The sequence below is a fragment of the Humulus lupulus genome, chromosome 9 (genome assembly GCF_963169125.1).
Source record: "Humulus lupulus chromosome 9, drHumLupu1.1, whole genome shotgun sequence".
NCBI classification, from domain to species: Eukaryota; Viridiplantae; Streptophyta; class Magnoliopsida; order Rosales; family Cannabaceae; genus Humulus; species Humulus lupulus.
The window spans coordinates 10,178,634-10,250,722 of NC_084801.1; the positions used below are offsets into that span (position 1 = coordinate 10,178,634).

Here is a 72,089-nt window from a genome sequence, read left to right on the forward strand (position 1 = left end):
TAAATATACTAAGTTATCGTCAATTGTTGCATTGTATAAACTTAAAACTACTAATGGATGGTCCGACAAAAGTTTTAATACATTGTTAAAACTTTTGAATGATATGCTTCCTTTAGATAATTGATCCCCAAGTCTATGTACGAGGTTCAAAAATTTCTTCGATTATTATTTAGGATATGAAAAGATTCATGCATGTGTCAATGATTGTTGTTTGTTTAGAAAAGATAAAGAAAACTTGCAAGAATGTCCAACATGTGGAACTTCACGTTGGATGTCAGATAAACTGACTAAAAAGGTTCGACATGGTGTCCCATCAAAAGTTTTAAGGTACTTTCCTATAATCCCTAGGTTGAAACAAATGTTCATGTATAAAAGAATTTCAAAGGAATTAAGATGGCATCACAACAATAAAAGTTGCGATGGAAAAATGCGTCACCCATGGATTCAGCAGCATGGGAGCTAGTCAATGATAAATGGCCATCATTTTCAAATGAAGAGAGAAATATTAGACTTGGCCTTTCCACAGATGGATTTAACCCATTTAGTAATTTGAGTTCTAAGTATAGTGTTTGGCTTGTATTGTTGGTCATGTACAACTTACCCCCATGGTTATGCATGAAACATGAGAACATTTTATTATCAATGTTAATTCCAGGACCTAAACAACCCTCGAGGCTTCTTGCACAACGTCAGAGCCTGGCCAATTGGTAACTTCCCTGGAGTAAGCTTGGGGATTGCTAGGGGAGAACCCTTAGTAGTAGAAGCAGATCCCTTGGGGATCTGAAGCTTCGACGAAATACACTTCCCATTGTCTGAATCTTCATTAGAGGACTCCTCACACGCCTTCCTCTTCCCTAAGGCATCCTTAGGCAGAGGCACCTATTGAAGAGGTTGGACTTGGAGGGCGTCAGAAGGCGTAGAGGATTGCCCATTGTTATACCCAGATTTCGAGCCATGGTAAATATGACCTCGAAAGTTGGATTCGCAACAAATGGTCTCGTAAGGATTGAAGTATGCTCCAGGAATGTATATCGAGCCTGCAAAGTACGATATATGACCTCGAATATATGATCTTGAAAGGTAGCTCCGAGAACACACTCATCTTCGGGGACGACTTCAAATCAGGGGTCTCGAGCTAGATGTATGTATGATCTCGAAAGAGACGTGATCTCGGGAGATGCCATTAGCTCGAACAATGACGTGAGACCTGGGATGCTAAAGCCTTAGAGATATGCGATAATCACCTTGAATATCTACAAGTATTATAAATATGAGATGTAATCCTCATTTATTAATGTAAATCCCCAAGAATCGTGGGATATTATTTGGTCAGTTATGCGTTTCCTGGTCTTCAGGGACGTTTCCTTTTATATCTGATTATAGGCATTTAAAGCCATTTATTTTATTCACAAAAGAGTAACTACCCAAAATATGTGGGATAGTATTCTGCATCCTTCTCTATAAATAGAGAAGCCATGCACCATTGTAAAGGACCGAAATTCTTATCCTTGAGAGAAAACTCTGAAGAATTCATGCTAAGGAATTTTCAGAGATAATCTTAAGATTAATAACAGAGACTCGTGGACTAGGCAGATTTAACTGCTGAACCACGTAAAAATCGCGTGTTTGATTTGTTTTATTTCGTTTAGCCATTGTCATTCATTGTTTACGTGCTCTTCTTTTACTGTTTGATGAGAAACAGCGTCAACAGTTTGATGCTTTCATTGAGAGCCTTAAGCATTCATCCCTGAGAGATTCATGGCTACAAACAATCAGAACACCCCTGATGAAAGCTACCCAAGGCGTCCTAGAAAACAACCAATGGAAAACCCGGATGCTGAGGAGAGAAGTGGGTCCTCCGATTCCCGGGGACCACCACCTCCACCGAGGGATGAGGGTATGTACTAAACTCCTGAGCGTTACGTTCCTATTGTAGAACTGGAAAACCGGCAATTGAAACAGCTGTTGGCAGAAGCCAACAAACGGAATGAGGAGTTGACTAGGATGGCCGCAGAGGCGCAGGTGGCTCAGCCCCCGCCTCCAAGGGACGTGCATGTTCCTCCCCGAAGGCCCCGTGAACGTCCGCGAAAAGATGCTGCCACAAGGAGGCCGACTCAACCTCCAACACCAGCAGAGCCATCTGCTCCTCCTAGGCCCCAGAGGAGTACTCGAGCTCGGGTCCCGCCTAATCCACCTGTGGAAGTGCCTGTAGGAACTGAGAATAACCGAGCTCCTACCGAGGCTCGGACTCAGGTTCCTGGTAGTGCACCGAACGCGACTGACCCATCTCGGGCAAATTCTGGACCCTCTAGGCCGAGGCAGGGACGGCAGCCACCGTTACCTATACGGTTCCCTCCGTCTCCCATAAGATATCCTTCACCTCCCCGCAGAAACGCTCAACCTGTCCAAGATTAGGATCAAGGGCGTACGGGGGATAGACAAGGACACAGGGAGACTTTCCAGGAGCGGAGAGGCGCACAATCTGAAAGAAGTCAGACGTCCCGGTCTCGCACTGCGGAGACGAGGCGACATGGGAAGAACCCATCACGAAATGACCGATCAATGAGTTTCACCAGTGACGAGTCCGGAGAGACCAAGTCCGTCAGTAAACGCGACCGAGGTCGTAAAAATACTGGAAGCCGCAAGATTCGTCCTGACCTGCGGAATCATCTGAATCAGAGCAGGGGGAAGGGAGATCAGACAAATCCGGACCTAAGGAATCACCTGAATGGGCGTAGAGATCCTTCACGGAGACGCGAGCCTGGAATCATGATCAATGACTGTCAATTCCAGACACCACCTAAGGACCCAGTCCAAGAAAGGATCGATCAGCTCGAAAAAGCCTTTAGGCTTTTAAAGAATGAACGAGGGAATGGTCGATATGAGGACTCTGACGAGGAGCTCGAGCCGTTTGCTCCACATATCTCTAACACTCAATTTCCTCAAGGGTTCCAGATTCCTCACGTCCCAGCGTTTGAAGGAAAAACCGACCCATGCAGTCACCTGAGTACATTCAACACTATTATGAGAGCTAGTAACGTGGGTTACGAGCTCAGGTGCATGTTGTTTCCAACATCATTGGCCGGACCTGCCAAGATTTTGTTCGAAAAGTACAAGAGACACTCGATAACTTCATGGGATCAGTTGTCTAGAGACTTCAAGAAGCAGTTCCGAGCTATGATGGGAGTCAGACCAGAGGCATCCACTTTGACTAACGTCCGACAACAACCGGGCGAAACACTGAAAAGCTATCTGACAAGATTTAATCTAGAGGTCGCCCGAGCTCGAGATGTGGATGACAGTGGGCACCTGATGGCTATCCGAGCTGGTGTTTTACCCGGAAGTGCCCTTTGGGATGACATGCAAGGGAAACCGGTGAGGTCAATAACCGAATTTAACAGACGGGCGTAGAGATTTGTCAATGTAGAGGAGGCGAGGTCAACGCTGAAGGCGACCTCGCAGACCGAAATTACAACGATAAACGTTAACTCCGCCTCAACCTCGGCTGACCCAGCAGCTCCACAGCCTACATCGGAGAATCCCTCCAAGAGGAAAAAGAGCGAGGGAAATAACCCCGAGGCTGAAGGAGGAAAGAAAAAGAATGGAGAAAGGTATTTCTCCGTATATAAAGTACACACCGAACTCAACGAGTCTCGGGAAAACATATACCTGGCTAATGAAAACCAGGTCCCCTTCAGGCGTCCGGACCCAATGAGAAATCAAAAGTCCAAAAGGGATTCCAGTAAGTATTGCCGGTTCCATAGAGACACCGGACACACCACTGATGAATGTCGACAGCTGAAGGACGAGATCGAAGGGTTGATCTCGAGAGGTTATTTTCGGCAGTACGTCAAAAACCAAAGTACTGGACAGACTACTGCGAACCAGAGAGTAGCCGCGCCTTCAACGACACAAAATAATAACTCCCGATCTCGGGAAGAAGGCAGGCCCCCGCCGATAGATGGAGAGGACGTAATAACCATCTCGGGAGGGCCTCATCTCGCGGGAGGGTGCAGAAATGCTCAAAAGCGATACGTTAACGAGTTGAAGACAGGGGACGGGTCTCCTTATGAACCCGAACCTAGGGCACCAAAAAGCCAAAGGGTTGAAACGCAACCGATAACCTTCACTGAGGAGGATGCATCTCATGTTCAGTTCCCTCATCATGATCCATTGGTTATTACTCTTCAGCTTGCCAACAAAAGAGTCTGCCGAGTTCTCATAGATAATGGGAGCTCGGTCAACATTCTTTATAAGGCGACCCTCGAGAAAATGGGACTCTCCCTTCGCGACCTGAAGGCATGTGCAACTACTTTGTATGGCTTTTCAGGAGAAGGGACTGCTTGTATGGGATCCATTGAACTCCCTGTGACCTTGGGAGACTATCCAGTCTCGGTGACCAAGATAATGGAGTTCGTAGTGGTAGATTTACCATCTGCCTACAATGTACTGCTCGGGAGACCCGCCCTGGTCGGGCTGGGGGCAGTGTCATCTGTGAGGCACCTGGCCCTTAAGTTCCCAACCCCAAGCGGGGTCGGGACATTAAAAGGAGATCAATTGGCAGGAAGGGAGTGCTATAGCATTTCTTTGAGGGGAAAGAAACAAACGAGTGCTCAGGCACTCGTTATTATACAAAATAAAGATGGAACGATTTTAGAAATTGACGAGGAAATCGATCCAAGGATTGAGGAGAAAGTTGACCTCGAACCATTGGAAGAGCTCGAAGAAGTTCAACTCAACGAAGCTGATCCCTCGAAGAAGGTGAAGGTCGGAAAACACCTCCAAGACGAAGCAAAATAGCAATTAATTTGCTTTCTGAAGAAAAACCAGGATGTCTTCGCATGGTCACACTCAGACATGGTAGGGATAAGCCCAAATGTTGCGAGCCACGCATTAAACATAGACAAAAGCTTTCCCCCGAAGCAACAAAAGCGAAGGCAGCTGGACGAGGACAGAAAGAAAGCATTAAAGGAGGAGGTTGACAGATTAAAAGCAAACCATTTCATTAGGGATGCTTTTTACCCTAACTGGGTAGCCAATCCAGTGTTGGTCCCAAAGCCCAATGGGACGTGGAGAACCTGTATTGACTACTCGGATCTCAACAAGGCTTGCCCAAAAGATTGTTTTCCGCTGCCAAGAATTGATCAGCTAATGGATGCCACGGCGGGGCATGGCTTGATGTCATTCATGGATGCATATTCTGGATACAACCAGATTCCCATGCATGCCCCCGACCAAGAACATACGAGCTTCATTACAGATAAAGGGCTATACTGTTATAATGTTATGCCGTTTGGGCTCAATAACGCTGGAGCTACATATCAGCGGCTCGTTAACATGATGTTTTCAGAACAAATAGGGAACAACATGGAAGTTTATGTTGATGACATGCTTGTAAAGTCTCAACTTAACAAGAACCATGTTGATGACCTCGAAGAGTGCTTTGGCGTGCTCAGAGAATACAACATGAAGCTAAATCCTCAGAAGTGCACTTTTGGGGAATCTTCGGGAAAATTTTTGGGTTTCATTGTCAACTCTCGTGGAATCGAGGCTAATCCCGACAAAATAAAGGCCCTGATTGATATGCCTTCACCTTGGAAGCATAAAGATGTCCAAAGCTTGACTGGCAGGATGGCCGCCCTGGGCAGATTCATCTCGAAGTCAACGGATCGTGGCCTTCCATTCTTTAACTTATTAAAAGGAAGTAAGAAATTTGAATGGACAGAAGAGTGCGAGCTGACCTTTCAGGAGCTCAAAAGACACCTCGCTGAACCACCCATCCTGTCAAAACCCGAAACGGGAGAGGTATTGTACCTATACCTCTCAACCACCGAACACGCGATAAGCGCGGTGCTCATTCGAGAGGAAGAGAGGGTGCAAAAACCCGTCTATTACATCAGTAAGAGATTACTGGGGGCAGAGTCAAGATATCCATTGATGGAGAGACTCGCCCTCAGTTTAATCCACTCATCTCGCAAGCTCCGCCCCTACTTTCAGGCACATCCCATCCATGTACTGACAGATCAGCCACTTAGGCAAGTCCTATCTAAACCAGAGGCGTCAGGTCTACTCCTTAAATGGGATGTTGAGCTCGGACAGTTCGAGATCACTTACCATCCAAGAACGACCATTAAGGCACAAGCCTTGGCAGACTTCATAGTGGAGTGCACTGGTATAGCCGACGACGAGGTAATAACCACGGCCCACGAGCTGTGGAAACTTTACGTCGACGGATCGTCGAATGAAAATGGAGCGGGGGCAGGAGTTATTCTGATCACTCCTGCAGGGAGCAAATTTCACTCTGCTTTAAGATTTGGCTTTAAAGCATCTAATAATGAAGCTGAGTACGAGGCTCTACTCGCAGGACTACGAATAGCAAAAGAGCTCAAGGCCAAAGCTATACATTGCTACAGCGATTCCCAGCTCGTGGTTAATCAAATCTTGGGAGAGTACCAGGCTCGTGGCACAAGAATGGCAGCTTATCTGGAGAAGGCAAAATCCGCATTGGAGTATTTCGAGTTTTACGCAATCGAACAGGTTCCCCGGGAACAAAACTCAAATGCAGATGCCTTAGCTCGACTCGCCACTTCCGCCGAAAATGAAGAACTGAATGTTGTACCCGTAGAACACCTATCAGCACCCACCATTACTGAGCCAGACAAGGAAAATGTATGTATGATTGAAACAGAACCGACCTGGATGAGTCCAATAGTTGATTATCTCGAAAATGGAATTCTTCCAAAAGATCGGAACCAGGCTCGAAAATTGATGTATCAACTTCCTCGTTACACCATTTTGGACGGAAAGCTATACAGAAGAGGATATTCCATTGATAAGCGTACAAAATGTACGTTTATTTATAACATTTTCAGATTGATTTGGTTGTTTTTCTCAAGAGAAAGTTTCTATTTAATCTGTTTGGTGAACTTGTGCAGTGTGTCGTAATAATTCTGATTTGTTCGAGAATTTGGTTAAATGTTTGTTTTAGTAGCCGAAAATTGGCTAATCTTTGGAAATATGGAACAGGCGATATATCGCCTGTCTTGGGCGATATATCGCCACTTGTGGAATTCCAAAATTCGGATTAAACAGAACGACATCAGAAACTCGCGTTTTCATCGAGAAAATTCACCAGGCGATATATCGCAGTGTATTAGGCGATATATCGGCACGAGGGCATTTTTGGAAATTTTCATGGAAATTCGTAGGTTTTTGGAGATTTTTGTAAAAAGAATAAAAGGAAGATCGGAAGGGACAGAGAGGGGGAAGCATTCTGACGGCAAAGGGAAAGAGACAGAGAAGAATCCACGTTTATTTCGTTTGTGTTTTTTTTTATGTTTTTTTTTAATTTTAGATTGGATGATGAAGTTTAATATTATGAACTAAATTCGTATTTAGAGTATTTTAATGTAGTCACTGGATATTCTATTCGTCTTTAATGTAATTTCTATGAACCTTTGAATTTATGGTTATCTATTGTTCTTATGTTTAATGCTTGTAATTGATTGGCCATCTGTTGCATGATTATTGGTTTTAATTCAATATCTGAAAAGTGAGAATTGGAATAGCTTTAGACAATAGACATAGATTTCAATTTAGAACGAAAGTATCAAATTGGTTTGTGTAGCAATTAGGTTTTTGTTCTTAATGCGGTTTATGTGTAGAATTTATCACAGACATGTAGAAAATTCGCAGGTAAACTGAATATTTTATATCTTGAGAGAGAATAGAATTGTCATTAGTAAACTTGCTATAACCATAGATCACAGAAACATATTAGTTGTATTATTGATTGAATAGAATTGAAGGTTGATGAAATTAGAATACTCTAATCTTTCGCTTATATTAAATTTCGTTAATTAAATTGTGCTTTCTTAGTTTATTGTTCATTGTTAATTGTCATTAAAATTTCATTAGTCAAATAGAAATAAAAGTTTGCTATTGGTAATTATTAGATCAATTCCCTGACGGAACGATAATATATTTCCACTACTATTACTTGTTTATTCAATTGCGTATACTTGCGCAGTAGTAAAAATTCGCAACATCCATGCCACTGCTTAGGTGTGTAACCCCTCCCGAAGCAAAGAAGATCATTGAAGAAATTCATGAAGGGTTCTGCGGAGACCACGCCGGGGGGCATAGCCTGTCCAAGAAGATCATACGTCAAGGATATTTCTGGCCAACCATTAGAACAGACTCTTTTGAGTATGTGAAGAAATGCGACAAATGCCAGAGATTCGCCACGATACCCCGAGCTCCACCATCCGAACTGACCATGTTGACATCCCCATGGCCTTTCGCAGTATGGGGCATCGACCTCATAGGCTCTCTCCCAACTGGAAAAGGCGGAGTGAAATATGCGGTAGTCGCCGTTGATTACTTCACAAAATGGACGGAGGCTGAACCATTGGCAACTATAACTTCGAAAAAGATCCTTGATTTCGTGGTAAAGAAAATCGTATGCCGATACGGAGTACCGAGAAAGATTGTATCCGATAACGGAACCCAGTTCGATTGCGACTTATTCACCAACTTTTGCGAAAAGAACGGCATAATAAAGAGTTTTTCATCAGTGGCTCACCCTCAAGCGAATGGTCAGGTCGAAGCCGTTAACAAAACTCTCAAGAGCTCTCTAAAGAAAAAGTTGGAAGAGGCAAAGGGACGATGGCCCGAAGAATTGCCTCAAGTCCTTTGGGGATATAGGACTACAGCTCGGACATCAACAGGACATACCCCGTTCTCTCTAGCGTACGGCTGCGAGGCAATGTTGCCCATCGAGGTCGAAATCCCGACGATCCGAACTCAAATTTACGATCAGGATTCAAATCATACTCAGCTCGAAGAAACCCTAGATTTGATCGAAGAAAAAAGAGAAGAGGCTCAGCTGAGAAATGCTGCTTACCAGCATCGAACCACAAGATATTTCAATAAGAGGGTTCGAGATCGAAAGTTCGGAGTGGGAGACCTGATTTTGAGACGCGTATTCTTAGCCACCCGAGATCCAGCAGCTGGAGTGCTCGGGCCGAACTGGGAAGGACCATACCAGATAGAGTCAGTCATCCGACCTGGCGTATACAAACTTGCGAGATTAGATGGGAGCTTGATACCGCGAGCATGGAATGGCGAACACCTTAGACCTTACTATCAATAGTGTAGGAAGTGTTGCCTGTAACCATGAATTTGTTTGTTTGTTTTTGAATTTCATCAAATAAAAGGTCTATTTTGTTCCATATGTAATTTCTTTTTATTTTTGCAATCTCTCTTAATTTAATAACCTATGGTCACACTCATAGGATATTAAGGGGGCATCATTGGTATATATACCGTTAGATTAAAAAATAAAAAAAATATATTTATATGAAGTATTTGGAGATAACCAAGTACGCGAGCTTAGATAGTCCGGACATAACCAACTTATCAAAAAGATAAAAGTATTTGGAGATAACCAAGTACGCGAGCCTAGATAACTGAGTTATCAAAAACATGAAGTATTTGGATATAACCAAATACGCGAGCTTAGATAGTTCGGACAAAACCGAACTACCAAAATCCTAAAACGTTTGGAGTTAACCAGATGTGCAAACTTAACAGGTCTGGAACAAACCAGCCAAAAAATTGATCGATGATAAGTAGGAGCCTAAACCTATCACGAGACAAGTCAAGATCGAGGCTGGAATATCTAAGAGAAAAATAGTTTCAAACTCTTAACCTCGGAACAAAAACTGAGGATGAGGAAAAGTGACTAAACAAAAAAAGATATAATCAGATCATTCACATTACATACCATATAAGTACTTTTGAGTTCATGGTTAAAGTAATATCCGACCTTGATGAGTAACGAGGTCGGAAGCGGATAATTCGAATAAACTACGCATGAATGCATCAAATTTCGAGCCCAAATCCAAATTATGTTTGTATGAATAAATAAACATAACCGGTTCATCAATATAAAAATATGCAAAATATTTCGAGCCAAGAAATGTAAAGCATATAAAAGAATGGTAAAAGAAATTGTATCAGCCCCATGGGCATATATTAAAATAGTTACAGAAATAAGGGGACGCAGCCCCGATAACTGATCTCCCCGAGGTCAGATTCAAGGAAAAGGAGTCTCCTTGGCCTTCTCAGCATCAGTGGCACCGGACCCCTCCAGACCAATAGCATGACTATCCTCCTGAGCTTCCTTCGAAGCAGTGCCCGGAGCAGCCTTTTCCTTCTCGAGCTGTTCAGCCTTCTCCTTCTCAAGTCGTTCAGCCTCTTCCTTCTCGAGCCGGGCATTCCATTGTTCAAGAAGCGGCGCCTCGTGGGGACCTAAGAAGCTGGTGTCCAGCTCTTCGTTATAAGCCCACATCCGGTACATGGCTGAGTCGACCGCCTTTTCCTTCTTTTCTTTGTACTCGGCAAGAAGGCGAGTTTTGGCATCCTCTATGATGTCGAAGGTGGCGGCCTTGTCCTCTTCGAGCTTCTTATTGGTCTCCCGAATATGGGTGTTATCTTTCTTTTGCTCCTCGAGTTCAGCTCTCAGCTTTCCGAGCTCCTTGGCCATGTCCTCACGCTCCTTAACCACTGCCTCGAGCTTAGCATTCGCCGCCTTCAGATCGTCGTTCGCTCTAAGGTGGAGGTCCTTCGCCTCTTGAGCATGAGTCCTGCTCGAATGGATCTCGTTGTTCAGCTCGTAATTGAGCTGGGCAGTGAAGGCAATAGCTTGAAAAAAGGAAGAAACCATCGTTAGCCTCAGGTCAGTATGAATGTAAGCAAAAGGAATATAGAAGGATACTTACCGCGGTAGTGTGCTCGATACTCTTCTCATAAAGGACAGTGTGGTCTCGGGTGCCAGTTAGGCACTGCCACTGAGGAGCTTCGAAACTGCCATAGCTCTGGCCGATCCGGGACATAACATCCGAGATCAGCGTAGATCCGTGAGGTTCAGCAGCATTATCCACCACATACGAGTCCATATGGGTGGAGAATGTTAGCTTCTGAACTCAAGAAGCAGAAGGCCTTCTGGAAAGCTGAGCTGAAGACGTTTCGCCCACCACAGGAGGTTGGGACTCAATGGCAGGGGCACCAATCAGCGAGGTCGGTGCGACCGCGGAGATGACGGCCTGCGAGGATGGCATTGTCGTGGAGGCGCTAGCCTGGATAGTCGACGCATCAATAGAGCTCGAAACCGGCGGGGCAAGGGGAGGTGTCTTTTTGGACCTCTTGGAGCCTTTGCCCGGCTGACCGGTCTTCAGTGACCCCGCCCTAGGGCGTTTGCTCCTCTTGGCGCCTGCATTGTCGATAAGGGCGTCGAGGTCGGAGTCCATCTCGCCTGCACAAGTCACAACACAGTGAGTCAGTAAAAGAGAAATGTACATCAAGTAATTTCGGTATCAGACATATAGAGTGATGATAGAAGAAACCTAACTGGAACTCTCCCCCGAGCTCGAGCTTGGGGACCATGAAATTCCCCCGTCTTCAGAGGAGGTGGGGGGAGTGCCTTCCCTATAAGTAGGGGATAACCTCGAGAGGTCCCTATAATCATTGGTCCCGTACTGCACAACTATCCCATTCCACACCTCGTTCGTGGTGTACATGGTATCATATTTCCCGAGCCCACTATCGAACCTATGGACACAGTCGTCTACCCAACTCCATATGTAGAAGTGGTATCTATCCTGGGGGCACGAGACTAACCTATTGGGCCTGTGTTCTAGTAGTGTGGGGGACCACATCCTCGAGGTAGGGAGGACTTTACCTTCATCTGAGTCCGAGCTCGAGGCTTCGTCATTGGCCTCATTCCCGGACCGCGGACTCCTCAGACGGACTGGGAGTGATGGCCTCCTTTCTCTCCTCGGAGGAAGGGCGCCTGTGGGCAGTGGCACCTCCTCCCAGCGTTCATATTTTTTGCTGGACCAATCAGAGGTTGACTGGCCCTCTCCCAACAACCCACAAGCTCGGAGCTTGTCCTCGTGTAATAGATACGAGAGAGACCTCCTGCCATAAGGAAGTTGGAGCAAGGCCTCTCTGTGCCTCATCATTGCTTCATTGGGGGTGGGACGCTTAAAATTAGCTGAAAAGCAAAACACATTTCATCTAAATATGGATTTAAGAACTAAAGTCTCGAGCTCAGGAATAAAAGTAACGAGAATACTTACGAATCCGCCTGAACGAGTAATGTCGAGACAGGGACAGACCGTCTGTCCAGAAGAAGGCCTTCTTGAAATCAGGCGGGTGATTGGGGAGATCCTCAAAAACCTTCGTCTCTTTGGGATAGCTCGAGAGATAGTAAAAACCATCCCCTCCCCGAGCTCGGGAGGGGTTACTTTTCAAACAAAAGAGATATAAAATCTCTTGAGGTGAAGGTCCTTCCCACCTCAGCTCGTGGTACAAGGACCTCAGGGCAGACAGCACCCTGTACAAATTAGTGTTGAGTTGGAACGGTGCCAACCCAACAAAATCAGTAAAGTCTTTGAAAAAAGACTTCAAGGGCAGCAGTGCTCCCGCCCTCATATGTTCTTGGCTCCATGCCGCATATTTTACTGTGGCATCGCGGCCGCCAGGGGCGAAACAGCTCCGTTCTTGACCAGTCGGAGCCCGACACTTCAAGGTGCTTGACAAATGGAGGCCATGGAAGGTAAGGATTTCAGATATTTGGCTAGTTGTGGTAACCGTGCTCCAGTAGAGTTCGGCCTCGAACATCTCCTTCCTCGGCTGCGAGGATGAAGTTTCCCCCATTAATGAAAACTGGAGTTCCCCTGGATGATACGCAACAGTGACCTTTAGCGCAGGGTCGAGGGGAATGGGCCTAGGTCCTAAATTGGGCTCCGGATAGAGGGCCTCCCGAAGAACTCTTCTCTTCTTTTCAATGACCTCGTCTATCTGGCGGCGATAGTGAGCTCGAATGTCTTCTTGCTCGCGTGCAAGCTCGTATTCTCTTATCCGATGTTGGTTCCGGGCGAAGAGCGATTCCGGGCTCGGAGATTTCGGCTCGTAAGGGACTGCCAACAATGACCCCCACCGTCTTTCCAGAATCTGTGACATCTAGTGAGAAAGAAAAAATGGTGAGGGCCATGCATGCAAGAGTCACGAGCTCGATGGAATGAGCTCGGAAATTTAGGAATGAGACTAAATACTAAGACCCTTATTGAAGAGTCAGGGGCGTGTATTCCACGAAAAAGAAAAGGAGTCTGGATAATTTTTTGAAAATCCCGAAATTCAAGGGAAAGGAGAGTGGCGGTTAGCCAGGAAAAGCGTTTTTGGGTTTCGTGCATTTGTCAAAGCCCATGTTTCTATCTGAAAGCTTAATGTACAAGAAACGCTGCCTAAGAATTTCAAAACCCAGAAAATGGGAACCACATTCACACGTCAAAACTGGGTACAAACCAGAGACGAACATCCAGAGTGAAAATCCAGAAAGCATAAAAACCTATCGGTTCAAAACCTCCTATCGTATCATGCTAAGAACATAAACTAGCACACACAGCAAGAACATTTTAAACGAAAAACAAAAACGGCATACTTACACAGTAATGGCGATTGCAGAGAGATCGTCGATTGGAGAAGAGGTTGCATGAAAGAACTCACTGATTCGAACAGACCAGGATTCCTTTGTTTCTTTGGACGAGAAAACATGCACGGAACAGGAACTTTGCAAAGAGGTCTCTGGGCTTGTTTTTTTTTTCTTTTCTTGCTTATGGCGAATGAGGATGAAAGTGAAGAAGATGAAGAGTGGGGCCTTGTATATATAGGTGGGGAAAAGGAATTAATCAGGAGCGTCGAATGAAATCCTCACTAGATCGAACGGATGGGGATCAATGACAAGAAGGCGCCGAAAAGTTGTCAGACGGACGATCGTGGGCGTGTTTCCAAGGTACTCAAGTACCTAAAATGAGCAATACCCAGCTGACGCGTGTCCATTTTCAAAGGTGTGACGGTACAGTTCTCAAGGAAAGTAGTTCAAAAGTTTCCTTCTCTTAGGATTCGAACAAATACTTTTGAGGGGGCAAGATGTTATACCCAGATTTCGAGCCATGGTAAATATGACCTCGAAAGTTGGATTCGCAACAAATGGTCTCATAAGGATTGAAGTATGCTCCAGGATTGTATATTGAGCCTGCAAAGTACGATATATGACCTCGAATATATGATCTCAAAAGGTAGCTCCGAGAACACACTCATCTTCAGGGACGACTTCGAATCAGGGGTCTCGAGCTAGATGTATGTATGATCTCGAAAGAGACGTGATCTCGGGAGATGCCATTAGCTCGAACAATGACGTGAGACCTGGGATGCTAAAGCCTTAGAGATACGCGATAATCACCTTGAATATCTACAAGTATTATAAATATGAGATGTAATCCTCATTTATTAATGTAAATCCCCAAGAATCGTGGGATATTATTTGGTCAGTTATGCGTTTCCTGGTCTTCAGGGACGTTTCCTTTTATATCTGATTATAGGCATTTAAAGCCATTTATTTTATTCACAAAAGAGTAACCACCCAAAATATGTGGGTTAGTATTCTGCATCCTTCTCTATAAATAGAGAAGCCATGCACCATTGTAAAGGACCGAAATTCTGATCCTTGAGAGAAAACTCTGAAGAATTCATGCTAAGGAATTTTCAGAGATAATCTTAAGATTAATAACAGAGACTCGTGGACTAGGCAGATTTAACTGCTGAACCACGTAAAAATCGCGTGTTTGATTTGTTTTATTTCGTTTAGCCATTGTCATTCATTGTTTACGTGCTCTTCTTTTACTATTTTACGAGAAACGGCGTCAACACCCATGTATACGAGAAGATCTGTGCGCCAAAGCAGACTTGTCAGGAGACGATTCTGCAGCAGGAGCTGAACCAGACCCTTCTTTCTTTTTATTCTCTGGGACCCCTTGGCGCTTGGCACATGCAGCAAAGGTCTCAAACACGCCCTCTCATACTAGGTCTTCGACACCGACAAAGTTGAAGAAGCAGGGGGAGACTTCTTCAAAAAAGCTCCCAGCTGTTTCGCGCAGGTAGCTGTTATTTTGCCTAGGGACATCTCGCCCTTCTGCGACCTGACCCGCATGGCCCCAAGATCGGTTTGATCCATAAAGCAGAGTCGGGTCATGATTTGCATGCACTAGGGGTTCATCACATTTCTTATGCTAATGGCATTTTCCTTGGACTCGTGCAAAAACCCCTTCTCTGTCAGCAGGCTCTGTTGCTTAGGACTCATGCTAACCTTAGGCCATGAAAAATCTGATACGAGGAAGTAAAACAGTAATACGCAGAATAAAATTAATAGGCAATCATCCATATATGATTAACTCACACTAAAAGAAAAAAGGAACAAAATAAAAACAAAACTCACCTTTTATGAACACCCTGGCCAAAGGAAAAATTTCTTGAGGCAGAAATTCAAGATACCACGCTCCACCAATGACGAAGAAGTATTTATCCCAATTTCGGTGGGAGCTGTCAAAATCAATAAAGATCTTTCGATCCTTTTTGGGAGAGAGACAGAAGGTCTTCCAAGGTTTTCCCTCTATCGCCTTGTTCGTAGACTTAGTGAAGCATGCGTATATGTCATCTGACTGAATGTCGACATTCCTGAGAGTTCCTATCATCTGAGCGCCAACTATGGATTGGATAGCGTTCGGAAGAAATTGAGAAATGTGAGCTCCAGAGTTTGAAATTACTTGCACCAACAGAGCAGGAAGAGGGAAACAAAGCCATTCGATGTGTCTCAGACTCATATAATAATTTCAGTGGGCTTGAATATATCCTTGAATCGCCATTCCTGAAGTTCAGCGTCCGAAAGCATCCGAACTGTGACGTTATCAGGAATATCAAACGATTTGCGTATGCGTTCATACACATTTTTGTATCCATCGTGATCTATAGGTTCAGGAGATGAACGTGGAGACATGATCGAGAAGATTGAGATGATCGCTGTAAGAGTAGAAGGATGGTTATCTTTAGGGTTTCTTCCCTCCGAGTTCTTTCCTGGGAAATATAGAGTAAAGTTTGAAATGAGAATTATTTTGAATTAGAACTAGTTAAATGAAAAGTAAAATTCCTGAATCGAGTGCTTTACTCGGTAATTGTGTTTGCATTAAATTTCAAATGTAGGTTGTCAGGAGATTGGACGATCGTGTACCTACGAACCGCCTCGATCTACGAAGAATGACAGCTTTGGGCGAAATTTTTGGCATTGAAGAGTCGGCCCAAGGTTCGAGTGAATAAGCATGCCTCATCCGTTCGAAGCTTGGGCCAGGGGGCATTTGTTGAGCCCAAAATATTTGGCCCAAAGTTCTTTCCTCATTTACCGAATATTCAAAATGGATCGTTTTGATCTGCAGAAGCTCCGAAGGCAGAAGCTACTAGTCAGAGGCGGTCTGCGCCTCTGACATCCGAATACCTAATTTAAAATCAACGTATTTTGGAGGGAAATTTAGTTATTTTTCCTCCACCAGTCAAGGGTTCGGTTGAACCAACTAACCACTTTACATTTTTGTTCTATAAATATGAGATTCTTATTCAAACAAAGGCATCAAAAAATTTACTGACTTAGCCATCAGTTTGTCTTTCTTGTAGGTATCCCCGACGAGTCAAAGGCGATCTTCATCACCGGAGCAAGATCGGAAAACCACCTATTGTTGGCTCATACCTCCAATTATAGAAAGGCATATTGGTCGCATCAACAACAACATACTTTTTTCATTGAGAATGTGATGACACTCTGAGCAACTAAGAACAAAAGAAACTAAGAAAATATGAGCTATTTGAATTTTGGTGCCTTTTTATTTTATTCCAGCTAATGTCTTTCTTCGGTGGTCTATGATTGTTGCAGATCTTGCTATATGTTGAGGTATTGGTTCGTTGGCGAGTAGCCTACCACAATCCATATGAGCTTAGACATAACCTGACATAGAAGACCGTTGTTCAAAACCAGACAAAAAGGAAAAACCAACAAATAATTAAAATCCAAATTCTGTCATTTTCACGCACTCTATGCTTGAGGCACTTTCAAATATGAAGGGATTTCATTATTGATTTATCTAATATCTCCAATTAGGAATGAGCATCTGTACCCTTAAAGTTTTAAATTTTATTGTAACCAATACAAGAAAATGGTCAACTTTTCTATCTAGTTCTCCCTATATAATTCCAGCACCACATTCAATAATGTAATACACAGATACCAATTATTGTTAGTCTCTGATCAAAATACTCCCTTCAGTTCAAGTATGCATACCTTGAGAAAGTTTCATTAGCATAATGCATATGCATTATGAGTTTTCATACTTATTAAATTCAAGTTAGTGACAAGACCTTTGAGCTTTGTGTTAATCTAGAAGAGCCCACTTTGGCTGCGCCTGCAGAGGAGACAGAGAAGGGTCTCTGCTTCCTCTCCAACCTTGACTAGAATACAACCGTGATTGTTCGCACTATCTACTGCTTCAAATCAGATTCGAAGGGCTATGAGGAAGCTGAGGAAGTTATCAAGAAGGCCTTGTCAAATGTTTTAGTTCTAGCTGGAAGGTTAACTATTAGTTCAGCAGGGAAAATGATAAGTGAATTGTATTGGGGAAGGTGTTGTTTTTTTTAGGCTGAAGCTAACTGTTCTATTGAAGAGATTGGTGACATAACAAAGCCTGATCCTAAAAGCTGGTTTATGAGATTCCTGATGCCAAAAACATACTCGAGATTCCTCCTCTAGTTGCTCAGGGTTTGCATAACTTGAATGTTTTCATTAGTTTTTACTTGTAGATTTGAGTATTTGAAGTTTCATTAACTAGAATTCAAATAAGATAACGTATGTGATTTGATTTGAGCTTTTCCATGATTCATTTTTTTATGAAAATGAATGACAAGGATTGATTAACAGTGTTCCAGCTATGAAGTTCAAGTATTATAACAAAAAAGTTTCTTCTTTTTTGTGGAATGAGTTTAGTTATATCAGAGTTCACTTCTTAAGTTTATCTTTCTTTTTTACAATGGTCTTATTTTTAAACTACACGTGACTAAGTTCAAACGAGGAGGCTTTGTACTTGGGCTATATGCATGAACCATAGTATGTTTGATGGGATTGGAGCTATGGAATTTGTGAACTCATGGGGTGAGACTGCAAGAGGCTTACCCTTAAATGTCTCTCTCCAATTCTAGATAGAAGCATACTTTAAGCAAGTAACCCTCCAAAAATAGAGTATTCTCATGATGAATTCAGCGAGTTTCAAGATATCTCAGTTAGAAACCAGCAAGCTCTGTGAGGAAGAAATGCTTTATAGGTCCTGTTTCAATCCTGAAAACTTGAACAACTTCAGAAAAAAGCCAGAGAAGATGACGTTCAAGACAAGTGCACAACATCTGAATCACTCTCAGCCTTTGTATGGAGAGCGAGAACTGAGTCACTAAAGATACAACCTGATCAGAACACAAAGCTCCTGTTTGCTGTTATTGGCTGGTCTAAATTTGAGTCACCAATCCCAAAAGGAGATTCGATGTTAAATAAACGAATGCTTTCTGCTTCAAATCCACTATCTTTCGCGGTTGACCAAGTTCAAAAGGCAGTTAATATGGTTAATGATAGTACTTAAAAGAGCTCTGCTATTGATTACTTTGAAATGACAAGAGCCAGGCCTTCTCTTGCTGTAACTCTTTTGATCACAACTTGGTCTTACACCAATGATTTCGGTTGGGGAGAGCCTTCCATACCAGGAAGTGACCAAGTTCAAGAAGTGATTTCGTTCCTCTCACATGGGAAAAAGAGGAAAAACATAAATGTTTTATTGGGTTTGGCAGAATCATCCATGAAAGTCTTTGCAGAACTAATGCAGATTTGAACTATATCTATCTATATGTTACCTATGAACCTCTTTTGAGGCATTATCTGATACACCAGCCCAACTAGTAAGCCCAATTGCTCTGGACCCGAACTGTGAATGGGCCACAACCCAACCAAGAGGTTACCAGCATTGAAGAAGGAAACAAGGAGGTTGAACACAGCAAGGGAAGAGCACGCGTGAAGCCAAGGTGGATGAGGGACTACGTGATGTTCTTGGAGCGTTGAGAGGAGAGAGAGAGAGAGAGAGAAGTAACCGATTCAGTTAGGGGAGAGATAATTGTAATAACAGTATAAATAGTTAATTGTAAACAATGGGATTTTTTAAGTTGATTAATGAAATAGCTTTGTGCTGGTGGAGACTAGCTCTGTCTCGAAGAGAGCCGTTCATTACTGGTGCTTTCATTGATTTGCCTTACCATGAAGAACGACGAAATTGCAGCTCTTCTGCAAGCATTGGACCTCAAATGGGAGCAACAGTCGGAAGCCCAAATGGAGAATTTCAAACTTCTTCTGGAGCAACACATCGCGAAAACAGAGGAGAAGTTCGCTCAGGTATCTCAATCTTCTTCTCCAAGCTCTGGTCGGGAGGGGAGTACTGGCCGGGAATCGGGGCTTGTGGGGGGACGCCGTTCGGACACTGAAATAGATACAAGGGATATGAACTCGATTCTCAAAACTCTGCGAGTCAAGATACCTCGGTTTGATGGTTCGGGTGTGGATGATTGGGTCTATAAGATCAACAAGTTTTTTGATCTCCATCGTGTGGAACCTGCGATGCGGCTATCTGTGGTCGTCTTTCACTTGGATGGGGCACCATCATCCTAGTTTCAGTGGATGGAAAAGGGAGGATCATTTGTCGACTGGGAGACCTTTCTTCGAGCATTACAGTTGCGTTTTGGAACATCTATTTACGATGACCCCTTGGGTCGAATTTCCAAACTAACTCAGACTGGTAGAGTGTCGGATTACCGTGCGGAGTTTAAATCACTTATGCCAAGGATTACAGGAGTCCAAGAATCTATGTTTCTGAATTTTTTTATTTGGGGACTAAAGTTGTAGATTAGGCGGGAGCTCTTGATGGCCAAACCACTTGATATTGCTGATGCTATGGCTAAGGCCCAATTGTTTGAGGATCGACATGATGATTTGATGGGTCAGGGACGTGTTGATTTCGGCCGCTCGGGGTGGACACAACGCACGGGAGCAACATTCCACGAACCAGTAGCTGCCTCACCATCAACGGTAAAACACAACCCAGTTTCCACAAGAGGCATTTCCTCGAAATCCAGTAGCCCAGGTAATCAACAATTGCCCATCAAACGACTGTCTCCTGCTAAGATTAAGGATCGTAGAGATAGAGGACTTTGCTTCACTTGTGACGAGAAATTCAATTTCGGGCATAAATGTAAAAATCGAATGCTCATTTTGTGTGGACAAGAAGACGATGACTGCGAGACAGATATGGAGGCCGAATTGCAGGAGATAGAAGAGATAACTGAGGAAGAAGTGAGCCTCAACTCCCTTTCGAATTCAATGAACCCGAGGATCTTCCGTATTATGGCAAAACACGGTTCCGAAGTATTGGAGGTCCTTATTGACACAGGCAGCAACAACAACTTCATTCAGGAGGCCTTGGTAGCTAAGTTGAACCTGCCTTGTGAGGATACTAAACGGTTTCGGGTGTATATGGGTAATGGAAACTTTTTACTGTGTTCCAAAGTTTGTAAGGGAGCTGAGTTGATTCTCCAAGGGCATCGTTTTGAGGTTGATTTGTTTGTGTTGCCCATTTGCAGGTTGGATGTAGTTTTGGGGATGCAATGGTTACAAACGCTAGGACCCTGTATACACGATCACAATGCGCTAACAATGGAATTCTCTTGGCAGGGAAAGATAGTGAAGTTTGCTGGCTCAACCGATACCTCCCCACAGCGACTCTCTTACACGCAGTTTCACGCCTTGCTACGGGACAGCGAGGTTCAAGATGTGTATAAGGTGGCCCCATTGTCAGAGAAACCGACTTGTGGGGGTGAGGAATTAGGGGAATTGGAGACTCACTTTCCAGCACAAGGAAAGGGATTACTCAGTGAGTTTTCAGAGGTCTTTGCCGAGCTAACACAACTGCCTCCTTATCGAGGAATCGATCATCGAATTTTCTTACAACCCGGTTCAAAACCAGTCAACGTGAGGCCCTACCGTTACCCATATTTTCAAAAGGACATAATAGAAAAGCTCATCAAGGAAATGAGTGATTTGGGGTTTATTAGGCCAAGCACCAGTCCTTACTCGTCCCCGGTATTGTTGGTTAAGAAAAAAGACGGATCATGGCAATTTTGCATAGACTACCGAGCACTTAATGAGATTACAGTCAAAGACAGATTTCCCATACCAACAATAGATGAATTGCTCGATGAATTGGGAGCTGCAGAATTTTTCTCAAAACTAGATCTTAGAGCCGGGTACCACCAGATTCGAATGAATCGCAACGACATCCACAAGACCGCCTTTCGTACCCACGAAGGCCACTATGAGTTCATTGTCATGCCCTTCGGTCTCACAAATGCCCCCTCAACATTTCAGGCAGCGATGAATCAATTGTTCAGACCTCACCTTCGGCACTTTGTTATTGTTTTTTTGACGACATACTGGTTTACAGTAACACAGTTCAGGAGAAAATTGACCACCTTCGATCGGTGCTGCAGTTGTTAAAAGATCACAACTATTTCGTCAAAGGCAATAAGTGTCAATTCTTTCAGACAACTATTGAATATCTGGGACATTTGGTATCATCACGAGGTGTGAGAGCCGATCCGGCCAAGATCACAGCCATGGTAGAATGGCCGGTACCGAAAATAGTTAAGCAACTGAGGGGATTTCTTGGGCTCATAGGGTACTACCGCAGATTTGTCGCACAATACGCCACCATTGCCGCCCCCCTCACGGAGATGTTAAAGAAAGACAACTTCAAATGGACAACCGAAGCTGCTATGGCCTTTGATACTCTTAAGTCGAAGATGACAGAGACACCCGTTTTACGGCTTCCAGACTTTTCCAAGGAGTTTATCATTGAGACTAATGCATCAAATGTCAGAATTGGCGGAGTATTGATGTAAGAGGGACATCCAGTCGCGTTTTTCAGTAAGAAGTTGGGACCACGGTTCGCAGGGGCTTCAGCGTATAGTTGGGAAATGAGGGCCATTGTTGAGGCTGTGACTAAATGGAGACAATACCTATTGGGTCAGCATTTCACCATCCGCACGGATCATAAAAGCTTGAGGGAGCTGCTTACACAAGTGATTCAAACCCCCGAGCAGCAGCAATTCCTCTGTAAATTGTTGGGTTTCCAGTTCTCTATTGAGTATAAGGCAGGTAGCGCGAACTCAGCGGTAGTCGCCTTGTCTCGAAGGCACGAAGGGGTACAGTCAACCGTTTACATGGCAGTAAGTTCGGGCTGTTTCGACTTTCTGGATACACTGAAACAGGAAAATATAATTTGCCCAGATTTGAGGAGGTTACATGACCAGTGGGACAAGGGCGAATTGGAGAGGGGATTGTACACCATACGTGACGGAATACTGTATTTCAGACACAAATTCTTCATAAGCGCACACTCTAGTTTGAAACCTCAATTACTACAAGAATTTTATGCATCTTTGAGTGGAGGGCACGCGGGTGTCGAAAGAACATACCGACGGCTGGGAGCAAATTTTTACTGGGTGGGTATGCGTAAGGAGGTACGCCAATTTGTTCAGGCTTGTTTTGTTTGCCAGACGATGAAGTATTCCCCAGCTGCCCCATATGGACTACTACAGCCACTAGAGCTGCCCGAGAGAGTCTGGGAGGATTTGGCAATGGACTTCATTGTTGGGCTACCAAATTCCAACGGGATCACAAACATTCTGGTTGTCATTGATCGTTTGATGAAATACGCTCATTTCGACGCTTTGCCTAACCACTATACAGCCACGAAAGTTGCAGAACTCTTCACAAATATGGTGATTCGTTTACATGGATTACCTCGCACAATTCTTTCAGACCGGGATCCAATTTTTACAAGTGCCTTTTGGCAGAAGTTATTTGAGTTGATGGGCACTAAACTCAAAATGAGCTCCGCATATCACCCGCAAACAGATGGACAAACGGAGGTCACTAACCGTTACTTAGAACAGTATCTCAGAGCTTTCACAGCGGAGAATCCCAAGAAGTGGAGTCGGTTTCTGTCTTGGGCAGAATATCACTACAATACTAGTTTCCATTCATCAATTGGCATGACACCTTTCCAAGCAGTTTACGGTCGCCTGCCTCCAACGATTCCGGCTTATACACGGGGAGAGACGTCCATCTAAGCGGTAGAGGAAGACCTCCTTTCACGTGATAACATCCTCCAGCAACTGCGCATTAATTTGCAGCAAGCCCAAAATCGCATGAAGCAGAAAGCTGATAGGAAAAGAACCGATATTGAGTTTAACATAGGGGATTTGGTGCTTGTCAAGTTGCAACCATATCGACAGACTACAGTTGCTCACCACTTGAATTCGAAGTTGTGCCGTAGGTACTTTGGACCATTTGAAGTAATCGGCAAAGTAGGTCCAGTAGCATACGCTCAAACTACCACCTGGTAGTCGCATTCACCCAACATTCCACGTTTCACTGCTCAAACCATACATTGGAGACACACCTCGGCGATACTTTCCTTTACCAAAATTGAGCGTGGCAAACCACCCCCTTATGACTCCCTCGGCAATCTTGGCTACTAGAACTATAAGGATGAATGACAAGGAGGTCCGGCAGGTCTTGGTGCAGTGGACTTTGAGCTCACTTGAAGACGCCACTTGGGAAGACTTTTCCAAATTCGTGAAGCTATACAATCTGACCAACCTTGAGGACAAGGTTGTTTTCAGAGAAGGGGACAGTGATACACCAGCCCAACTGTAAGCCTAATTGCTCTGGACCCAAACTATGAATGGGCCACAACCCAAGGAACAATAGAGGAGCAGCCCAACCAAGAGGTTACCAACATTGAAGAAGGAAACAAGGAGGTTGAACGCAGCAAGGGAAGAGCACGCGTGAAGCCAAGGCTGATGAGGGACTACGTGATGCTCTTGAAGCGTTGAGAGGAGAGAGAGAGAGAAGTAACCGATTCGGTTAGGGGAGATATAATTGTAATAAGAGTATAAATAGTTAATTGTAAACAATGGGATTTTTTAAGTTGATTAATGAAATAGCTTTGTGCTGGTGGAGACTAGCTCTGTCTCAAAGAGAGCCCTGCATTATTATCTATTGAACAATGTATCATTAGTAGGATCCCAGGCCTTGGATTTGGTTGGAAAAGGAATAAGGTCTTATTATTCATCAATTCAATGAAAAAAAATTGATTACTCTCTTGAACACCAAGGCTCTGTGACTGAACTTGCAAAACCATTTTCTTATTTGTCTTTCCATTTTGTAATTTTCTTAACTCTTTATCTTCTCCTGTATCCCATGAAATTTTAATTATTATACTTTTTTTCTTTTATAGGCTATGATAACTGCTTATACTCGAAAAATGTTATTAAATTCATATTATTAAGTATACTGCTTTGTGTCATGGTGAATTTGTATTACCATAAAATAGTATAATGGAATAATACTAGCAGAATTAGATGTTCTTTACTCGTACTCTCTTTTTAGCATAGATTCAAATTTTCATTTTGTTTTCTACTCAAGATTAATGAATGGGCCAATCAAAGTACCTTGGATATGATATCTTGTTTGATATCTGGTTGTTCAATTATATCATATCATAATATATTCAACTTGTAAGTAGATATAAAGTATGCATACCCACAAAACAAAAAAAGCAAAATAATAAGCATGAAATCATTTTAACGAACCAGTAATAAAATTCTAAATGGAAACCCAAATAAACTAATAAATATTCCAAAAATACAAAGTACTAGAACACCAAAATAACACTACTAAAATTAAGAGGAAGAGATCGAATTAATCAGCCAAGAACCATACTTTGAAGAAGTAAAGACAAAAGCTTGTGCCTTATTTGTTAACTTAGGAAGATACTCTCACCATAAGTAGCAAAGTAGAAAACCTACTCCCATGGACATATATTTTGGACCCTTCCACTATCACTCCTGGGATCATAAAAGGCCAGAGTACTACGAGATTTTGATTCGAGTAAGAGGTTACCATTATGTGATACACCTAATGGCTGGAATGTATTTCTAGGAGAGGATGGCAAAGATCGGTTAACCATGTCCAAAGAAATATGTTTAGTCCAAGAATTTGAGACACCATATTTCTTCATGACCCATATCTCAATACATGATGACCATAATGATGGTGAAGTGAGCAGAGATAGGCAGCCACACAAGTTATAAATACCTCTAACCAAATTTAAAGATGAAGGGGGATTAATGAGCTTAAATTGCTCGCTACTTAGATCAAAAGCTACTACCCCATCAGAAAACATCTTAACCAAATTTTCTTGTCTAAGTTGTGGCGTACAATAGTGATTGGCCAATGAATAGAGCCGCTAACAACAACGGAAGTCGTACCATTGATCGAAAAGATACGCAACATGGTAGAATCATAATCTTGATCTGAGGAAAACAGGTCAGGCATGACCATAGTTTTCCATGAATTGCTTTTCAAACTATACACTGAAACTTGCTCGAGTGTTTTGTAAAAATGCTCACATGTTTGAAAGAGGTTACTACACTTGCGTGTTTTTGTATCTTTACCTCCACACGCAGCCACCACTTTGAAATCATTGGTCAATGGTTCGTACCCAAAGCCATACAGAGTAAGTAGTGGAGAAAAACTACCAGGTTCAAATGGAGTATATGGGGATGGAGGGAGTTTCTTATGCTTTTCGATTGTTGGGTTCCAAAGATAAACACAATTATGAATTTTTTCTACCCAACAAATCAAACCATAAGGACTACCCACAAAGGCCATTGCCATATTCTCCCTCCTCAACTTGTAAATGGGGAATACCTTAGACCAAATCTCATGGAAGTTTTCCGATCTACGGAATGAGCATAACATTCCACAATATTCGTAAGGCTATTTAGGATTTTTACCCCCCAAACTATTACCACTACCGTATCGTGCCCCCTAATTTTTTCAGGCCGTTAAAAATTCCCCCCGAAATATTCACAGTAATGTAAAGAAGGACTTCCCTTAACTTTCAACACATGTGGCTAACAAAAGGCTGACATGGCTCTTTACATGCTGATGTGTCTTGGCCATATCAGCGTCATGTGTGTAATTTTAAATTAAAAAATCTATAATCATATTAAAAATTAATGAATTAAACACTAAAAAATAGAATTAATAAATTAAACCATTTTTTATACATTAAAAAAATAAAAACCATATTTAAAAACAATAAAATTACATTGGTTACGAGCTTAGATGCATGCTCTTCCGACCACGCTCACCGAACCAGGAAAAAGTTGGTTTGATAAATTTCGAAAGCATTCAATCCATTCTTGGGATCAACTGTCCAAAGAGTTCAAGAAGCAGTTCCAAGCTGCAAGGAGCATCAAACCTAAAGCTTCGACCCTGACCAACGTGAGACAACAACCAAGTGAATCACTGAAGAGTTACCTGGCAAGGTTCCATATAGAAGCAGCTCGAGCTCGAAACATCGATGATACCGGTCATCTCATGGCTGTACGAACTGGAGTACTACCAGGGAGCCCTCTTTGGGATGATATACAATAGAAGCCTGTGAGAACAATAGTCGAGTTTACTACTCAAGCACAGAGGTTTGTCAATGTAGAAGAGGCAAGATCAGCTCTTAAGCTGGCTCCGCCACCATCAATAACTACAACGACAAACATTAACTCTGCCACGACCTCAGTTGCGCCTTCCACAGCATAACCGTCTGGAGACAATTCTTCCAAGAGGAAGAAGAATGATGGAGACAACCCTGATAAGGACGGGGGAAAGAAAAAGAAATGAGATAAACACTTCTCTATTTATATCGTGTATACTGAGCTCACAGATACACGTGAGAACATATTTGTCATGAATGAGAACCAGGTTCCTTTCAGGCGACCTAAGAGAATGAGAAATCAATGAGTCAAGAGGGATTCAAATAAGTTCTGTAGATTCCACAGAGATGTAGTACATACGATTGAGGAATGCAGAGCACTTAAAGACGAGATCGAAGGCTTGATCTCGAGAGGCTACCTCAGGCAATATGTCTGGAACCAGAATCAAGCCCAAGCTCCACCTAATCAAATGGCAACTCCGGCCCATCCTACCCAACAACCTGCAGCACCACCTGTCAGGGAGGATCATCGACCTCCCCCAATCGACAATAACTATCGCGGGAGGTCCGCACATCGCAGAATCGAGCATAAATGCCCAGAAGAGATATGTACATGAGCTCAAAACAGGAGATGGATCTCCCTACGTACCCGAACCTCGAGCTCCGAAACAACAAATGGTAGAATCCCAACCAATAAATTTCACCAAAGATGACACTTCACACGTCCAGTTTCCTCATAATGATCCCCTGGTCATAATGTTCCAGCTCGCCAACAAGAGGGTTCTCCGAGTCCTAATTGATAATGGGAGCTCGGTCAACATCCTTTACAAAGCGACTTTGGAAAAGATGGGACTGACAATTCGAGACCTCAAAGCATGTGCCACAACATAATATGGATTCTCAGGAGAGGGAATTTCAAGCACAGGGTCCATCGAACTCTCAGTAACCTTGGGAGACTATCCAGTCTCGGTAACCAAGATGTTGGAATTCATTGTCGTGGACACTCCATCGACTATAATGTTCTGCTCGGGAGACCAGCCTTGATCGGCTGGGGGCAGCCACATTTGTTAGGCACTTGACCCTCAAGTTCCCAACACCTAGCGGTATCGGTACATTGAGAGGCGATCAGCTAGCAGCTCGGGAATGCTACAACATCTCCATGAAGGGTAAAGGCCAGGCTAGTGGGCATGCCTTGGTCATTATTGAGGAGACCAATGAGAAAATTTACGAGGTCAAAGATGAAATAGACCCTAGAGTGGAAGAGGATAGGGCCAAACTCAGACCCATTGAAGAGCTAGAAGACATTCAGCTCGATGAGAAAGACTTCACTAAGGTGGTGAAGATTGGGAATAATCTCACAAAGGAAGAAAAATAGCAACAAATCTACTTCTTAAGCGAAAATCAAAATGTGTTTGCGTGGTCACACTCAGATATGACTGGGATCAATCCCAATGTTGCGGATTTTATAGCTACGCAAGTATACCTAATCGCAATTTGTAATAAATCTCGATAAGAACGAGTATCGTTCCATGAAGACTGATTTATCAATTACCAAATAATTAATTTCTAGTGTCTATTTGGCTAATGAAAACTGGATTTGTGAAAATTGAAAACAAGAAAACAGAAATAAATGAAAATTGCAAAAATCAAATAATAACAAGAACACAAGGATTAAATTCACTATGAAACAATTAGGAACCCTAATCTTCTCTACTATCCACTCTATTATTCTTTAATGCAAGTACTACTGGAATTCTTCTCACTGAAATGATAGGCAACCAAAGTGTTATCTATCCGGGTTAAGAAATAGTAAACTTGACCTAATGTGAATTCCCTGTATTTCTATGGTCAATTCAAACAATAGGAAGCAATGAATACAGCCCTAAATCACATAAACCAATTTGATACTCTCGTTCTAAATTGAAATCTATGTCTATTCAATTTTAGCATATTTAAATCTCACTTTTCAGATTTTGATTCAAATTCATAAATCATTGTAAAATGTAAAATGTGTGCGGTCAATCACATACACAATAAACCCAAATTGAATAGATTTCAGATGAAGAAGAAATAGATAAATCAATTAAATCATAATAGAGTTTCAAGATAGTCAATTAGAAAACATAAATAACAATTTAGTTCATAAACATGACTAAATCAAATATAAACATAGAATTTAACATAGTCTAAATCAAAAGGTAAAGAAAAAGAACTCTAGGTTTTTGTTTCTTCTCTAGCCTCCTTCTTGCTTAATCTGATCTCCTTCTCCTAAAAATGTCATTAAGGAAGATTTTATAGACCCTAATTAATTTTTGCATGAAAAGACAAAATTGCCCCTGAAAATTCCCCAAAATTCTGTTTCCGTACAGACCCTAGCACTGGGGCGCCACGAGATAGCGCTGAGGCACTGTATATTAATCACAAAACACGTTTCTGGAAAATTTATAGCGCTTGGGCGCTACTTTATACAGAATAAAACTGAACTCGTCCCGAACAGCCTGCAACGTCATCTCATTGTATTTTGATCATAACTCTTTCGATATAATTCTGAATTGAATGATTCAAAAAGCTATGGAAAACTAAGAAAAAATTATACAACTTATATTTATAGAAGTATTTCCAAAAAGTGAAGAAAGCATTGTCAAAATGCGGCTTGAAGTCTCAAACTTGTGTTATAAAGCATAAACGACATGTGTTGAGCATCTTCAATGTAGTATTTTCCACACATAATGTCTTGAAACTTAACAATCAACACTAAATCCATCTTATTCATCATATTTAACATGTTTCTTCTTATCTCACTCCATATTATGTACTTGACCATTAAAACCTGAAACAAGAAGAAAACAAGCATAAATCTGCACTAAACAATCTTAAATAACTAAAAACATAACATAAAACAATCTCTAAAACAAACATAAAATGAACCTAACACCCAATATTATAAGCCATGCATTAAATATCAACAATAGCTTCCCTCCTAATGTAATGACCCAACTACTCTAGACTTTGGACCATTAATGAAAACTACACATAGACCCTATTCCTTAACAAAACTTACAAGTGAAAAGATCATAACTTTATTAAAACTTGTAAAAACAAATTTTAAACTTACATAAAATCTCAAGTAGGATATGGGATCCCATTGTTTTAAAAACAAAACATAACATAATGGTAATTAAAAAGAGATTGCATATATAAGTGCGGAAAAATACACATAAAACCATAAGTAAAGACTTCATCCTCGAATCAAAACTCTCGGCTCTTTGAATCCATTCTGCCTCAATACACATTCCCAAAGCTTCCAAGAACCTTTCCCGCCACTAAAGCTATTTTCCTGCACATATAAACATAAAAGGAGTGAGCCTAATGCCCAGCAAGGAAAATATAACACATAAACCATATACATAAATTTCATAAAGAAACATAAAACATATCATAACACTTATGTCACATACATACTATAATGGCCATTATTACTTGGGGTCCCATAAACTAAACAAGTCATATGCCCATTAGATTAGTGGGGTCTTGCTAGCTAAGTAAGTCATATGCCCATAATCTATTTGGGGCTTGTTAGTTGTATAGGTCATATGCCCAAGTCTACAAGCATACTTAACATAGCAATTTTCATAACACATATTCATAAGATAACATATAACACATAAATCCTATCCTATTTTCCTTACCAAAATAACTGAGATATGAGAACTGATTTGGGACCTTGGAACACTCCTAAAAACCATTTATAATAGGGTGAGTATATTGAAGAAAAGGGATTAAACTGATGAAGGAACTATACTATCAAAATATACTTACCAAAAACCTTGTGCTCAAGAACTTTGATTTCCTAACCAAAAATAGGAATAAGGTTAGAATGAGTAGAAGACTATGAGAACTTTAAAGAATATAATACAGAAATGGACTAGAGTTTGGGATACCTTGAGTACTTCTATGATCAATCTAAACCTTGAACCGAAATGTGAATAGAACCTTACTTCCCAAGTGTTTGGTAAGCTTATAGTGATCAAGCTTATAATTCCCAACCCAAGTGTTTACACTCTCACACTAACCTAGCAACTTGCAGCCTCTGAACTTAGAGTAATAGATGAATAAATGGCTAGGTACTAGGTCCTATTTATAGAGTTTAGGAATGAAAAGATCTTCATTTAACTTGAATAAAAATAATGGCTTTTTAAATGAAAATCATTTGAATTATCGTTCAGCAGAGGCTGAAGACTCGTTCAGAAAGATGCTGGACTTATCAAGAGGTTAAGGATTTGAATGAGAATGTTTTTGAAAACTTTCAAAAATTCACTGAAGGAGGCGATATATCGCCCCCTGTAGGCGATATATCACCTGGGCCAGTATGCCCGAGGCAATCGTGCAACGTTTCATGTTTTTCGTATCTTCGTGCTGCGATATATCGCCCCCTATAGCTGCGATATATCGGCATACGCTGAATATTTAAACACGAAATTACACATTTTTAGCTTAATTTGAATTGAGTAAACAGCCTTGACTAAGCCCTTTAACGTTTTCAAAGCTGCTGATTGACCCTATGATATTCAAATTTTAACCTTAATAAATTTAATCATCAAAATACTTAATCATTATTAAACATACACATGACATGTGCTGTTATCTTATTGGGTCTTATCTAAACCTTATAATATAATAAATATTACCCTCAATATCAGTCATATTAATCAAACCTTAGGTTAAAATTAATATTCCTAAACTATGGGTTAAACTTAGAAAATCTAAAAGTACTACTATGAGTGTCCAAATAAATCCCGGTTTGAACCAAAAATCCACAATCATAACAATAATACTACTATTACTATTATACTACTATCTAACTAGCTAAGTAAAGTTCTTTGGACTCTACACCTAAACAACAAAAAAGAAGACCCCTTGATGATGAGAGGAAGAAAGCCTTGAAAGAGGAGGTTGACAGGCTGAAAGCAAATCTATTTATCAGAGATGCTTTCTACCCTGAATGGACATCTAACCCAGTTTTGGTCCCGAAACTAAACAGCAAGTGGCGAACTTGCATAGATTATTCGGACCTTAACAAAGCATGCCTAAAAGACTACTTCCCTCTGCCTGGAATAGATCAGCTCGTGGATGCCACCTCAGGTCATGACATCATGTCGTTCATTGATGCATATTCTAGATATAACCAGATAACCATGCATGCACCTGACGAGGAACATACGAGCATCATGATAGATGATGGACCCAAAATGGGTACGTTTTAAATATTTAAATCGCAAGCGAACAAATCGTATATATAGTATAGAGTTCGTGTAAGCAAGGATGTCAAACCCAAATGAGTTGTCTAAAATAAAAAAGAAAACTATTTTAAACCAACATTATTAAACTCTAACCTAGCTCCAAAAATTGATGATGAGATATTGTGACAAGAAAATCAAATATAGGCAATAATAAGGAAATTAAAGACAATATATATAACTAAATTAATAATTGTAAACAAGATGGTAGAAGAAAGATTATTAAGATAATAGAATCCACAAAATATAAGTTCAACAATATTTATAAGTACATCGATTCCCAAGTTTTATTAATAGTGGAAATTAATCAAACTATCACTTATTCAAATTAGATATTCTATTTAAGCACAAGTTATTATAGAATTGTAGGATTTATCTTAATTTTTAAAATTATAATTTCAAAGTATTTGATGTAAATCAATCTAATGAAATAACAAATAAATCAATAAAAATTATTTATAAGGCAAAACATAATATTTATATTCTAAGAATTTAATGTGCGCAATTTAATGTCGCACCTTAATAAAAGAATATTATGATTTTGCACAAATGAAAGACAACGTGTAAATATATGCTAACAATAAAAATACATGATATTTAAGATGAAAGAAGATATTTGAAGAAGAAAAATCCATAAACTTTGTTGCACAAATGGGAAATCAACATACAAAATAAATACTATTTTGTTACATATTGTTTCATCATCTCCTTAATAATCTTAAAAAGATTAGAAACTCATAACTGGAACAACAAATACAAACTAAAAATTACAAACATAAATAGGAAAATTTGGAGGAGGAACCTCCAAATTTTTCCTCTAAAAACTCATAGAAAAACGACCAAAAAGAAGAAAAAGATGAAGAGAATGGAGTGGTCTTGAAAGTGTAGCAATTGTGTAGTGTAACCTCCTTCTTAAAATAGTCTCTCAATCCCTTATTTATAGCTGAAAATGATCAATTAATTTAATCAATTTTTAATAAATAAACTGATTAAAATAATTTTTTAGTAAGAAATATTATGGAAAATATGGATTAAAAAGAGTTAAAATGAATAAATGAGGTGTTAGGGAATAAAAAGGGTGTACAATGATTAAGGAATGGGGTAAAATATATATTAATGGAGAAAAGGGTTATATTTGTGTGGAAAAATTGGGGTAATTTCGAATTTGAATTGGTATCAGCACATGGGGGACCCACTAGAATTTTCTATGCATTTTTCGGATAAAAAAAGTGAGGTGTCGCATGATTATTGGCTCAAAATGGTATTTTATTGTGCTTTGCATGTGGTGGGACCCGTAACTCATTTCTTCAGTTGCTGCTCCGCAAGGGGAAAATTGTTGCTTTCGGATTGGGCGAGGCTGGCGGCGGTGGCACACAGACTCGACAGCTGGCGCGAGGAGAGGGCTTCGGGGGACAGCGCCTGTTGGTAGGGCCCGTCCGTGTCAGTGCTCCAGGCGGCTCCAGGCGTGCTGCTCCAGGCTTGCGGCGGCTGGTCGGCTCATGGGGTACAGTTGGGCAAACGACTTGGGCTTGTGGGCCTAGTGGAGGAGAAAGGGCCCAATCTGCGACTGGGCCAGGGGCTGGGTTGTGGTGGCTACTGCTGGGCCGAGGTGGGGGCAGAAAATATGTGGGCTTCAGAAATGACACTTTGTAAACCTGAAACATCCAGAAGACTATTGAAGTGGGTCGTCGAACTCGCGCAATTCGAGATCACATATAACCCAAGAACGACAATAAAAGGCCAGGCTCTAGCTTAATTTATAGTCGAATGTACAAAATCACCAACGAAGAGGTCATAACCCCAGCACGCGAGTTGTGGAGACTTTATGTCAATGGATCTTCAAACGAGAATGGATCGGGGCAGGGATAATCCTAATAAAACCTTCAGGAAACAGGTTTTACTCGGCCTTAAGATTTGGCTTTGAGGCTTCTAACAATGAGGTCGAATACGAAGTACTATTGGCAGGACTTTGAATAGCATCCGAGCTTAAAGCAAAGACTATTCATTATTACAGTGACTCTCAACTAGTAGTCAACCAAGTCCTAGGAGAGTACCAGGCTCGGGGCACAAACATGACAGCATACTTGGAAAAAATCAAGGCAGCATTTGAACGATTCGAGTTTTACGCAATCGAGCAAATACCGCGAGAACAAAACTCGAATGTAGATGCTCTAGCTCGACTCGCAACAACCAAGGAGGTCGACACATTAAACGCGGTACCAGTCGAATGTTAGGGTTTTATGCCCTAATTAAAACCAAATTTCTTTGTAATCTCATTTTATTATCAATAAAATAATATAAATCATTTTTGATTTGGTCAATCACTTTGCTCACATGTTTTATTTTAATGATTATTTGTTTAATATAAACTTATATTAAATCATGAGCATATAGCTAATCATATTTATAGTGACGTAATCACAGCGGAATATAAATATGATTATATGTTCAAAATAAGATAGTCCTAAGATTAGCCAGTGCTCAGGATTTACACTAACTTGTCAATCTACGATATAATCTACTTACACATTGTAGTGTTATGTTCTTTCTAGAACATTAGCAAAGTAGATAAGATCGAATGTATTTGTTACATTGGATTGGACCGATATTGACTTTAGATAGATAAGCAAATGTACCGTTATTATCTAATATAGTCATATCATAATTGACCATAGGTCAATTCAATCTCAATTCGGTGTGGTTAGTGTTCTAATTGATTGTATTATTCAAGTCCTTTGATTTGTTCGTTACCAGCTTACCCTACGGACTAGCCCATACTTACATCTTGGGGATTTGAGTGGGAGTGTTAATCATAGATATGAACATCTATAACTTCTAGATTAAGAAGTGAAATGAAAATCACCTTATAGCTTGGTTCAACGCGTTGAATGATTGAGTACTCATTTCTGTTATTAAAGTTCACGGGAAAATCATTTACAAGGAACTTGGTGGTATTTAAGGAAAAAATACAACGAGGGGTAAAACAATTATTTGTACCCAATTTAGTTGTAGATCATCTATAGATGATTGAATGAAAAACATAGTTGTAATAATGAATAACGTATTTACTTTAAGTGTAAAGCGTTTTATGAATTCAAGAGTTCAATTATGAATCTATAGTGGAGTCATGATGAATTAATAAGGTAGTGAAATTATTCGTAAATAAATTCATGGTAATTTATCGGAGCTTGATTTCATGTATCCATGGTCCTCGCATCACCTTTGAATAAATCATCCAGAACGTCTCAATTAATTGATTTAATTACCAATTAGGATTTTTAAAGTTGACTATGTCAATTTTGGAAAAAATTATAAAGATGTGTGATTTAGAGAATAAAAGATAATACTGAGCATATTTATTAATAATGAAAAATTGGTGTTAATATTAATAAATAATATTTAATTAAGTTTCAAATTATAAATAGTTAATTTGAATAAGGATTTAATTAACTAATTATTAAATGTATAAATAAAAGGATCTTGAATTTGAAGCCATTGAGCCTTAAATTTAAGACACATATCATGAGCCCAACCCATATGGCGTGAGTCAGCCATGATGGAGCTTTATTTATATTTTAATTTTAATTAATTTAAATAAGAAAAATAAGTCCATGGATGTGTCTATAAATAGTGTTATAGCTAGGGTTTTCGGTTTGAAAAAACATGAGTCGTTAGACAACAAGAGTAAGTCACAGAAAACTCTAGAATCACACTCTTCTAGCCACTCTCTCTTCTTCTTTTATAGATTTATATCTCATGTGTTGAGAACCAGCCCACACTAGTTCTAGGTTGATCAAAGGATTGGTGAGGAAGACTATGTTGTTGATCTAGTTCAATCTCTTGATAATACGCTGCTACAGAAAGAAATCAAGGGTTAGAGAGAATGAAAGAAAGAGTTGTTCCAATTCCACTGCGTAAAAGTAAGATTCTTAAACACTGTTATTTGATTTATTTTATGAAATTCATTATAAACATGTTTCTAGGTTGTTTTATATGTTAATTTGTCTAATATATGAAACATACATGAAAATATTTATGATCCTGTAAAATGTATTCCCAACATCGAATTCCTACCAGAGCCAAGCATAACCGAGCCTGACGAGGTCGAGGTTGAAATGATAGACCCGCAATCTACTTGGATGACCCCAATTATTGACTACCTCGAAACCGAGAGCTTACCTACAGATCGGAACGAGGCTCGAAAGTTAATGTACAAGACTCCAAGAAACACTATCTTGGAAGGAAAATTGTACAGAAGAGGATGCTCAATGCCATTATTTTCAATAATTGGAGAGAAACATCGTGAAGTATATTTTCAATCTCATTATATATTGGCCCCTCATACAAGTCAGTTTTAGTTGGGGTTTCTATTTCAATCAGTTTCCTTTCTTTATTGCTTGATTTCGTTAATAAAAGATTTTCTATGGAGTATTCCATCAAGATATACTACTACCCTTTAGGTCATGTTTTTGCTTTGGTTGAGCATCTTTTATAATTTCCCTTGCTTTTTACCAACTTCGTTTTTTTTTGGGGCCTGCTTTCTTTCATAAAGTTTAGGCCTATACCATTTTACTCCACACCACGATTCGTTCTCAATGATCAACAATTGTGTCATGGATAACCTCGACCAATAGGTTCATAGTCTTAGCAAGAAAAAATAGACAATGTATAGAGTCAATACCACACACCAGAGAACCTCATGCCCCTTAACAATGCTCAATCATCCCATCCCTTACACATATTTTGTTAGTTTTTGGTATTATCTATAGATGAGATACTCTGAAGTTCCATCTGCAAATGTGTTTTCATTCTCAAATTGGAAGCCAAATTCTTATCCAATTCATGTTTTGCAGCCAAGAGTTGAGACTTCATCATCTCAGCTGCAGCTATTTCAGAATTATTACTGTATCCATTGTTGCCTTGAAATTTCACAAAGCTCTTTTGCAACTGAAATTTTTGGATCTGATATCAATTGTCAATGCCAAATCAAATATAGTACAAGTAGAAAAAGAAGAAGAAGAATGATCAAGAATTTTACCTGACTGAGGCAGATTTTCAAATTCTGTACTCGCGTTCTTAATTCCAAACCAAATCCCTCCGCCTTTTGTTTGAACTCTTTCATTTCAGAGATCTTTGACTCGTAGAACTGGTCTTTCTGCTTCTCCAACTCCTCCAGATCCGCTACTTCATTCATCAAATCCCTAAGATTGTAAAATCAAAGCCAATCAAGATATCGATCGAGAAATTAATCGCTCGCAGGAATATGGATTTTTTTTTTTTTTTACCTCAGCTGTTTTGAATAGATTTCGTAATTGGAATCGATCGTTTCGATCTCGGATTTGAGAGCTAAGATTTTGAAATTTTGGACGGCGATTTTCTGATCGAGCACAAAGCACCTCTGTTCCGTGGCCCTGATCTCCGCCAGCTTCGATGCCAGGACCAGAGACTTGCTCGATTCCAACTCTTTCTCTGCCTGCGGAATGGTAAATTTTCATCTTCCTTTGGCAACCAAGATAGTGCAGGAAAATCAAAGAATGAACATAAGAGATTGTGAAAACTAGTAAAGAATCAATCTCTCCATTAATTACAGAGTGAAATAGAGAGTAAGAAAGAGTACCTGGAGAAGAGAGAGACGTTTGTTTCGATCAAACTCCATACGTTCAAGCCGTTCATGGAAGGCCTCGGAAAACGCCATAGTTGAGAATTGAGTCCGAAAGAATCGAGTGCTCAGCGAAGTACTCAAAACAGTTTACTATTTATAGGTGGAAGTTTCTGTTTGGCTGCTGAGATTGGCGCCATTTCCGTCAGCAGCTTATAAGTTCTTCTACGGCTATACCATCTATGTACTTGGTAGAGTGACACAAAAAGATTTATATCACCAGAGTACAGGTACCCAATTTTTAAAAAGAGTACAACTTAGTTAACCAAATTTTATTTTGTATTACTCCTCAAACCTACTAAATAAATGTGTATCACACGTATCATTTTAGATAGAAAATAATTTATCCAATGTGCAACAAAAATCGATTTATTACCCAGTTAATTACAGAAGAAATAACTGGACTATAAATTGATTTCTGCTGGGCCATAAATCGTTGTCTGTTACGCATTCTGTAAACAATTTTCCAACTAAAAAGATCTATATGATAGGATGAACATTTGACCCGCAAAACTTGAAAACTTGCACAACCCGCAAAACCTATTTTTTGGCAAAACCCGCCGATTTCGAGTCTAATCTGATCCAAACCCAACAGTGGTCAGGTTGGGTTTGGGTTCTAAAAATAAAGGATCACAGTTTTGGGTTAACAAAAAAAAAAACTAATTTTGATTTTGAAATGAAATATGAAAGTGTGAAAGTGAAACCCTAAAAAAACACAAAAACCCAAAAACTCTTCTTTCTCTCCCGACCCTCACCTCTTGGCTCTCAACTTCTCCTCTCATGCACGTAGGTCGGTGGCCACAACCACGCACCACCAGCCAAGCTCAGAGGCTCAGGCCTCACCACCACCATTTCTCTCCCTCCCTCACCTTTCGCACAATCACACGACCTCACCCTTTCTCTCCTTCACTTCTTTCTATCTCTCACTTGGCTCACACACTCACCGGCCCAGCCCACGGTCACCCCTCCGTCGCTGGCGCAGGACCCAGCTGCAGGCGCAGCCACCCAGCCGAGGTAACAGAGCACCCAACCCATGGTGAGCAGGTCTTTTGATCTTTTCTTTGTTTTTTAATCTCACATTTTGTCTTTGTATAATATGTATCTATGTGTATGTATATGTATATATATAATGTACTCACTATGGATTTAAATTCTAGTACAAAATTTTCCTATGTGTGTGTGACAGTGTCTATTGTGTGTGTGTGTGTGAATTTGGCAAAAACAAAAACAAATAGCTATTGTTTCAGTTCTTGAGAGTTAATTTCATTGAAAGAAGTAATATCAAGGTTGGTTATTCTTGATGTTTGGATCTTTTTTACTTGAATTGAATATTATGGCTTGTGCACATGCTTTTAGGTTACAATGTTTAATGCTAAAAGTCATGATCATATGCTGAAATTTTAGTGACAATTAACTATTTTTGTGAATTTACAGATTTGAGTGAAAGCGGACTAGTCTAAAGTCATTGCTTCTACTTTGAAACTTGAGGTAAATCTATTATCTTTGTTATATTGAATTATAATAAATAGGCTTATGTGAATGTGTGTTGCCTTTTTATAGTGGATTATAGACTTGTGTGCTGCCCCGTTGTAGTGGATATTAGGCTTGTTGTGTGTTGCCCTGTTGTAGTGGATATTAGACTTGTGTGTTGCCTTGTTGTAGTGGATTATAGGCTTGTGTGCTGCCATGTTGTAGTGGATATTATGCTTGTTGTGTGTTGCATTGTTGTAGTGGATATTAGGCTTGTTGTGTGATGCTCTGTTAATTAGTTTTTTTTCTTAAATATGTTGTATTAGGCAATGGATATTGATGAGGTAGATGAAACTCCTCCTTTGATAGATGATCAAATCACCTTTCACTCAGATTGAAAAACCCTACTGATAAGGGTAAAAAAACTTGGGCTAGATAGAGGGGTAAACCTCTTATTCCTCTTGAAAAAAAGGAAAAAAGGTCATATGTTTGGGATCATTTTACTAAGGAATATCTTCCTCCCCCGACAGATCCTAACGAAGAGACTCCTCCCCCGAAGTGTATGTGTAATTCGAGGGTGAAGGGTTCAAAAGATTTCTCAAAACACTGCAACCTAGGTTTGAGATGCCTTCTCGAATGATTGTTGTCAAGTATGTTTTGAAATTATATAAGGAGGAGAAGGTGACATTGAAAAATATTTTGAGACGTGAGAGGATATTGATTACTACTGATTCTTGGACTTCCATTCAAAATTTGAATTGCATGGTCATCGCTGCACAATGGATTGATAATGCTTGGGAGTATCGAAAAAGAATTATCAATTTTTGCCAAGTGGTAGATCATAAAGGGGAAACCATTGGCAAAGAGATTGAGCTATGTCTGAATGAATGGGGCATCTCTAAGTTGTCTACCATTATGGTAGACAATGCATCATCTAATGATGTTGTCATTAGATACTTGAAGAGGAAGTTCAAAGAGAAAGAGAAGAGACTTATTTTGGATGGAAAGTTCTTACATATGAGGCATTGCGCTCATATAGTGAACCTAATTGTCACTAAAGGGTTGAAGGAAAAACATGAGTCAATTGCCGCAATTATAAATGTTGTGAGATTTGTTAGGTCTTTCCCATCTATGCTTAAAAATTTTAAGGAGTGTGTGATGGAGAAAAGGATTGAATGTAAAGGACTTTTGTGTTTAAATGTCCCAACAAGGTGGAACTCCACATTCCTAATGCTTAATTGTGCAATGAAATTTCATAAGGCATTTGAGAGAATTGAATCAGATACAAATTATATGAAATATTTTGAAGAGGTTGACAAAGATGGAAAGCCAAAGAAAAGACCCCCCACTGATGTTGATTGGGATAATGCTTCAATGTTTGTGAGATTTTTGGACACTTTTTATGAAGTGACATTTAAGTTTAGTGGATCTACTTACGTTACTGCAAATAAGTACTTCATTGAGATTTGCAATATGCAATAGGAGTTGTATGACTTAGCACTTGATGATGATTAGGACGAGTTGTTGGGGATAATGGCAAAGAGCATGAAACTAAAGTATGACAAGTATTGGGTAAATCTTGATGAATGTAACGAAGCAATTCTCATTGCCTTGGTTCTTGACCCAAGATACAAGCTTAAGTATCTTATTAATTGCTTTAGTGCTACTTATGATGAGATGACGTGCGCTCAGATGGTGAAAAGGGTAGAGCAAACAATACAGACAATGTTTGATCAATATAATGAGACAGAATCAAGTCTTCATCCATCGACATCAATGACTTAGCAACAATCTCAATCTATTGTTAGTGGTTCCTCCACGTTCGTCATGCCTTGTAATGCCCTACTCTCTTAGAGTTGTTACCATGTGATTTTATAAATGTGATATTAGCTCGCTAATCGAGGTTTTAGGTTAAAAAGTGTGATTAAGTCAAAATAAAGACTCATTTGATGAACATTAAGTATAAAGAGTTGGTCATTCATTAAAATTCGTAAAAATGTTACATTGGGATCCCAAAATACTGTTTTGAAATACATTTACAACCCAAAGGTATGGTACAGTCGACCTAAGCGACAAAATCGAATGTTTACCACGTGTTCCTCAAAATAATCCATGTCGTGGCGGCCAGGTAGGCCAAACATGTACACACCGCTCCATGCCCTCCAACTCACGGTAGTTAGACATTTTCCTTGCCCTTACCTACACCATAAAGCACCCGTGAGTTGAGGCCTAGCAAGAGAACTTCAAGCACAACATACAATAATATATTTATACAAATACATACTTAATCAAACAACAAACATTTACGAGCTCCTATTAGAATTCACAACAACACAACACTATAACAGCACAATAACACAATGGGATAACAGCCTAATATTATAGTAGCACAATAGTATAGTAATACAATAGCACAATAATACAATAACAGCACAATATCACAGCTGCAAAGTAACACAGCAACACAGTAGCATAACTGCGGCCTTTGCCGATCGAGGTGTACTATCAGACACCAAATTCGCAGCCTTAACCAAACAAGTGTGTACAACACCCTAGAGGGTCTCACCCTGGCGGCATGCACTCAGCATGCTTATCACCGATCTCGGCCCCTTGCCGCTCCCGGCTCTTGCTGCTTCCGGCTCTTGCGGCTCCTGGCTCTTGCCGCTCCCGACTCTTGCTGCTCCTGGCTCTTGCTGCTTCCGGCTCTTACCGATCAGTCATAATCACATGTATGACATAGAAAATATAACCAATACATATACCACTATACTCCACACAACTCTACGAGTACAAACAGTTGTCTTACCTTGTGTCCCGATGTAATGACCAAAATTTCCTAATAAAGCTTAGGGCCTTGATTAAGAGGTCGGGAGGGCCATAATTGATTTATAATGCAATTAAATAATTATATGCATGTTTAGGTGTATTAACTATGCATGTGAACCTATTTCTGATTAATTGGGTGATTTTCATATTTTGGTCATTTCGGGTATATTTGGCATATATGTGGCATGTGTGTGGTGCTTCATTATTATTTGGTTATGCTAGGGTTACTCTGTACGAGACGATCCTAGGAGGCAAGCTAGTGGGAAAGTCACAACGAGATTCATACTTGATTCAAAGTGAGTCAAGGGATATTTAGCACATTACCGGGTTATTGGGTTATGGGAATAAATATTTGATGATAATTTGGGAGTTAGTGAGATCAGGGAGAAATTATGAGAGTTTTGACTATTTTACCCCCAGGGGCGTTTTCGGGACCCCGAGCAATAGGATTTGCTTGAGGCTACTTAAGCTTGAAGTAACCTGTTAAGAAATTAAAAGAACGTTCAGAATGTTCTCTCTCCCTCAAAGTCCAATTTTCGACACCCGATCACATTTTCGAAGGAAACTTGAGTTCTAGGACTCGGATTCAAGCAAGGATCGAGGCATATCGATTCTAGGGAAGATTAGAAGCTTATTAGCCAGAGGATTTAGTGAGAAACGACATAATCAGAGGTAATCCAAGTTTTAAGTTCTTAATTTTTAAAGTTATTAAGCTTGGATTGGATTTTGTATTTTGATGAGTTTTTGGATGAATTGAAGCTTGGTTTTTTTTTTGGTTTTGGGAGATTAGGATGTTTGGGAACTTTAATTTTGAGATTTGGATAGGTTGGGGTCAGTTTTGGAGCTTTGAAGCTCGAAGAACATGAAGCTGAGAACCCAGATTTCTGGGTTAGGCACTGTAGTGCTAGGGTGGTAGCGCTACAGCGCTAAGTTCTCTATCTAGGGGATTCTAATTCTATTTGTAGCGCTGTAGCGCCCAAAGGTAGCTTTTTAGCGCTACACAACCTTCAAAATGTTGTTTTCTTTTTATACTTTTTGGGGTTTTGACCCGAGGGCTCGGGGGATGATTCCACCATCTTGTTTGGTGGAATTGGAGGTCCCGAGAGCGCGGGATTGGTCCCGGGGTTGGGTTTTGGAACTTGAACTCATTGAAACACCGTTTATGGTTATGACTAGGTTATCGCTAGGGGATTGGAAACAACATCGTGCTTGTGGCTCATTTATTGGTAACCTGTGCGTGGACCAAAGGTAAGAAAACTGCACCCAGTATGTGATGCATGTGATGCATGAGATACATGTGATTAGGGCATGACATGAATATTGAATATGAGATTGATTAGAGCTTGAGTCTCTGTAATTGTGCATGATCATTATTGTGCTAGTGATTGTTAAGTAAGCATACTGAATGCCCTACGTTTGGATATTTTACATGTGATATATGCCTGGTTGCATTGCTTACTTGTGTATGACACTAACCCATGAGTTAGAAATCGGCATGAGTCGTATGGTATTGGCTTAAAAGTCAAGAATGGAATTAATATGTTCAACACAAGCCGAAATGATTAGATCTAATCAACATAAGCATCGAATGAATCATCATGAGCATTAATGCTTGACCGACCTCAAGTTCGTTGAAAACTCAAAGCGCTTGTCTAGCCTAAAGGCTAGTTAGAGCCAGGGCCAAAAGGCTCAGGTAACTGCATCGTCACATGGCTATGGGTGCTGAGCCCAAGTTCGTGACTCACTCATCAGTCACTTATCTGATTAGGGTGCAAAGCCCAAAAATAGTGACTCTTTAGTCACCTATCTAGGGTGCGGAGCCCAAAGTGTGACTCACTCGTCTGATTAAGGCTACAAGCCCCAGCATGATTACCAGAATCTCAAAGTGTTAATCACTCATCTGATTTGGGCAACAAGCCCCAATATGATTATCAAAATCATAAAGTGTTATCCACTCATCTGATTAGGGTGCAAAAACCCAAGTTTATGACTCCATAGTCACTCATCTGATTAGCACAATCATTTACTTGGACTTGCTTGCATGCACGAATAGGGCAATTATTGCTAGGCATGCCTATTATGATTTAGTAACATGTTATTACTGTTCATGAGCATATTGAGTTTTCTTACTGAGCTTCGGCTCACGGGTGCTATGTGGAGCAGGTAAAGGCAAAAGAAAGCTGGACTATCCTTGAGTTGGAGAGCTTAGGTGACGATGTGTACATATGCAGCTGCTAGACCGCCACGACCGAGGGTTTAAAAAGGAACTAGGGTTAAACCCTATTTTTCCGCTTAGGTCGGCTGGTTATAAATATTTTCAAAGTGAGCGTGGAACTCAGATTTCCTAAAAGCATATGTCGCATTGTACATCAACACATGACAATGATCATTCTTGAATTTAGCAACCACATTCATACTAATGTGGTGATAGCAAGCACCGTGATAGACATTGGGGAAAATAGTTTCCAAGGTATGTGTAATACTTCCATGCCTGTCAGATACAAACGCCAGGTCATCAACTTCCCCAATCGCTTCCTTTAGCTTTGACATGAAATACTTCTAAGAATCATGATTCTCACTATCCACAATACCAAATGCAACTAGATATAGATGGTTATTTGCATCCAGTGCGACTGCAGATAAAATTTGCCCACTGTATTTTGTCTTTAAAAAAGTGTCGTCCACACATAACACACGACGACATGTACGAAACCCTCTTATACTAACTCCGAGTGAGCAAAAAACAATATTTGAACCGATCCTCCTCAGTGACAAAATCTGTCAACGTCCCGGGATTTTTCTGTTGAAGCATGAACAAGTATGACGGTAACTTCTGGTAGGATGCTTCCAGTGTCCCTCTGACATAAGAAAGAGCTTTCTCTCGACATCTCCAAGCTTTTCCATATGACAACTCAATGCCATAATCATTCTTATTTTCTTCTCTTATGTTGTTTTCCATTTACGCACTCGATCCAGTCTGATATTTTTTCTTTATGCAATGACCAATAACCCAAGGTGCAACTTGGCGATGGCCTTTATGTCGAAGGTCAAGTGAGCAAGTGTGTTTATTGGTGAAACAAGTTATCTCGAACATATCAGATTTATGCATTCTCTTCCTCCTCAATCTCCACCCAAAATCAGGATCCTTACAAGTGATATACCAAACTTGAGTACCTGACTTCTTCACCACAAACTCGAAGTTTTGCTTCATTGCATACAAGTGTGCCTTCGTCTTCAACTATAACTTGTTCTCAAAAACCCTCCCAACTTCTATTACTCCACAACTCACTCCAGATAACGTGGGGATAACATAAGAGGGGCATGGGATATCTTCATCAGTATATGTCGGGGAACTCCATCTATTTATATTGTCTTCTGTAGTTGAACAACTGCTCTCTGAGTCAGGAGAACTGTGTCCTTGGATTTCTTGACGTCTTGGAAAGGGTCACACATTTAAATTATCCACTTGCTCCACAGGTAGCATCGACAACCAATCCTTGGAGTTATCATCAGAACCACTGCACCCCTGAACTTTTTCATTATCATCACCCAAATGGGCAACTGGATCGCCATTGACATAAGGCCCGTACTCATACTGTAACGCCCTATATAACCAAGACTGTTACACTGTGTGTTTGAAATAGTGCGAGACTTGCTAATCAAGTCATTTAAATAAAAATGCGAATCTAACGACATAAACAGATTAGGTTTAAAAGATTTTTGTTATAAACGAATAATTTTCATTAAAATAAATGTTTGGTACACGGGATCCTAAATCAGGGTTTAAATAACATAATTACAGAATTTCCAAATCTTATAAATAATTAAGCCACTCTAATGGCAAAATACACATTTTAGGTTTCCGTTCCTGTACAATCCCTCGACCGTGGCGGCCGAGCAGCTGACAATGTACACCTCGCCCCCAGAGCTCTCCAACCCATGGTTGAACCATCTTACCATTGCCTTTACCTGCACCACGTAGCACTCGTGAGCCGAGGCCCAGCAAGAAAACATAATGTCATAGCACAATCAATATCAATAACCAAGTAGTTCACAGAGGATAACCAAATGATTTACAAGACATTAATCAATTACCCAGCAAGTCATAGCATTCATACAATCCCGGGCATCAGTCAATAACCAATGATCTAGTTCCAAATATTCAGCATATCATATACATCAAATTAACAATAGTATACATGTCAAGCAACAACTAGGGTCGACGCCCGTAGGTCTCACCCTCTATTTAATCCACTGTCTTTGGCTCGCTTAGGCCAAGCCCAATGTTCACCCCACTGACTCCGGCCCGCTTAAACCGAGCTCAGTGATTATTAAGCTGTCCTCAGCTACCAATGGCTGAGCCGCGCCCTATGCGCAAGAATTGGTCCCGACACTCTTAGGCCGTTTATCACATGTCTCCATGGCATAATACCACCTCATGACATTCATACAATTATAGGGAACTCTTAGTCCCAATATATTCACATTGTTTATCATAATCATATAACAGTGCATACAAACATAGGGAACACTTAGTCCCATCCTATCCACATAAACAGGTGCAGTTTTCTTACCTTTAATTCCAAGTGCTTTGATTAAGAAAGACAACCCCCGAGCACGATCCTGCCCCTAGCCCAAGCGTACACCTAGTCACAACCATGATAAAGGATTCCAACAATAATTGTATAAGGGTTTCCGGATAGAGCTCTAACCTTCGGGACATCAAATTCCACCAAACACAGTAGTGGAATCGATCCCGAGCACCCAAGGTTAGGTCCCCGCGCCTAAAACCTCCCCAAGGCCAAAATTTCCCTTAAGAGCCACGGCCGTAGCCCTCCATGTCGCGGCCTGCCCCTAACCAGAGGCCTAGCCTCCTCAGGCAGCAGACACGGGCCGCTGCCCTAATCTTCCCATGTCGCGGCCCGCCCTTCTTCCTGGCACACATCTGCTTTGAAGGGCTGTGACACACCAAGAACTGAGCCGCGGCCTGACCCCTTCGAACCCAGAAAATCCACTATTTATAACTCTTAAACCTCACTCAAATCCATCCAATTTCATCCTAATGATATAATCCAATTACCACAAACATTCTAACATGTTTTCATCAACATAACCCAACAAAAATCTAGTCTAGAAACTCATCAAAATAATATTTTAATCTTCAAACCCATAATCTCAAAAACTCCTTAGAACATGTAGTAATTCCCAAAAATTTAGATGCTAAATCCTTATTAAAGGCTTACCTTTATTGAAGAGCAAGTCCACCAACTAGTTGTTGAGTTAATTCCCAAGCCTTAGCCCCAATTTTATCTTCAAAATCAAGAACCCAAAATACTTAGAACTCAGCCCAAATCTACATAATCAAATGACCAAAACTGTAATTCAAGCCTTACCTCTACTCCTATTGAATTCCTTAGCTAAACTGAGCTAATCCCCAAAGCTTCCAACTCAAATCTCTGAGTTTCCAGCCAATACTCCCTTGATTTCACTGATTTCCTTGAGAGAAGAGGGAAGGGTCGGTTTAGGTGTTTCTACTATTTTCCTGACTTTGTTTTATCTATCCCTAGTTACTTAAGTTAATCCCTAGGCTCGGGGTAACAAAAACGTCCCCGAGGGAAAAATGGTAAATTTCCCCAATATTCCCACCTAGGCTTCCTAACCTCAAATATATCTCCAATTATTTATTTCCATAACTCGATAGCCCAAATAACTGTCTAATACCCAAAATACCCCATTGACTCGCCCCGAGTCAAGTATCGGGTCCTGTTGTGACTTTCCCACTACTTGCTCCCTAGGATCGGCTCGTGCCGAATGCTACAAATATAAATATATCCACATAATAATGTGGTCTCAACAATTTATCTTAAATAGTCTCATTTATGCCCTAATGGGCAAAAATTACAGTTATGCCCTTACAAGCCAAACAGGGCCCACATGCTTATCCAATATTCATAAGCACGCATTCACATAATCTTGCATTCTCACCACTAATTCACATAACTTCCAATTATGCCCTCTCGGCACACTAATCAAGGCCCTTAAGCCTTATTAGTAATTTTGGGTCGTTACAACTATTCCCTCCTTATAATGATTTCGTCCTCGAAATTTACTTGAACACATCAGATAGAAAAACATCGTACCTCTGACTACAATTCCCAAGGTCCAACGCCTCTACTTTTACTCCTCGATAACACTCTTACATGAGTAACAATCTTGGTCCACAAGATCTTTTCTGATAACTATACTTTCGTTAACCTCTGCTTGCACCAAAAAACTGCTAAAACTCCAGGGTCTGTTTAGTTTACAATGATCGCTTCATTGTCTTATCATCAATACCATAAATAACTATGAGTCATCACCCCTACCAGGGTGAGACCAGCTTATAGGCCCCCCTGGCCTAACCCTTGGTACAACCTCAATATTCTTGTCGAATCGGGAGTCAGAACTCCCCTTTCTTTCCTTGAATATCATATTTTTTTTTCTTGTATGCACTTACTTGGAGAGATACAAATCTCTCATCCTGGAACTTTGTAATCCAAAGTTAACAATTTACAAGTTCTTATGTCCTTTCAAATAGGCAGACACTCCTGCCTTATTAAGAATTCCAACAATCTCTTTGGTTTTCCCCCCTGAACCAATATTGAACCGTAGTATCCCCTATCTTTCACTTCTTTACTTCACATAGTATTCCTTGCTTTTTATCTTACCATGTCCTATGCCGTGTCACCTTAGCTGTACTCCAGCATTCATCTCCGTGACTATCTCATCAAGGATTACACTTTCCTTAATATCCCATGTATTCACACACTCAACGCTTAATCCCTTAAAATAACTGTTAAGTCTTCAGATTTCTATTCCATCTGCAATCAATCAATAATTCCAAGTTCCCACTCCATTTTCCTCGTTCTCTAGTTTCTTTCCACAGCTTCGAAGACTATAGGGTTCAACTCAGCATTACCAATGCTCTGCCCCATTACCAGTTCTTACGAACCAAATTGCATTAACGCATTCAGTTGAGCTACAACCTTCCCTGTCCAATCACCTTACTTATAGTCTAATGTGGTCCATTTCTATGATCCACCACCATATCACTTTACCTTTCAATATTCGAGCATACTAAATTCTGTCACTCGCTCAAACCTCCCGGTAAAACATGCTCTATGAGGTGGAACGATATCCACTTAGAATTCCCATCTCCACGCCAAATTCCCATTGGACCACTCATCCGATCCTTGTACCCTAACTCGTATTACCTTGACAGGGTTCTTCCCTGTCTCCACCAAAACCATCACTTTGGATTCCATTGTCCAAAGGAATACGTACCTGTTCATCACCACACACTAATGATATACCAATCTCTATCGTTACCTTGTCCATTCCATTACGTTTCACTAAATCTTGGTCTCGGGGTTATCTTTCTTACAAATGTCCAAACGCTCAAATACCTTATGCTATGCATACACTGCCAACTTATCGTTCCATGTATGTCGGCCACGTTCCCATTCTTTCACCTCCTGCGAGGCTTGAACCATTCTCTCGTCAGCCTGTGCCTGGCGCGTCTCAGCCTGTGATGTATCACTCACAATCTCACATCTTTACCAAGAATCAGGTCATTCATGCTACCCTTCTGTATTCAACCATAACACGCATATTCCTACATCACCAAGCGCTAATCAATTCTCACCCTGTCTTATGAGCTTCTGATCTGACACTATCCATTCAGTCTAACTTCAAACTTTACTGTCCTTCTAATCTCTGGTGTAGTCGCCTTCGAAGATACTTACGTAGTAGATGACATGTTTACCGGTCTTGTTGTGCTCCCTATCCTTCCGACATTTTCCAGTAGCTTCTCTGTGGCTTCAGATCAAATCTCTTCATACCTGTCCCCTCTTCTTCTTGTAGCATTATTCTGAATACCCCTTGCGAGACCCAACTGACACTTCCTGGAGCCTTATCTGTGACCCTGCTTCCTTAGTACTAACATCATTAGTGTAGTAGTCGTTCCATATCTTCCATATCCGAAGAACATATCAAAAAATGCAAAAAAAAAATTCACACTCAACACTAGAACAGTTTGAATCTAATATCTAACCATGACATTTCATATTCACAAGTAGATAGAATGAGAGGATACTTACCCATGATTTTTTCTCTTCAAAAACGCCAAGAATGACAATTTATTCACATGAAATGAAACTTCCAGATCCGAGTAGTCCAAATATTGCAGGTCGGTTCAGTATATTCGACAATGGTATTTGGGTTGCTGTGAAAATGGCCGTGAATGATGGAGGAGAGAGAGAGAGATAGAGAGAAAGAAATGTGTGAAGTGTTAAATGTGAGATTTTTAACTGATAAGAGTATTTTTATCCAAAATAGGAGAGGGGGCGCATTAGTGGGAGAATTCTTACGATGGCATGTTAAAAAATTTTACTATATTATGATCCATATAGTGAAAATTTTCCCATACAAAAAGGTGAAAACTATTACACATATCTCACGCCCAAACTATTCTTCTTCTACACAGTATTTATACATTATTATTTATTATATGTTGCAGCTTCTTGAAGAAAATAAGTACTTCTTAAAAGAAATTGTATAGACCTTGGTCCCACAACAAAATAAATTAAAGAATATATTACCTGCTACCACCGGTTTTACATACTGGTTAAGTTTATTTTATTAAAATATTATATGAAAGTGAGATTATATTTGTAAATGCAAACGATTCTTGATAGTTTATTTTGTATTTTGAAACTCTAACCAACTATATTCACGCAAAAGAAACACATTAACTCGTACCAAAAACACATTTTCTTCAAAGAAAACACATATATTCATTCAAAAGAAACGACAAAAAAAATTATGATAGAAATAGTTTTTTTAAGCCCAGATAAAGATGTAAATTCCAAATCGAAGAATACAAAATATATATATATATATATATATATACATCGCTAATTCAAGAATCCATATATGCATAGTTCTTATATGAATTGAAGTTGAACCATCACTAACAATACCAAAAGGAGTAATTGAGCGAGGGGATGTATACAAATCAACCGATAATCCTAGTCATTTTTTTCATATACACACAACTTAAAAAATTATGCTTCTTATATATATAACATGATATCATATTTCATACAAGAACATGTTAAAGTAACAAGCCTATATATGGTCACACCAAGCATAATATAATCAATTAAAGAAAAATAATTGGCATTCTCCGTTTCTTGTATATATGCCCATGCATCAGGTTATTCATAAATATTATAAACATGCAGCCAGCCAAAGTCTGAGACATATGCCTGTATAAAAGTTACATGAAACACAAGACTGCCAAACTTACTTAAGTCTAGTCTTTACAACCTATTGTGCTAATATTAAAATTTACCATGGAGTTCAAAGAAGCAACGAACAGTAGCTTGATCCTCGACTGAAGCTGAGTACCGGCCTGTTGCTTCAACAGATGCCGAGGTGAGATGGATCACATCTCTTCTTAGTGAACTTAGTTTTACATCCTCACAACAACCGGTCATCTTATGTGATAATGTGGGTGCAACAAATCTCTGCTCCAATCCGGTCTTCCATTCTCACATGAAACATGTGGCGCTTGATTTTTATTTCATTGGTGAACAAGTTCAAGATGGCATCTTACGAGTCACACATGTCTCTTCGACAGATCAACTAGCCGATACACTCACCAAACCATTACCCCGCATGCGTTTTCAAGACTTGCTACATAAGATTGGTCTCACCTCAAGGAGCTCCAACTTGCGGGGGCATAATAGAGAATTAAAATAATGTGTTTAATTATTTTAATATCTAATTCTCCTAATATTTTAACTGAACCAATTCTTTAGTCATTAGTTTTATATTAATTCTTTTTATAATTAGATTAACGTGTTACTAGTTATTTAGTTATAACAAATTGATTTTTATGTAATTTTAGTCATTAAAGGCTTATGTCATTGTTCATTTACTATATGCTTCTATAGCTGGAAGATTAACAGAGTGCAATTAAGTCAAGTAATAAAGTGCGATCGAACCCAAAAACCAAATCAAAATTGAGCTTGAACAGAGTGTTCTCATCAGAAACCTGTAGGGAAGGAAGGGTTATAACTGATAAAGAATGTAATTGTGCCACTGATATCCTTATGTATTATGATTGAGACACCCATGAAAGCTTGAAGAAAATTGAGGAATTTGAGAAGGAAAGCTAAGTATTTGCAGCAACAGTTTGGGTGCCCCATGTTTACTTCTGCAAATTGAGATTAAAAAAAAAAGCCTAAACTTGATGCTAGTGGAGAGATCCGACTATGTAAATATTTTTGAGGACCCAAGAAAAATAATAGTGCAGACCAAAACAGGGGATGTTGATAAGAACACTATCATCTAAACAAATTAGAAGCCAACAGATAACTTAGCTCTCTTTCTTTGGTGGAGAAGTTAAAATTTATCAACTTTTTTTATTTTCTTACTCATCGATGATAAATGGTATCAAAAATTTTGTACCTTATAACTACCCCTATTTTATTATCTGAAATTGTCAGGCAATGTCAGTATTGCCTGTGTACTTTTCAAAGATTTCTCCTAACCACACGATCTCTATAAAAAGATTTAGCGGTTGTAATTGCATAACTAACTTTAAATTGTCACCATTGGATTATAAACAACCCATTAGGGTTTCATTGGTTCGTGATTAGAAAACTGTATTTTTGAAAAGTGAGATTCTGAAATGAAAATCTGAATTTAGTGACTAAAACATATTTCTGAAAATGTGATTAGTTTAATATCTGTAAACTGTTTTTGAGTTTTAAAATATTGAATCTGTGATTGGTATTAAATTTGAATGTATAATTGGTTCAACTAAATCTGAATATTATTTTAATTTTATATATTCTGTATACATAGGTTGTATAATATTAAATTTTAATTTATCAGTAGATTTAATTAAGTAAAATTTAATAATATTGATAAATTAAAATTTAATAATATTCCATTGATTAAATTCCTAAATTTGTTTCAGTATATAAATGCTTTATTGCTTCAGTATATATATATATACATATATATATGGGAATTCTCCTATAGGGGCTTCACTTTAAGCCCTACCGGTGGGGCTCTGAGTGTTCCCGACCCGTGAACAGTTTTCGGTGCGATTTTTTTTATGACTGTGTATATTGTAGCTATTTAGGGCATCTGCAAATTTTCAGAAAATTCCGAATAGTTTACAATATCGAAAACTAGGTTCAAACATGTTGTTGCACGCGTGACTAATTTTTTTTATGCGCGTGGAAAACAACATATTTGAACCTAGTTTTCGGTACTGTAAACTATTCAAAATTTTCTGAAAATTTGTAAGATGCTCTAAATAGCTACAATATACATGGTCATAAAAAGAACTGCGCCGAAAACTGTTCAAGGGTCGAGAAACAGTGAAAGCCCTACCGGTAGGGCTTAAAGTGAAGCCCCTATAAGAGAATTGTCATATATATATATATTTATATACATGGAAGACTTCTCAATGGTTACTACCCATAGATGTGTACTAACAATTATGATAATGTGGCAACATAGTGACTTGGTATCGTAAGTCACTAACAAATAAATATTTTTTTTTCTACAATAATTTCGAATTTAGTTTTTTTTTATCATAATTAATATTGTTTCCAACTAATGAGAAACACTAGCTATATTTAGAAATTGACATACATTTGATAAATGAAAAGTTTACAATATTATATTTTCATAATAAATACATGTTTTTCGTCAGGTAACCCTTCTAAAAATTTGAAAAAATCAAAATTTATGTTTAGAAATATTAATTAACAATTATAAATATGGATCATTGATTTTAATCTAATAATATTAAAGTAATCATCCATATATAGTAATCATTAAAAATACACTCATATATATATAAATATATATTATATATTCTAACACACATTAAAAGTAAGTCACAGTGAAAAAATTGAAAAATAGAGAAAACAATGTAATTTTGTTTTAGGAAATAACTAACCATTCATAGATTATTGTGGGTCCACTTATTTTTAGTTTTTGGAAACATAAAATTGAATTTTAATCAGATACCAATCACACCCTTAGACGCCTAAGATTACCAACTTGTTAGAGATATTTGTATTGTCTCCATGAAAAATAGAAATATTATTATAACTTTATGTAAAAAAATACAAGAACACAATGATTGATTAATTAATATTACAACTCAATACTCAAAATACAAAATAGATGTAAACAAATAATAGATGAAGAGAATGATAAGGACTACAACTGTAAAACAAAAAATACAAATAAATATGTAAAGATAAAATAGAAGATAAAAGCAATGGTAAAAGAAATAACAAGAACAAAAAAATAAAACACTCCCACTCACACAACCAAAGTAAAGAGCATTAGGGATCACCAACTTGAACAAGGTTTACAACATTTGTCCAAAAGCTTATTTCCCCATATGTCAAGCACTAAGGGATTCTCTCAATATTGGAAATAGTTCTATAGAATAATCAAGCATTTTGGTGTATTTCTAGTCGAGTGCTCTAGTGGATAGAAATAGAGTTGTCTTACAAGTGAGCCTTAGGCTTCTATTTATAGAGTTTTGAGACACCTATTGAATTTCAAATTCCACCAACTTCCATGGCTGTTACCAATAATTAATTTGATGTTTATGGAATTAAAAAAGAGTTTGGGAAGTTATTTGGGGTGTTAGAACCATTTAAAGTGGAAAAACAGGTTGAAAATTGGCTAAACACATCTCTAGCCGTGGCCACTAGCATGTCTGGCTGCGACCGTGGCTCACTGTCCCCCAGGTCGCGGCCACCAATGCTCCTGGCCGCGGCCACAAGCCATTTTCAGCTAAAAAATGTAATTTTTCCAAAACATCCCAAATCATTTCCCACATAATTTTGTAACCTCCAAACACTTAATGAGAGTTAAAAACATGTCTCCAACAGTCATATTTCATAATGGCTGTGTGAAATTTAATCTCAAATGTGTAACATACAATCTACACATTATTGGATAATATTTGGAAGTTATAATTTTAAACTGATTTTGTAACTCTAAAATATATCATATTTTGGCATACACATGTATTTAATTTTATAACTCTCAATAATATTTTACAAGGTATAATAAATTACATTTATATGTCATATTATTTAATCTAACGTTATTATATTATATGAAATAATATAAAATTGACTCTTTCTCACAAGTGGCAACGTTTTTCCCTAGTGATCTATCATAATTTTTTAGGTTTGAGATCTTGCAGGTATCCTCATTCCCGAGACACGTGGCAGGCAGGGCTTTTACCCATAACAAAATCGAATATATTTCTTATAATGGTTCGTAACACTTTTTTTTAAACTTGCCTTAGGTGTACCTGGTATTAAGAAATGTTTTACTTTATAATTGTATTTTCATTTTCGTCATCGTGTTGTCCTATTTTCAAACTTTTTTCATTTCAACAACTATTCTATTACTTATAGGCTTATCCTAACAAAAATACCATTTTCATTAAGCTTATTAGTAATAAATATATAAGATAATTCTTCTACAGATGTTTCATTTTAAGTCCTACCAGTAGGACTCTCAGTGTTTCTCGACCCGTGAATAGTTTTCAGCGTGATTTTTTTTATGACCGTGTATATTGTAGCTATTTAGAGCATCCTGCAAATTTTCATAAAATTTCGAATAGTTTACAGTACCGAAAACTAGGTTCAAATATGTTGTTTTCCACTCGCATGAAAAAAATCAGTCATGCGTGCAACATATTTGATGTTAGTTTTCAGTATTGTAAACTATTTGGAACTTTCTAAAAATTTGCAGATGCTCTAAATAGCTACAATATACACGATCATAAAAAAAAATTGCGCCGAAAACTGTTCACGAATCGAGAACACTGAGAGCCCTACTGGTAAAATTTAAAGTGAAACCCCTATAAAAAAAAAAAATCTCCTAAATATATATAGTTCCAAAAAATATATTAATGTATTGGCATGACCGAACTTTTTGACTTCATTAATGTGTTAATTAGCTAAGTAGCCACCTTATTATTAAACAACAATTAATCCCTAAAATTAAGGTCCAAAAGAATGTCTACCCAAAATACAAAAAGTGGTTCAAGGGAATCTTATCTCAACTGTTGAAAAACTTCTTAATTAACAAAAGAAAGATGCTACTTTATAAAAAGTAGTTTCTTCTACAAATTATGCTGCTTAATAAAAAGGTATTAAAAAAAACTACTCATGATTATCTCCGGACAAAGTGATCATAATTCTCATCAAAATATTGCTCCCACTCAAACATTATACTTATTTATAATATGAATAGATGTAATCATAATTCTCGAGAAATTAACTGCCGTTAGCTATAGTCTCATGGCTACTATAATATAAATATATATGAAATTTTTTTTGGGAGTGATTGTTTTTAATCACTATCGATAGTTATTTTTAGTATTTTCGATATATTGATAAGTTGTAACACTATTTTTGTAGTTATATGAAATCTCTCATAAATTTTCAGAAAATCTTGAATATTTTTTTATGCCAAAATTAGGATTTAAATAGCCTCACTATTACAAAAAAAAGATTTTATCTACGGTTTTTTTACTTAATACATTGCGTTTTTCGATAGTATTGAAAAATACAGTGTATTCGACCGTAGAGAAAAGTGGTACGCCAATCGAGGAGAAAAGCCACATCTTTCTCTGCAGTTATGATAAGCCAACTGCGGAGAAAAGCCACTTTTCTCTGCGGTTGTCACTACAAGAATAAATGCTATTAGCAGCGTAATTATTAGCGGCGGACCTGGTCCGCCTGTATTATTCAGTCTATTAGCGGCGGACCCGACTTGGGGTCCGCCGCTAATAATAAGTGAGTATTTATAAAAAATATAAAAAAATCTATTAGCGGCACACATTATCTATATTAGTGGCGGATAATCCGCTGCTAATATACTAAATTAAAAGCCCGGGAAAAGTTTTTAACTTTTATTAGCGGCGGATAATTACCTATATTAGAGGCGGACAACCCGCCGCTATTAATATTAGAGGCGGGGAATTACCTTTGTTAGCGGCGGGGAATTCACCTTTGTTAGCGACGGGAAAGACTAATAGCGACGATCCCCCGCCGCTAATGATTATGTAGAGGTTAAAAATTGCACCGCACCTTTCTTCTTCGCGTCCGTTCTCTTCTCCTGCCTTCGCACAGCTTCTCTGTCTTCTCCTGCCTTCGCACAGCTTCTCCGCACCGCACCGAGCAGGTTCGTACCAGATCTCTCTCACTTTTCAACTCCATTTCTCTTTCTCTATTTCGCCTCTTAGACTCTACATTGAGAGTATTCTAACAATCTGTTTCGTTGCAGATCGAGAAGGCGTTTCTTAAGCAACCCAAGGTGTTTCTAAGGTATATTGTAGAACAAAAAGAAACATTTTTCGTCTATATTTATGTATTCAAGTTTGTACATTTATATTTTAGTTTTTTTTTATTTTTTTATATAATCAATATTTCAGCTCCAAGAAATCTTCCAAGGGGAAGAGACCTGGAAAGGGAGGGAATCGTTTCTGGAAGAGCGTTGGATTGGGTTTTAAGACCCCCAAGGAAGCCATTGATGGTATTCTTTCTCTGTACACATTCATAATTAAATATGTAAATGTGCTTACTTGTTTTTCTTTCGGCATATATTTTGTTTAAATCTGTATTTAGTGTTTACTTCTTTTTTCGTCGGCATATATAAGCTTAAAAAATGAATAAAACGTTAGATTATTGAAGTGCCGGCTATTTTTGGAATCTAAAGAGGGAGACTACTGCTTGAACGCATGCAATGAATGATTGAGTAGGGGTGTAGGTTGAGTGTTCTGCTTCCATGGAGTATTTGGTTCCATTAATCGTTGAACTAACCTAGTAATTTGTTATAGTTTTCTACTTTTCTGGCTTTCAAAGATTTATGTGTTATTTCTTTGTCCATGAGAGGTTTCTGTGTTATTTCTTTATCCATGAGAGGTTTATGTCTGATAAATGTTATTTGATACCTGTAGCCTTACATTTTATGTATGGAAAATTTTAGGTTCTTGTAAAGAAGTACCAGACAAATTTTAGGATTACTGAACCACGAAATCATTACTGATTTTCCACTGTTAAGAATCACATATTCTCTTTATGTGAAATAAACTGAATAAGGGAAATTTTAGGATTACTGAACCACGAAATCATTACTGATAAATGTTATTCTCTTTATGTATATTCCCTTTTATAATTTGTCTAAATAGTGCAAGTTGTAAAATGGTTTGGCAGTGACTTTTGTATTCTCTGTTTTGGCAGTGACTTTGGTTTTGGTTTTGGCAGTGAATCACATATATAACTTTGGGTTTGGCAGTGAGTGGCTGTCATTTTCGGATTACACTTGGTGTCATTTTCAGAGGTATTTTTTTATGATATATGTTGATATCGATATTTTGGACTACTCTCATTGATGTATTTTGATTTTAGATTTTATATTTGGTACTTTGTTGCTGAATTGTTGTTACTCAGTTTTGGCTTTGTGTTCCTGGTCTCTCTTTATTTGAAATAATTTTTTTAATACTCATAATGCTCTATGTTTGTTTGGATTTATTGAAAATTTAGAAGGCTTTTTACAAAAATAATGTCACATATTTCTAAAACATTTTTTTTAATTTGGTATTTTATTTACCACGTTTTAAAATAAAAAAAAAATTATGTCACATTTCTTGTGGTTAATGTTTAAAGTCCATCATTTTTAAAAAAAAAAAACTTTTTGCTTTTGAAATAAAAACTTTAGCAAAAAGACTAATATTTGAGAGGATTGACACAAAGATTTTAGATTTTGTCCCCTACTACCTGAAAAAAAAAAAAAAAAAAAACTCTTGCATTGAACATGTTTCACAAAAATTGAACAATAATTAATTTGTAAAATTATTATAATTATAATTTGTAAAAATAGAACAAAAAAAATAATTAGTAGTTAATTAGAAGTTAATTTATTTTCTCTGTCCTGGTATGCTTGTGATTGATGGTTGTTGACTACAACCATCAATTACAGGGATATCGGCACAAAAATGATAAGTTTAAAATATTATTAATAAAATAATGAATGATAAATATTAATAAAATTTATCTAATTATTTAAAAAAAAATTAGTCTAAAAGTCAAATAAAAATTAATTTGTAAAATTATTATTATTATTATAACAAATTAAAAAAATTATGAATAAATAATAATTTATTTTAAATTATTTTTTATTAATTTAATTAATTAAATAATAAAAGTTTGATATAATATTATCAAATTAAATAATTTAATTTAATTTATTTATTGAATAACATTATCTAATATTAAATAGTTATAAATTACATGAATATAGAAATTGATAATTATATTTAATAAAAGTTTAAAAAAATTAAGAATAAATAATTATATAAATAATAATTTATTTTTTGATTAATTTTTAATAATTTAATTAATTAAATAATAAAATTTTGATATAATATTATCTAATTAAATAATTTAATTTAATTTGTTTATTGAATAACATTATCTAATATTAAATAGTTATAAATTACATGAATATAGAAATTGATAATTATATTTAATAAAAGTTTAAAAAATTAAGGATAAATAATTATATAAATAATAATTTATTTTTTGATTAATTTTTAATAATTTAATTAATTAAATAATAAAAGTTTGATATAATATTATCTAATTAAATAATTTAATTTAATTTGTTTATTGAATAACATTATCTAATATTAAATAGTTATAATTTATTTTTTGACTAATTTTTAATAATTTAATTAATTAAATAACATTATCTAATAATGTTCTAGTAATAATGTCGTGGCCTTACTAGTAATAATGTTCTTGAAGAACGAAGGAAAAAAGCTGGGAAACCATTGGATCTAGAGGTTGATCCTATGACCAACAAAGTGGTTGGGCAGGAGGATCAAGCTTTTATTCGCATGTTGGGCACTCTAGTTACCATTTTGTGTCCGGGACATTATTTGGATATGGCGGAACATCAGCAAAATCCAGAGTCAGTTCTGGCAACTGTCAACAAGGATATGACAGAAAGATATCGTGAGAGAAAGAACAATAGACATAGACACTTCAAAAATCATTATGCTGGACTAGAAGATTTGGAGAATGTCCTCTCTAAGCCACCTGGCCATTGCACTAAGGAGGCTTGGCAGAATATTTGTGAAATGTTTTTGAGCAAAAGATTTTTGGCTCGTTCCGCTAAAAATCAAGCAAACAGAAAACAAATGAAGTATATGTAACAACACAAGGCACAAAGTCGTTGGCAGCTAAGCGTCACCAATATGTAAGTGAAGATGTTAATTTAATTTTATAAAATAACACATTCTGAAACATTTTGTTTACATTTGTATAGGAGAACCCAGATGCGCATGTTGTTGATACTTGGAGGGATGCTCATATGAGAAAATCGACAAAATCTTTTGTCAATGAGGCAGCTCAACAAGATTATGTAAGTGAATAGTATTGTTTTCTTGTTTATAATGTTTCTAATTTTTGTTCATAATGTTATCTTTATACAGGAAAAAATGGCGGCAAAGGTTCAGAGGTCATAGCTTGAGAGGCAAAGTCAACAGCAGAGTGAGGCATCTCTAAATGTATCTGGTGTTGATTCATCCCCGGTCGATTAATACGAGATACTAAGTAAAGTACTTGGGGAGAGATCTGACTACCAAAGAGGAGTGGGTTATAGGGCGAAAGGGAAGGCAAAAAAGACATCCTCTAGCTCTACAGATCAAAGTCAGTCCCAAGCAAATACTGCTGCTACGCCTAATGAAGATATGACTATTATGGCTCTGATGATGAAGGCAATTCGTGAGACGTTTCAATCTGTGGTACCTGAGCATCCCAGTAAACTGTATGACCCAAGGTTTGACAGTTTTCTGCAGAGGTATTTGCCACCACAATCCGAAGGTGATTCGTCTTCTCAGAGTAACACTGCCAATCCTGACCTTCATACACCGCCACAAAAGCAGTACCAGCCTCCTTCACAGCAGCAGTTCCAGCCTCCTTCACAGTATCCACCCCAGCAGCTGTACCAGCCTCACCCAATGTATCCGCCACATGTGTCGTCGCAACAACCTCCTCATTATCAAAACCAATACACTTTTGGATGCTCTTCCTAGTCTCCTCCACTATATTTTAGCTTTACTGATTTTCCAGGAGGATCGATGCAGCCTCTGCTACCTAATGTTAGATATGGGGAGGTTGGAGGCGGATCGCAGCCACAGCCTCGAGATCAGTTTGGGGACCTCACGCTCGGACGATCATCACAGCCACCTTATATTCCTTCACCACCACAGCCACAGCCACAGCCGTCACCCTCACCGCCACCACCACCGCCACAGTCGTCGTCCTCACAGCCAAACCAAAATGTTGAAGATGAGGACAATTTCAATATTAATCTTAATGATTTTACTTAGTTACTAGTTTATGTATTTGGATTGAATTAATATTGTATTTATTTTTAATGACAATAGCGATATTTATTAGGTTGATAAATATTAAAACTATTCACATTAATTTTAATGTTAGTTATATTTAAATTAATTAAATGTTTATTTTTGTTAAACTATATTATGAATTATTTTTTAAAATAATTAAATTTAATAAATATTAATTTATTTCAAATAAATTTTAAAAAATATTATAGAAACAATATTAGCGGCGGACCCCGCGGCTAATGATAATGCCTCTGACAAAGGTATTAGCGGCGGGCTCCGCCGCTAATATTATACTATTAGCGGCAGGTGTGTCAGTCCATCGCTAATAATCATTATTAGCGACTAATATTTAGACGCAGTTTATTAGCGGCGGAGTCTCGCCACTAATAACAATTAGCGGTGGAGGCCCTCGCCGCTAATGTATGAATATCTTGTAGTGTGTGATAAGCCAACCGTGGAGAAAAGCCACCTTTCTCTACGGTTGGCTTATCACAATTGCAGAGAAAAGTGGCTTTTCTCCACAGTTGGCTTATCACAACCGCAGAGAAAGCCTTGAAATAAAAATAAAAAATTTCAATTTCGATTATATAATTATTTTGAATTCTGATTATATATATTTTTTCAAAATTCTAACCTAGCATTTTTAATAAAAAAATTAATTTTCAATTTTAATTATATATATTTATTTTCAATAGTATAACGTAATTTGTTAAATTGTTATATATACATTTCATAACTAATACAAAATAATTGGCTAATAATGAATCAATGAATTTAATCTTTCTAACCAATATAAGTTAACACTTTAATCTTACATACATATGAAAACTTAGATTTCATAAATAAATGACATTAATCTTGCTAACCAATCACTTTGTAGTGGTAGTAGATCATCTTTGACATTATATTCATTTTTGTCAAACCACTGCAAAATTGAAAAGTTAATATAGATTAGATAATTAAATATTATATCTAGTTTTTCTTAAACAAAAAATAGTTTAAAATATAACATACTTTCATCTTGATAACTTCTGCCGGATTCAGTGCATTTACAAGATCATAAATGTATCTTAGTACATAATAACCACATTCATGACTTTCAGGTTGTTTTGGATAAGAACCTCTCAGCAATTTTGTAAATGTGCCGATGTATTCATTTTCCAAACATTGTGCGTGTGCTCTACAAAAATTAAAATTAATTAAATACATATTATACTCTCAACTTTTAAAAATTAACAATGCATACATTACAATTGAAGAACTTACTTTTCCATAACCTCCTTAATTATTGGTTGAGATTTATGATTTTTTAAAGGTTCTAAAATTATGGTCATCCCCCGCATCATCACGAGCACCAACATCCAATGTCAACTAAAACAATAATAAATTATGATTATTATAAAATTAAAATTCAACCATAGTAGTGATAATATTTAAGTAGTTCGTTCTTACTCAACAATTTAAGGAATAAAATATATTTGGCCTCGTCTATCCATAGTCATCATCCATTTGGCTATAAGATCCACCGTATAATTTTTACTTTCATCATTGCCAATAGAAAGATGTTCGATGTAAAAAAATTTGTATAATTGTCGTGAATATGGGTGCATGCTTTCCCAAATGCATCTATAGAATCAATCATTCATATTACATTTTCAATTAATAAATTAATATCGTAAAAAAAAATTGGACAGAGTTTCCTGATCGAATAACAATAAAAAATAATTGTTGCATCAACACATGACAGTCATGTGATTTCATACCCATCAGCTTCAAATCTCCCTTGGATACCAAGTTGCGAATGTTGGATGAATAGTCATCAGGCACTTTCATCTCTGCAAATGATTTACATACAACTTTTTTCTCTTCTCTGGACAACATGAAACAAGCAGGAGGTAAATATGTGTGTTTACCTTTCTGTTCAGGTGCTAAATCAGTTCGTATACCCATTTCAACAAGATCTAAATGACTAGTTAAACCATCCTTAGTTTTATCAGGAATATCAAGTAATGTACCTATAATACTTTTGCACACATTTTTTTTCTATATGCATGACATCCAAACAATGTCAAACAAGTAAATCTTTTCAGTAAGGGAGACGAAAAAAAATTGATTTCCTTTGGAAACATCAATTACTTTCTTATTTTTCTGCATTTTTCCATACTTGAAAATCAATTTTCTCTAACTCCTTAAGAATTTGTTGCCCCGAAAGTGGCAAATGAGCAACACCTTGTTCTTTATCACCATCAAATGCTTTTTTTTTCCCCTATAATGATGATTTAGGGGCAAATATCGTCTATGACCCATATAATAAATTTTGTGCCAATTCGACAGACGAATAGCCCTTGTGTTAGTGCAACATATTAGACATCCCTGGTAACATTTTGTGCTTAACCCTGATAGATTACCATAAGCTAGGAAATCATTAACAGTCCACAATAAAACAACTTTTAAGTTAAAGACTTCTTTCTTAAAACTGCCATATGCCTCAACACCATTTTCATACAAATATTTCAAATCATTAATTAATGGTGCCAAATAAACATCTATATCGTGTCCCGGTTGTTTTGGGCCTGAAATCATTAACGTGAGCATCAAAAACTTTTGTCTCGTCACTAACCACGGAGGAAGATTGTACAAAACAAGGAAGACAGACTACGAACTATGCCTACTACTTATAGATTTATGTGGATTTATACCTTCAGCAGCTAGACCTAGACGAAGATGTCTTGCTTCAGTTTTAAATTCTAGATTTAAGTTATTAACTTTTTTCCAAGCCTGCGAATCTGCAGGATGTTGAAGTTTACCATCTTTCACTCGCCTAGTTTCATGCCATATTAAGTTTTCAGAGTGTTCTACACTTCAATATAATTGCTTAAGCCGCGGGATCAAAGGCAAGTACCACATCACTTTCTGAGGAATAAGTTTCCTAATCTCCTTACTCTTGTTAGGTTTGTAGCGGGGTGAATCACATTCTGGGCAAGTGTCCATGTCTGCATACTCTTTACGATATAACACACAATAATTCGGACATGCATGGATCTTCTCATACTTCAAGCCTATGCAATTTAAAGTTTTCTTCACTTCATACGGAGACTCAGGGAAGCAATTATCTGACGGCAAAATCTCTTTAAAAGCAGCTAAAATTTGAATAAAACATTTATCGCTAACTCCATTTTCTGCTTTTATGTTGTAAAATTTTACCATTGTTGGTAATCTTTGTTTTAGATAACCATTGAATACTGGTTTATTTGCATCCCTAACCAATTTATCGAATTTTGAAGGATCATCAACAAACTCTTCTTGTGCTTCATCGAGCAATTCCATAGGATGATCGTCAAAATCACTATAACTCAAATCATCAATCCCTCGCCTCCCGAATGGATATGGATTATTATTTTTCAATGATTCCCCATGCCAATACCATGTACGATAACTTGTATCAAATCCCTGACAAAATACATTATTTTTTATCATAGTAATATTTCCTTTTGATCCATTACCACAATCTATACATGGACAATGAATTCTTTTCAGATCACTACAATTTGTTTGGCAAAATTCTAAAAATTGGTTGAATCCGTCCTTAAATTGTTGTGTTTCTCTATTCTCAAGAATCCATGACTTATCCATAATGATAATATCTACCTAATTCCTAAGTTGATAATGAAAAGAAAATTAATATTGTAATTGAAAAAATTATGTTCAATTAATAAATTATAAAATGAAATGGGCAGAGTTTCATTTATTTCTATAACATATCCAAAATTTATATATATTTACAATTTCAACATAAACAAAAATAGAATTATTACATATATTAACTTCTAAAACATGTTCAATTAACATCATTAAAAAAAAATTAGGTAGAGTTTCCTCTGTATTTATAGCATATCCCAAGTTATCTACCTATAAATTCACATCAAACAAAACATATAACAAACAACATGCATGTTCTCAACCATAAGTCACCGCAACACACACATAATTCGCAGAACCTACTTCACTAAGACATACATGTTATCAACCTTCTGTTATCTCTGCAGCACACAATTTTATCTTAGAACCTACTTCACTACGGATGAATATCTAATATATTCAAACTCTTCTAACAATAGTTTGTAAATATATATATATATAAATTAAGTTGTAATTATTACTCACCTTCAAAATTAATCTTCAACAATTTAAACACACCTCACACTCAAACAAATATTTCTTACAATAAAAATTTAAACATTAGTAAATATATGGTAATTAACAAAAATATACTATAAAAAAATCATTACCTAAATAATATACAAAATTATGTGATTAATATAAAAAATTACATAAATAACATTATAATAAATAAAATAATACAAAAAATACCCTAAAACTGAAATATACATTAAAAAAATCAAATTTTAGTGATCAATACATGTTTTAAACAATGAAAATGTCTTCTAATCCTATATAAACTTTAAAAAATGCTAGAAAAAACTTTGAAAATAACCCTATAAACATACATTGAAACCCCCATTAAACTCACTCAATATTTCTTCATTTTTACCCTAAAACTTTAAAATAAATCAATATTAAGTATATTTACATGATTTCAAGCTTTAATATGCAAGAAAATGAAAACAAAAACAAAAAAAATGGACAAAATGGGGCTTACTCGTGGCTGGGGATGGTGGTGGAGCCGCGCGGTGTGCCTCTGCGAATGTGGGAGGGAAAGGTAGGGTCTCGGTCAGATGAAGGAGGGGAGAAGGGTTTTCTCCGCAGTTATATGTCCAAAACCATAGAGAAAAGTGCCTCACTTCAAACTTTTCACTGCGTTTTTTTAAAACCGCAATAAAATAGGGCGCAGACATTAAATATAATTTTTTCGACTCTTTCAAACATTTTCTCTGTGTTTTTTATTTATTGTTGAAAAAAAAACAGCAGAGAAAGCCTATATTTGTAATATTGCCTATTGCATGTGCGTATAAATATTGAAACAAGCACGCGTACAAAAAACTCTTTGAGCCTTGATTTCAGCATCCTAAATTATTTGGAATTTCTTAAAAATTTGTGGGAGGTCCCTTGTAACGACATTATACACCTTCATGTAAAAACAATTAGAGATACAACTTATTTATGTACCAAAAATACTAAAACTACCTATGGGTAATGATTATTTTTAATCACTACTATAGCGGTGCCTATATATATATATATATAGGGAAATTCTCTTATAGGAGCTTCATTTTAAGCCCTACCGGCAGGGCTCTCAGTGTTCTCTAACCATGAACAGTTTTCGGTGCAATTTTTTTTATGAACGTGTATATTGTAGCTATTTAGAGCTTCCTGCAAATTTTCAGAAAATTCTGAATAGTTTACAGTACCGAAAACTAAGTTCAAACATGTTGTTGCACGAGTGATTAATTTTTTTTATGCGCGTGGAAACAACATGTTTGAATCTAGTTTTCAGTACTGTAAATTAATAACAACAACAACAACAACAATAATAATAATAATAAAATATTTTACCAAATATTTTTTTTCTTCAGAAATGGTCGACATCTTGCCTATTAAACTAAATATTATTTCGAAGGGTTTATACATATTTAGACCCTGTGTTTTGTCTCATTACCTGTTTGGACCCTGTGTTTTCACAAATTACTTTTTGGACCCTATGTTTTCTATAATAGTTCAATTAGACTCAAAAACCTGATTTTGATCAAAGTTTTTTGAACTAAAATCACAAATAATTCATCAAATTAATAATTCAGAACAAAAATACAGTCATTCTACCTAAGAACTGTATTGTTATATTCAATTTTTTGTTCATCAAAATTAGGTTTAGAGACATATTTGAATCATTTTACAAAATATAGAGTCAAAAAAATAATTTGTCAAAACACAAAATCCAAACAAAAAATAAGAAAAAACACTAAATTTAAACAAGTATACACCCTATTTCGAAATATTCTATATCTATCTAGGAAACTATTTTACGAAGAAAGATTTCTAGATGCCCTTTTTTTATATAATTATTTGTAAAATAATCATAAATGACATTTGTCTAATCCATAGAAATACTCCTAGCCTAGGAAACTATTTTAGAAAGAAAGGTCTATTTTTTAAATTGTTCTTACTGTTCTACAATATATATAAAGAATAATATGACACGTAAGGAGAGTAGAAAGCTGAATGTGTAGTAATAGGTAGGTGACCAGGATACAACAACTTTAAGACTTTTATGGCCACACAGGCGCGCCCACGCACTACTTTCCAACTTTGAGTCATATAATAACACATCAGCACTCCAAACATACACTTATATATTATATATAATGACACGTCTTTATATATAATATTTATGTACAGTACACTACTTTAAAAGCGAGCCCTAAAAACGTTTTTAGGACTCGTGGGCTTTTATTTTGAGAACCTTAAAAGCTGATGTTTTTTAAGACTCGCACTAAAAGAATATTTTCAGGACTCGCATTGCGAGTCCTAAAATGTTTTATTTTTAATTTTTTAAAAATTAAATGGTAGCCAAAGCTCCTGCTGAAGCTCTAACAGTGACGGCGGCACCACCACCCCACGGTGGTGGTTCGTTCCGATCCTTTAGTGAGTTTTGAAGCCCAAAGCACAAGAAATGCAATGCAGTGGTGGTGGTCATTTGGCTCAGGGTGGCTAGAGGTGGTCGGAAAATGCCCAAAATGTTTCGGAAACCCACATGGTTGTCGAACTTTGGAGGCTCCGTCGACTAGGCTAGGGGGCGCGTGAGGCTAGGGGCTACCAGGGTTGGGGGTTTCGGGGGCTGAGGAACACAGTGGGCCGACACGTGTAGGCAATGGGTGGCCGGAGAGCCGCTGTAAGTGGCTGGGCAGTGGGGTTTCGTGAGAGAAACCCACAAAAGTTTTCAAACTTGGAGGCTCTGTCGACTAGGCTTGGAGGGGCGTGAGGCCATGGGCTTGCCGGGCTGGGGGTTTCGGGGGTCAGATCACTGTCTAAAGATTATTTTTAAAACTCGTATCCAAGTCAGAGTCCTTCAAAATAATGTTCTAAAAATATATTTTTTGAGTAGTGGTAATACTCATAAGACAATTATGGGACAATGACACGCCGATTACCATTCATTATGTACAAATCGACGCCACACTCTCTCTTTTCTCTTTACACATCTCATATATTCATGCTCAGTCACATCATTCTGCCGACAGCATATATAAAATAAATATTTAGGTATTTATTTTTTCAATTGTAATCCATTCATTTTTTCTTTTAAAAGGAAAAAAAAAACTGTGGTCATAATTTCGTACTCCGCTTATTCACAAAGCATGTTTTATGCCATTAATCTGTGGTCATAATTACAATCTTAAGGGGAGCCTTAAAAATTAGTTGTTAATTTTCTTTTTATGGAGGTGATATGAGGCACTATCTTGCTTTGATGACTTGGATTAGGATTGTGTGCAACATACTTAATCTTTTCAAATGGCTTTGCATGAAAGACATTCCTTGATCTCAAGACGACAGTAATTGATGGTAAATACCTTTTATTTTTACTTTATGCTTTTTTTTTTACATCAAAACCTTCCAATTCTCCATTCCTTTAGCAAATAGAGACATTCCATTTGTCTTGGCTCTTAACAATCAGCATTGACAGATGTAGTCATCTTAAGCCCATCCACATCATTAATTCTTAATTATTTCAAATTAAAAAATCAATAAATATATTTAAATCAATTAAAATTAATAAAATAAATTTTTTATTTAAAATAGATTAATTAAAATTATAAAAAAACATAAAAAACTAAAAAAAAAAAAAGAATCTGAACTAAAATTAAAACCTAAAAAATAAACGCTATTTTTTCTCTTTCTCTCTCTTTTTCTCTTCCTTTCTCTTCTTCTTCTTCTTCTCACTGCCAAATCCCTTCCCCTCATTCCATGCCGCTGCCATTAGGGGTGTACGTTGGTTTAATTGGTCGGGTTATAGCATATTTTAAGTAATCCAATGTAAATATTGGGTTGCAAACATTCAACTGTAACTCGCCCAAATAATAAAAAAAAAATTAACCCGCCCAATGATTTTGGCGGTTTGGTTGGGTTAACCTGTTAAACTGATCTTCAACATTTTTTTTAAAATTTCAAATAATCAACTTCAATAAAACTAAAAGTATAGTCTTGTAAAAAAAAAATATAGTATACATCTTTTAAGCTTAAAAATATTATATTCTAAATTCATGGTTAAAAGTATAGAATTTCATTATCTTTATTTTTTTAAAAAGATAATTTATGTAATATTATATAATATATATATTTATATGTATGTATAAAAAAAACTCATATTTGGTGTATTTGGTTTATTTGGGTAATTTGGGTGGGTTGAAATATTTTCTAACCTGCCCAATTTTTAGATTGGGTGGTTTAAATTTTCGTTGGGTTATCTGAGTCCTAGCTGCCATTGATGACACCTCGTTTGCTTCCTCCCAGGCCTTGGACCCCACTGTTGTCGCTGCGTTTCTACCTTTCCTCGTGATAGTTCTCTCGCTAGTGTTGCCATAGGGTATTGAGGTCGACAGGGCGAGCAAGGGCATGCAGGTGCTGGTGAGGCTCCTGGTGAAGGAGAAGAAAGGGCTTTGTTGTGGCCACTGTGAGGGCTGGAGTTAAGTACTTCAGGGTTTTGGTAGGTTTTTGTGATTTGGTGGATTGGGTCTCTGTGAAATCGGGATTTGATATGTTGGTCATATTGGGATTGGAATTTCGTGGCTGGCGTCGTGGGAGAGATTTGGGGTTTGGCGAGGTTGGGGCCTCGTTGTTGTCATTTGTTTTCGAGCTTGTTGGTTGCGAACCCAGGTGGGATAAAGAAGAAGAAGAAGAAGAAGAGGAGAATGAGAAATTAATATTGATTTTTTTTTTATTTTTAATATATTTTTCTAGTTTTAAATGTATTTTTATGTAAAAATTTTAATATATTTTTAATAAAATATTATTTTTAATTAATTTAAATATCTTTATTGATTTTTTAGTTTAAAATAATAAAAATTAATGATGTGGCTTTGGTTTAAAATAACCACATCTATCCATGCTCGCTGTTAATGGCCAAAACAAAATAAAACCGTCTATGTACTACCAGAATAATAGATTGAGAGATTTTGTCATTAAAAAAAAAGGAGTTAAGTGTAGTATAAAAGTAAAAATAATGGAGTTTTACAAAAAATTACTCTCTCAACAATGTGTATTAGAAAATTTTAATTTTAGTTTTTGTATTAGATTAATTTAATGTTGACAATATTTATTACAATATAATTAATATATAAAAAAACAAAAAGAATATTTCTTACAATATATGTATATTTATTTGTTTTATTACAATAAAATAAACTATAATATATGATTGGTTTTTTTTTTCCTATCCAAAATAGAATTTCCTTGCGAATATTCTATAGATTTGGAGTGATTTACTATTGATTTCGATTGGCGGCTTTTACATCGATATCAATTATTTTTCTAAAGAATTAGCACGTTATGGATAAGGTTAGTCAACAAAGGACTACTTAATCTTTGAAATTGGTAGTATACGTCTCCAATAAGATTGGACACGAAATTTATTAAATAATAATAAAAAAACAACAAAAACTCAATTGGGAAGTTATTTAATAATTTGCATGGACCTTATTTTTTTATCTTATTATTTGTGTTGGAATTTATATATTTTTTTAGATAATGTATTTTATAAAATATTTCAAACATACTTTTGAATCCCATTTTGATTAAAAGATTTTTGAGCTAAAATTACAAATAATTTATCAAATTAATAATTTTGAACAAAAAAATAATTATTTTATTTAAAAGTTGTATTGTTATATTTAATTTTTTGTTCATCAAAATTGAATTTAGATGTCTAATTAAATTATTTTATAAAATATAAAGTTCAAAAAATGATTTATATTAAAATATAGTGATAAGGCAAAATAATGAGTATAAAATGATATAATCCCTAATTTGTAATATATTGGTATATATATACAATCACATATCACGTTGAATTGAAAAGAAAATTAAATAAACATCACTCTCTCGTAGGTAAATATTTTCAAAAAGTTGACTGAATCTAGTTGAATGTACAGCATTTAGGGAATAATCAATAAAAATATATACATATATAAATTCAATAATTAAGCCACACAACTACACAATACAAAATTTGACTCTATATATCCGTGTCTAAGTAAAACACTAATTATAATACAAAAATTCAAGCCTAGCTATAAACCTGCTTTGACAGATCTATAACAAGGGACATAGAACCGACCAAGATGTAGATGGTTTATTAATTAATTAATTCTATGAATTAATTAATTATTTAATTTAAAATTTTTGGGTGGTACTAAAGGAATATTCAGTCACACAAACATTAATTCGTCATAGCAATATATTCTTTGATGGATACGCACTCACAAAACAGATCATTAACATTTTTTAATTGTCATTACGTATATTATTTACATTAATCAACGACTAATCCCTTTATTCAATAATTTGAGCATTATTAATAAAAGTACAAAATATATATACATGTTATGGAGTAATATCCTAAGTAATTTTTGTTATGCCATTAATACATTCTCACTATATATATTTATATAAAAAATTTATATGATAGTAGATATATATATATATATATATATTTAATAATCCCTTGATATAAATTATTTTTCTCAGGAATTTATGGAGAATTACCGTGA

General features: G+C 37.6%; 1 protein-coding gene and 1 pseudogene across 2 annotated transcripts; one reads left to right on the forward strand and one right to left on the reverse strand.

Annotated features, from left to right (window-relative positions):
• Window positions 1-15,896: 15,896 nt before the first annotated feature.
• LOC133799408 (omega-hydroxypalmitate O-feruloyl transferase-like) lies at window positions 15,897-18,815 on the forward strand (annotated as a pseudogene).
• A 17,691-nt stretch (window positions 18,816-36,506) lies between these two features.
• On the reverse strand, window positions 36,507-37,799 carry LOC133800865 (uncharacterized). Of its 2 annotated transcripts, none has more exons than XM_062238952.1 (4): window positions 37,506-37,799; window positions 37,174-37,361; window positions 36,927-37,089; window positions 36,507-36,850 (listed from the first exon to the last, which is right to left on the reverse strand). In XM_062238952.1, the coding sequence occupies exons 1-4, from the start codon at window positions 37,581-37,583 to the stop codon at window positions 36,635-36,637; spliced, it is 645 nt and encodes a 214-aa protein (XP_062094936.1). In that variant the 5' UTR covers window positions 37,584-37,799; the 3' UTR covers window positions 36,507-36,634. The 2 variants fall into 2 exon arrangements, with proteins under 2 accessions (XP_062094936.1, XP_062094937.1); XM_062238953.1 differs by having other exon boundaries at window positions 36,507-36,835; window positions 37,506-37,789.
• Window positions 37,800-72,089: the final 34,290 nt, after the last annotated feature.

Bases quoted from the DNA above. Each gene is read 5' to 3' on its own strand.
- LOC133800865 (XM_062238952.1), bottom strand. From the start codon at position 37,583: ATGGCGTTTTCCGAGGCCTTCCATGAACGGCTTGAACGTATGGAGTTT. The intron at 37,090-37,173 runs GTAAAAAAAAAA...TTACAATCTTAG, and splicing joins ATCTATTCAAAACAGCTGAG to GGATTTGATGAATGAAGTAG. The intron at 36,851-36,926 runs GTAAAATTCTTG...AATTGATATCAG, and splicing joins TGAAAATCTGCCTCAGTCAG to ATCCAAAAATTTCAGTTGCA.